General features: G+C 42.3%; 4 protein-coding genes across 14 annotated transcripts in view; 1 reads left to right on the forward strand and 3 right to left on the reverse strand.

Moving 5' to 3' along the window:
* Positions 1-2,123: 2,123 nt before the first annotated feature.
* Positions 2,124-16,934, reverse strand: LOC118387488 (crk-like protein). Of its 2 annotated transcripts, none has more exons than XM_035775903.2 (4): positions 16,796-16,934; positions 15,735-16,064; positions 12,130-12,598; positions 2,124-4,277 (listed from the first exon to the last, which is right to left on the reverse strand). In XM_035775903.2, exons 2-4 carry the CDS (start codon positions 16,043-16,045, stop codon positions 4,143-4,145), a joined length of 915 nt encoding a protein of 304 aa, XP_035631796.1. In that variant the 5' UTR covers positions 16,046-16,064; positions 16,796-16,934; the 3' UTR covers positions 2,124-4,142. The 2 variants fall into 2 exon arrangements, with proteins under 2 accessions (XP_035631796.1, XP_035631795.1); XM_035775902.2 differs by having other exon boundaries at positions 16,494-16,919.
* A 12,481-nt stretch (positions 16,935-29,415) lies between these two features.
* LOC118387487 (mediator of RNA polymerase II transcription subunit 15-like) lies at positions 29,416-52,790 on the forward strand. 4 transcript variants are annotated; one of them, XM_035775899.2, is made up of 18 exons: positions 29,416-29,639; positions 31,413-31,500; positions 31,642-31,693; positions 31,804-31,830; positions 31,942-32,097; positions 43,109-43,431; positions 43,622-43,891; positions 44,158-44,244; positions 46,612-46,722; positions 48,327-48,451; positions 48,576-48,703; positions 50,520-50,654; positions 50,737-50,800; positions 50,900-50,966; positions 51,179-51,339; positions 51,550-51,716; positions 51,987-52,085; positions 52,333-52,790. In XM_035775899.2, the coding sequence occupies exons 1-18, from the start codon at positions 29,572-29,574 to the stop codon at positions 52,467-52,469; spliced, it is 2,265 nt and encodes a 754-aa protein (XP_035631792.1). In that variant the 5' UTR covers positions 29,416-29,571; the 3' UTR covers positions 52,470-52,790. The 4 variants fall into 4 exon arrangements, with proteins under 4 accessions (XP_035631792.1, XP_035631791.1, XP_035631790.1 ...); XM_035775898.2 differs by having other exon boundaries at positions 43,112-43,431; positions 48,573-48,703; XM_035775897.2 differs by having other exon boundaries at positions 29,417-29,639; positions 48,573-48,703.
* si:ch211-222n4.2 (uncharacterized protein LOC101885505 homolog) lies at positions 52,774-60,211 on the reverse strand. Of its 2 annotated transcripts, none has more exons than XM_035775896.2 (7): positions 57,881-60,211; positions 57,059-57,106; positions 56,722-56,839; positions 56,420-56,636; positions 54,929-55,029; positions 54,771-54,821; positions 52,774-54,689 (listed from the first exon to the last, which is right to left on the reverse strand). In XM_035775896.2, exons 1-7 carry the CDS (start codon positions 58,164-58,166, stop codon positions 54,554-54,556), a joined length of 957 nt encoding a protein of 318 aa, XP_035631789.1. In that variant the 5' UTR covers positions 58,167-60,211; the 3' UTR covers positions 52,774-54,553. The 2 variants fall into 2 exon arrangements, with proteins under 2 accessions (XP_035631789.1, XP_035631788.1); XM_035775895.2 differs by having other exon boundaries at positions 56,722-56,851; positions 57,881-60,208.
* Positions 60,212-67,217: 7,006 nt separating this feature from the next.
* Positions 67,218-71,628, reverse strand: part of LOC118388090 (sphingomyelin phosphodiesterase 4-like) — a 21,696-nt gene continuing 17,285 nt past the window's right edge. For all 6 annotated transcript variants that reach the window (XM_052459948.1, XM_052459944.1, XM_052459947.1 and 3 more), the window contains 4 exons: positions 68,527-68,757; positions 68,306-68,437; positions 68,076-68,204; positions 67,218-67,848 (listed from right to left, as the gene is read on the reverse strand). In XM_052459948.1, the coding sequence (XP_052315908.1) occupies positions 67,540-67,848; positions 68,076-68,204; positions 68,306-68,437; positions 68,527-68,757 (801 nt within the window). In that variant the 3' untranslated portion in view covers positions 67,218-67,539. The remainder of the gene's footprint in view (positions 67,849-68,075; positions 68,205-68,305; positions 68,438-68,526; positions 68,758-71,628) is intronic.

Here is a 71,628-nt window from a genome sequence, read left to right on the forward strand (position 1 = left end):
CTAGAAGTGAAATTATAGAACAAATGTTAATTTTGTCTTTGGGACAGGAGTGGAGAAATAGGATTTATTTCTTACAGCATCTCTTGAGAAAATGTGAATGTGCATGTAACATGTAACACTGTTATGCAAGCAGACAGTATTTCAACCACATAAAATATGCAAACAAGACAAACTGAAGTCTTATCAGAAATGTATTTCATCGTTTTCTCAGCTTTTCATGTCCTTAAAACCGGGGAAACTGATGACATTTGGACATTTTGCACAGGAACAATCTTTCCATTTTTTTGGAGTGTTTTCTCGCAGGTTCCTAAATGAAACAGACAACTTTACTGGTGTAGATGAAAACAATATCGCTTATCACCCATGATATTCGAAACTGAGCATGTGCAGACCTCAAAGAAAGAAAAAAAAGTAAACAGGATAAGTTGTTGACATGCCACAATACCCATTCTAAGATCAGCATATCCCAGACATCTTATCCAGGTTTCTCATAACCGGGATGCAAGCTTTTACGTGTTATTGTAAACGGGACATGATGTTTATATGCCTCAACTCAAAAACAGATGACTTGAGTATCCCGAATAATAAGGAGATATTGGTGTGCATGTAGACGTGATCATTGATGCTGAACAGGTCAATGATGCAGGTTGGCGTAGACTGCAGTGGACTGTTTCAGCTTCTTGGTGGCAACGGCGAGAATGTGGAGTAGTCTACATGCACCTGCTTGGCTGGGGAGGGACAGCGGGTAGAGACCCATACAATTAAACGGGGGCCCATTCCTGTAAACGGAAGGTGCAAAAGGGGAGGATGGGGAGAGGCACACAGCTGCTTCAAATTTGGCACAAAACAACACCCTCTTGTGGGTAATCACTTTTCCTGTAGTCCTGAGGTACGTGTATGCAGTTAAATCTAGAACATAGTAGGCTACTGTACCATTTGTTTCAGAAGCATATGGGCCCAGAGACAGTTACGTAATGGCCTTATTTATATCGCCGCCAGTGCAGTGACACTTTGTCCGCGAGACACCCGGCGGCAGTGGTAACCCCAGAGTTGGCCGCAGTCGAGCGCTCATATGCACCTGTTCTTGTGTATCATTGTGAGCATCTGTATCCCCCCCAGTCTGCCTGGCGGCAGTGTCTGGAGATGTCATGTGCCGAGCTCAAAGAGTAGACAATATCGCTTACTACCTAGGCTGCTAGAAGCAGAGGCTCTTCAGTGTAGTATGGGTTTCTAGTTCAAGGAGTCAGCCACAGATAGGGAGAGATACCGGAAGAATAGACATAGATGCAGATGTCACCTCCAGTTGTATAATTTAATCTCCAAAGACCATACAATATGTATTTATTAAGGATCCCCATTACTCTTTCTGGGGTCCAGCTAAATTAAGGAAGTTATACAAATCGGATGGCATGTGGCTTGTTGGACATTCTTCCCAAATAGCCTGATGGAGGCTGGATGCCATCTGGTTTGCATACCAACAGGCCAGAGAAGCATTGCCCTCCATCCCATCTCCTTTCCCCTCCTCCAGCACAGACCACTCTCTCTTCTTTCTCACCAAGAAGACCTCACAAATACCTGTCAAAATAGTTTGGAGACTGTAAAACTAAGCTGGTATTAAATCAACTGAGCATTGCTTTCCCAAAGTGTACCCTATTCAACTGAAACCTTAGATGGTTACATTTTATGTAGTAGACCTGCATGCATGCATTAAATATACACCTAGTTTCCTGAAACCAGTCACATGTCAAAAATACTTTACCCCAATAAAACAGATGGATACCTCATGTGAGAAGAGATTTAGACTAAACCTTGCCCTTGAAAAGTTTCTTTCTCTCTCTCTAGGTCAGCACGGCAAATGCAAGCTTTCTTTTATTAGCTCTTCATTAACATTCATTAATTGCTTCCTTTCTCCTGGGCATAGCCCCAATCAAAACTGGAACTGATAGAAATGAAGCAGAGATGGAGAGCAAATGTCCCCTGCTCCAGATACAGTCAGTCCTGCTGCAAAACATCCCACCCACCTGCTCCCCTTTACCGAACACATTCCCCCCTGTCTGTTCTGAGCAGAATAAGAGACTTATTTGGGGCACTCATTACCCTCATAGTAAAGAGGTCAGAGCAACTTAAAGAAGTAGACATACATTTTATTTACTTGTTCTGTACATAAAGGGCCATACCAGGACAGGTGTTAACCATGGGAAATATTAACACATGCAAATGGTATAAGAAAATAAAAGGCACAATTTTTTATTTTGAATTAATAGGACAACACAGAGGAACTCTAAAACATGAGGGGAAAAACAGTAATACTGCTAATGCCTTTACAAAGCACGTTAATAAAACATATGTTTACCCTACTAAAACATAAATTAAAATTGGTGTATTGCTTAATCAGAGGGTTTAATATGGAGGTTGCACAAGGAAAACCAAACTACATTTGAATGGATTGATTCCACAGAGGCAATAAAAACAAGTCTAATTCATATTTTAATGAGGAAATGTTCATTGAGACAAAGCAGCATTTGACCTGGGAGAGGCCAAGAGGTCATGCACAGAGGCCACCAGCAGGCATTTTTTCCCTTTAAAAAAAGTCACATTCAGTCTAATTGTTTACAAGGTTATTAAAACAAATATTAAATGCTCAATTCAACAGTTGGCTAACAAAAAACACTACAGTCAGGACATGATTGATAGTTGTAAAATGGTATTACTCTACCCAATGAAAAAGCTCAGGGGAATTGATGGGCAAGCACTAGGGAAGAGACAACAGAAAGGGTAAGTCTTCTTTACAGCAGAGATCTAATGAAGCACTTTATCAGCACACTCAAACCAAGACCAGAGAGCAGGACAGCTCTGGCATCACAATGTCAGTTAGACATAACCAAAGACAACCAAGTTCTCTTCTCAGGTCCTGTGCTTGACAGTCACCACTGGCTAGAGATGAGAGTCAGGGGTGTAACCAATCACCACCTTAGGGAACCCAGGGAGGAAACAGGGAAGGATTGCTTGTACTAAAGTTGCATTTTTCAGTGAAAGGCATTGATGGGGTGTCATTGGCTGGCTGCAACCTTTGCCCACCTCCTGTGACCCATATCATTGGATGCATGAGGCATCCGTCTCATAGAAAAGCCCTTACCCCTCAACAGCATTTATAAGTACTCTTACAACATTGGCTAAAGCCTGGTCACAGTCATGCACTTATACTACGACAAACGCCTCGCTCAGCACTCCTGAATTTATGGCACAAATTAAACAAAATATGTCTTCACATATGGCCATTTCACATGTAGTCTGGGGAAAACATAAATAACGAAACTGTCAACTAGGTCTGTGTCACTGAGGCTATGGGCTATTCCACAAGGCAGAATCCATGTGGGCTTGAACTCTTCTGTCAGCCTCTGCCTTGTCCTCCTGCCCAAGTCAGCTCAGCTTGTGTCAGTCAAGAGAGGTGTTGAGACTGATACAAACACACACACACACACACACACACACACACACACACACACACACACACACACACACACACACACACACACACACACACACACACACACACACACACAACAAGTAATGGTCAATCTGTGTGTGTGTGTACGTGGCTAAGGTACCAACAGTGAATGATTGTTTGGAGAGAGACACAGTCAACTGTCTGGTTCTATCCTCAGGCCCCACTTGGAGCCCTTTATGACTTTGCTCTCCTCAGTCAGTCCATGTGATGTTCAGTCACCTCTCTTCTTTTTCACATTAACCTCCTCCCATCCACAATACAAAACACACAGTCCAAGCAAGCTCTCAAAAATCCCTAAGTATTCAAATGTAACCAAGATCAAATAAAAAATGACCAGGTAAGACATGGCGTCATTGGAGCCATGGCAACACACACAACCAACCGATGGTCTGAAAATGAAAAGACAAAGGCAAAAAACACTGACGAGCCTGTAACCAGATGGGGGAGTTTAGTTGAGTGCAGAGCTGTAAACAGTCAGAAAGCCGCACAATGATTGGCATGACGATAACAGAGACCGCTGTCGCACAGCCACAAGCAGGCAAGCACATAACCGTGGTGACACTGGCGGGCGGGATGGAGACAGCCAGCAGGTTTGAGTGTCACTGTGGGGAGGGAGGGTTGGTTGGGGTCCAGGTCATTCACTCTCATCCGGATTCTGGGGGTCCATTATTTTGACATGGGTGAAGGGGAAGAGACCCCTCCGGCCATTCACCTCTCCCTCCCACTGACCGCTGATGTTCATCCTCGTCACTTTGACTATATCACCCACCTGAGGAGAAATGAAGGACAGTTGGAGTTAAGTTTTCCTCAATTCCACAGACAAATGAGGTGGACAATTTAAGATAAGTGTAAGAGCCTCCATCACGCAAGAAAGTACTGACAGACTCATTGATCTTGCCAACCCTCCATGTATTTGACACCGTAATATTGTTGTGACAGGTCGGGCAGAAAGCCATAACTTTGGTGCTTTGCGACACTGTGCATGACCCCTATCTGTACAGACCATATGCTATTCACTCAGGATTAAATGTGGGAAGTTGTCATTGTTAAGAGGAAGATTAAAACCTAAACGTGGAGGGCAGGCTCTCGATGTAGCAGAAAGTATGGATCAGAATGAGGCTTCAAGGACATTGAAGTCATACAGACGTGCCATCCATAATCATAATCCTCACCTCGCATAATGAAAGAACATTGATGTACTCAACATTTAATATAACTAATTGGACTACTTCGAAAGGATGACAAAGTGATGGGTGAATGGGTCCTGAAATAACCTCTCGGGAAAATCCAATGCACACAGAGTGTACAAAAATTAGGAACACCTGCTCTTTCCATGACAGATTGACCAGGTGAATACAGGTGAAAGCTATGATCTCTTATTGATGTCACTTGTTAAATTCACTTCATTAACGAAGAGGAGAAAGGTTAAAGAAGTTTTAAGCCTTGAGACAATTGAGACATGGATTGTGTATCTGTGGCATTCAGAGGGTGAATGGGCAAGACAAAAGATTTACGTATATTTGAACAGGGTATGGTAGTAGGTGCCAAGCCCACTGGTTTGAGTTTGTCAAGAACTGCAAAGCTGCTGGGTTTTTCACACTCAACAGTTTCCCTTGTGTGTCAAGAATGATCCAACACCCAAAGCACATGGAGCCAACTTGACACAACTGTGGGAAGCATTGGAGCCAACATGGGCCAGCATCCCTGTGGAACACTTGACACCTTGTAGAGTCCATGCCCCGACGAATTGAAACTGTTCTGAGGGCAAAGGGGGGTGCAGTCCACATTAGGAAGGTGTTCGTACACTGTGTGTATAGGCTACTTGTACTTTCTTTACATAAGAAATGATCCTGTTGTGTGGTGATACAATATTCTAAACTGGAAATCTTGTGAACGGTCATTACAAAAGTTCATATATTTTCAATAACCAAACATTTGGCTGGTAATAACTATACTTCAGTAGCTGTTTCTGGTTATGAAGGGGCTGGGTGGTGCAGTATGTCACAGGGTATATTAGGGGGAGGCAGGTAGCCTAGTGGTTAGAGAGTTGGGCCAGAAACCAAAAGGTTGCTAGATCAAATCCCTGAGCTGACAAAGTACAAATCTGTCGTTCTGCCCCTGAACGAGCCAGTTAACCCACTGTTCCCCGGTAGGCTGTTGTAGTTAAATAAAATTAAATAAAAAAATATTCCTCCTTTCAGATGAAATTTTATATAATGACTGAGGTTCATTTCCTGAAACAGATGATTCCAAAATAGCCTGCTAAATTGTAGGTTTTTGCTGTTGGCCATGACCTACTCTGAGTGACAGAGATAGTATTAGATTGAATCCATTTGAATCACTTTTTGACAGCACCCCTTTTGAATTTGAACAAAACCTTCCATACATATTTTCCCATTGTAGAAGTGCTCAGAAAATTACCGTTTGGACCTGAATGACAAAAAAATTAAAGGAGATAAATGTGCTCAAAGTTGACCCATTTTGCATACCCCACCATACCATGAGACATACATGTCTTCATTACTGGAAAATATAAAAACAGTTGAGTTAGATATAATTTAAAAGCTTACAAACAGGGTTGTCAAATTGGAAAAACATTTTTTTTTTACTGTTAACGTCAATGATTTAAAAACACTTTAACTCTGATTTTTTAAATATTATTGTATGTTGTAGTTTAGACCCTATTTTACATCATCTAAGGTTGTGTTGTGCACGCCATCGGTTGAGATACAGCATACTCTTGAACACAGGGTGTGTGTCATGTTTTGTCTGTGTACTAAAATAGACATTTTAACTCTCAAATAGTACTACAAAGAAGGTTGGAGTCCACACATCAGAGAATGTTGACTTGAATGGGAATATGTTGTTTTAAATTACACTGTCAATCCTCCACAGGGAAACTATTGACAACATAGAAACATAAATAATAGAATAGACATGATCATTTAAGATGACATTTGAATGTGGGTGGACCGGCGATCATTTTTGTGGTTGTAATTAGAAGTTAACTTCAATTTAACATTTCAATGGTGTAGCAGCTAAATTGCAGTGGTATGATAGGATACGTCCATTCTATTAATTGTATTTCTATGATTGAAATTATACCCACCCTGTATTCAAGAGCATGTCATGTCTCAACCGATGGCAGGCACAACACAAAAACCTCAGATGCGAAATAGGGTCTAAGCTATAAACATACGCAAATATGAAAACAAATTCTGTTGAGAATTGTTCAACTTAAAAATACAAATAATTGTTTGACAGTTTGACACCTTTTTTCTCAATTACATTTGCTCACCTCCTGTGTCCCCTCACCGCCACCCTCTCTCACCTACTTTGATAGCTTCCGTCCCCCTCCTCGCCCCTACCTGGGCTCGAACCAGGAACACATCGACAACAGCCACACTCAAAGCATCGTTACCCATCACTCCACAAAAGCCGCTGCCCTTGCAGCGCAAGGGGAATAACTACTCCAAATCTAAAAGCGAGTGACGTTTGAAACAGTATTAGCGCACACCCAGCTAACTAGCTAGCCATTTCACATCGGTTACACCAGCCATTAGGCTGATAGGCTTGAAGTCATAAACAGCTCTATGCTTGCGAAGAGCTGCTGGCAAAACGCACGAAAGTGCTGTTTGAATGAATGATTACGGGCCTGCTGCTGCTCAATCAGACTGCTCTATCAAATCAGACTTAGTTATAACATAATAACACACAGAAATACGACCCTTTGGTCATTAATATGATCGAATTCGGAAACTATCATTTGGAAAACAAAACGTTTATTATTTCAGTGAAATACAGAACCATTCGGTATTCTATATAACGGGTGGCATCCCTAAGTCAAAATATTCTTGTTACATTGAACAACCTTCAATGTATGTCATAATTACGTCAAATTCTGTCAAATTAGTTCGCAATGAGCCAGGCAGCCCAAACTGTTGCATATAGAGAAATGACAATTTCACCTGGTTAATATTGCCTGCTAAACTGGATTAGTAGTTATAACTAGTGATCATGATTGATTGTTTTTATAAGATAAGTTTAGTGCTAGCTAGCAATTTACCTTGGCTTCTACTGCATTCGCGTAACAGGCAGGCTACTCGTGGAGTGCAATGGTTAGAGCGTTGGACTAGTTAACTGTGCGGTTGCAAGATTGCAACCCCTGAGCTGACGAGGTGAAAATCTGTTGTTCTGCCCCTGAACAAGACAGTTAACCCACAGTTCCTAGGCAGTCATTGAAAATAAGAATGTGTTCTTAACTGACTTGCCTAGATAAATAAAAGGTATAAAAAATCAAATATTTCCGATTGTTATGAAAACTTGAAATCGGCCCTAATTAAATCGGCAATTCCAATGAATTGGTCGACCTCTTGTTCAGACAGCAGTTATTTGCTGACATTGCTATGCTAGTTGTCTTAGTAATGATGGGTGTGAGCACAGTGGTGTAAGCTGATAGTGGTGTAAACTGATGGTGGTGGTGGTGCCTGTGCTTCCCATCACTCAGAAAGCAAACTAAGGTGACAATGCCTGTCATGGATGTTTCCCAGTTGCTTGTCATGTTCAAAATCATAGTGTAAGAGCATCAAAGGATAAAATTATTTGATTTGATCCAACTTTCAAAACAAGTCATCTTTGGCTAACCACAGCAGTCAACTAGCTAGCCATTTAGCATATTCACTAATAATTAATAAGCTACTCAGTTCTGACTAGAACATATGGTAGCTGAGTAGCTAGCAAGCAACAACATATGCCAAATAAGTCTAAAAACAACTTGCAGGCAAATAAATCAGATTTGACCAGTCAGACAAGTCACATGGCCAGGAAGCAGATTTGTATCTAATTTCAAACCACCTACAAAAGGTGGTTTGAAATGTGGCTTAAAATATCTGAATCAATGTGCTTTTTGGCTGTTCAGACTGGAGGAAAAATAACAAATTCCAATCAGATATGCCTTTTTTGTTGGTAATTTCAAACTGCCAATGCGAACAATGCTTAAATGAGATACGGTTTACAATAGTGTGGAGGTCTAGTACTCTGAAGCCCCCCAGTTTCCATGATTAAGTCAGATTTGACTTAAACCAAGGTGGTGAAGGCTACAGTAACATTAACTGACTAAATTGTGGCTGTGTTCTGGGGTATGCTGCTAATCCAAGGCATTAGTCAGCCTTGCTCTAGTTTGTGAAAGAGGTGGTGCTATTCACACAACCCCATACTTTCTTTCTGACAGATGGAATTCTGAAGCACTAAGCTGCCATCTGCTCTGGTGTATACACGATGAGAACAAACTGATCTGATGCACAAAACACGTCCCCTCTGATTAATGAATCATCTCAGGATTTCTCTCTCTTGCAACCTCTCTCTAGTCTCGAAAACCCGACCCTCAGCAACACAGTGGCTGCTTTCAATGATGGACTCTTTTGCATAGAGGAATTAAGTCATTGCCTACGTTGATAAGGGGAAAATATTGAGGCAGACATGCAAGAAAGTCACGATTCCAAAGCTAATTTTGCTGACAAAACCTTGCAGTGGGTTTAGTTAATCTTGTAACTACCCATCCCGGACCCGGGAGCGTAATCATCAACTGACACTAATTAGCATAACGCAACAGACAAATATTACTAGAAAATATTCATATTCATGAAATCACAAGTGAAATATATTGAAACACAGCTTAGCCTTTTGTTAATCACCCTGTCATCTCAGATTTTGAAAATATGCTTTACAGCCAAAGCAAGACAAGCATTTGTGTAAGTTTATTGATAGCCTAGCATAGCATTATGCCGAGCTAGCAGCAGGCAACCACCTGGTCACGAAAATCAGAAAAGCAATCATATTAAATCGTTTACCTTTGATGAGCTTTGGATGTTTTCACTCACAAGACTTCCTTTTTTCCAGAAATATTATTTTTGTAGCCGAAATAACTCCTTTAGTTCTTCACGTTTGGCTGAGAATTCGACTGGAAATTGCGGTCACGACAAAGCTCCATAATATCGACAGAAACATGGCAAACTTTGTTTATAATCAAATCCTCAAGGTGTTTTTCAAATATCTATTCGATAATATATCAACCGGGACAGATGGCTTCTTAGTAGGAAAGAGAGAAACAATGGCCGCATTTGTCCTTTACGCACAAAACACAGAGACTTCAGCTGACCACTGACGCAATGTTGACATTCAGGCTCATTTTTCAAAATAAAATCCTGAAACTATGTATTGTGACACTAGACACATTAGGGAAGCCATAGAAAAAGGAATCTGGTTTATATCTGATTTACTGCTCAATAGGGACGCATAGGAACGCAGAGGTTTCTAAATAAGAGTCACTTCCCGATTGGATTTTTCTCAGGCTTTCGCCTGCAATATCAGTTCTGTTATACTCGCAGACAATATTTTTACAGTTTTGGAAACTTTAGAGTGTTTTCTATCCTAAGCTGTCAATTATATGCATATTCTAGCATCTTGTCCTGACAAAATAGCCCGTTTACTTAGGGAAAGTTATTTTTCCAAAAATGAAAATAGTGCCCCATAGATTCAAGAAGTTAAGGTAGTTGACGCAAACTAGCCACTTGCAAAATGCACTCATTAGAAATAAGCTCTGTGATCTCCAGCTTGTTAGCTACTATTTTGTATTTTCTTCAAATCGGACAAAGTAGTGAAGTAGGCAGTGACGTAGTTCCTCTATGCCAGCGGCCATCAACTAGGCTCAGCTGTGGGCCATTCTTTTCTTCAGAGGATGGTCAGTGGGACAGAACATAAGTATATATCATTTGTACCCAAGAATCCCAAACAGATACAGTATTTGCGAAAAACAATCATTGCAAACCTTGACGAGATTGATCCTCAATGACATATGTCTCTTTATTTATGAGTGGAAATACTTTGAGATGAATTCCTAATGTCCAAAAATCAAATACAAATTTGCCCACGGGCCAAATTTGGCTTGCGGGCTGCCAGTTGACAATCCCTGCCCCAATGCCAAAAGAGTCTATCATTGAAACTAGACCCTAGTCACTGTGTCGCCTAGGGTCGGGTTTTCGATACTACCCTCTGTCAGAGCGAGGTCTACAGAGAATAAAGCCTGAATTTACTTCAATGCTTAAACCACTGACCAAAGGTGAAGCTCTTGTAGTGTTGTTTGACACCCACTTGGCACGTCATCAGCCCTAGCCTCCCCGTGGGGTGCCTGTCCTTCAGGGGTGGTCTTTGGGACAGCGGGAGCCCCTGAAGGCTAGCGTAACAAATAGAGATGATTCGAGAGAGCTGAGACACCTGCCGCCACTGATTACTCAGCATTTCTCCACAGAAAGCTGAGTACTTTGCACTTCCTCTCGAAAAATCAACACAGACTGATGCAAGGACAGAAGAAGGTGAGGAGGAAAAAAGACTAGCTATTTATTTAACCTTTATTTAACTAGGCAAGTCAGTTAAGAATAAATTATTATTTACAATGACGGCCTACCCCGACCAAACCCAGATCCCGCTGGGACAATTGTGTGCCACCCTATGGGACTCCCAATCACGACCGGTTGTGATTCAGCCTGGAATCAAACCAGGGTCTGTAGTGACGCCACTAGCACCGAGATGCAGTGCCTTAAGACCGCTGCGCCACTTGGGAGCCCAAAAGCTAAATATGAGGGATGCAAGACAGTTCTGATGCCGCAAGCATATTCTGTCGTCACCTCAACTGTCATTAAATGACTTGATCCATAATATTTGGCACAATGGCTGTGTTTACACAGGCAGGCCAAATCTTATCTTTTTTTATGTAATTGGTCTTTTGACCAATCAGATCAGCTCTGAAAAAGATTTGATGTGAAAAGATCTGATGCAATTCATCAAAAGACCAATTAGTGGAATAAATATCAGCATTGGGCTGCCTGTGTAGACTTTCCGCATTCAAACCATAACTGCTTTAGCACCTATTGACAATAGTATCTTCTTGCTTGCTTTAAACATTAACATGCATCAGAAAAAATGGTTAAATTACTACACCTTTACAGGGTTAGGGTTCCCATATTTCCATGTTACAGCTCTTGCTTGTGTAAAACAGACGGGAGACAAGGTGGACTACCTGTGCTAATTAGCTATCTGCGTCTAACAACACCTGTGTGTAAACGGAAGATGGACGCCTTAAACGAGTTGTCACTGAAAAATACTGTTGGCTGCCAATGTGTTAAAATGGGTTAAAACAGTGTACAGTTAGTGTGTATTTTACATTTGTGAAACTATTTTGATGTGATATGAAAGTAGAGGGATTTATGTTTCTAGAACCGTACCACAATTAAGAATTGATTCACGTTTAGATGGAGTATTTGGTTGTTTTGGTATCCATAGCAAATCGCCTTCAAACAGAACATGTAAGGTCCTTGGACTGACTATAAGGAGTAACGTTAGGCTCCTTTAGTCCATTATTGGGCCTAGTGTAGCTAATGGGTACTGTGTCTGCAGGCTTAAGTTCCTGACAAACTACAACGCAACTTTCACATTACCAGCTCATTAAATCTAATGAAATGTACACAATCTAGTGAACTACGAGCATAGAAGACAACTGGGAACATTTAGGCATTGAGGCCTCCCTTCACAAAGCCATGCTGGGACAGAAAGTGAGGGACTCCTACCTCTAGAGCCAGAGCCGTCTTGTCATAGGCACAGGGCACTCGTTTCTGGATGGCCTTAGCCATGACTGGCCCATTCTGCATGGAGGGCAGGGGGGTGATGACCGCTCCGGGGGTGCCAGGGGGAAGGGGCGAGGGGGTCTGAGGTTGAGCGTAAGCGTGGGCCGGCTCGGGGATGCCATAGCTGTTGGAGTTGCGGGAGCCGTGAGGAGGCTGGCCAGGATGAGGGGAGGGTCGCACCAGCTTCTCCACATAGGGCACAGGGATCATGCCCATGCGGCCCTCCTTGCTCTTGGCACTCCACCACTGCTCCTCAGGCTTCTCCAGGATGATCAGGATCTCCCCCTTCTTAAAGGGCAGGTCCTCAGCATCGCTGCCCGTGAAGTCGTACAGAGTCCGCACATACTCCAAGTTGTCTTCTGGGCCGCCCATCGTCTGAATGGGGCTGGTGCCTATAGCTGTGTTTGGGTACCTGGGGAGGAAGAGGGCCGGAGGAGGAGGAGCATAATAAAAAAACAGATTAACATGTACACTGAATTAAAATATAAATGCAACATGTAAACTGTTGGTCCCATGTTTCATGAGCTGGAATAAAAAGTCCCAGAAATGTTCCATATGCACAAAAAGTTCATCTCTAAAATGTTGTGCACAAATTTGTTTACATCCCTGTTAGTGAGAATCTCTCTTTTGCCAAGATATTCCATCCACCTGACAGGTGTGGCATATCAAGAAGTCAATTTAACAGCACGATCATTACACATGTACATCTTGTGCTGGGGACAATAAAAGGCCACTAAAATGTGCACACAACACAATGCCACAGATGTCTCAAGTTGAGGGAGCATGCATGGTGGAGTTATGGTATGGGCAGGCATAAACTACGGACAACGAACACAATTGCATTTTATTGATGGCAATTTGAATGCATAGAGAATCCGTGACGAGATACTGAGGCCCATTGTCGTGCCATTCATCTGCCGCCATCATGTCATTCTTTTAGCATGATAATACACTGCCCCATATCGCAAGGATCTGTACACAATTCCTGGAAGCTGAACATTTCACAGTTCTTCCATGGCCTGCATACTCACCAGACATGTCAACCATTGAGCATGTTTGGGATGCTGGATCGACGTGTACGACAGCATGTTCCAGTTCCCACCAATATACAGCAACTTTGCACAGCCATTGAAGAGGAGTGGGACAACATTCCAGAAGCCACAATCAACAGCCTGATTGATGCGAAGGAGATGTGTCGCACTACATGAAGAAAATGGTGGTCACACCAGATACTAACTGGTTTTCTGATCCACGCCCCCAATTTTTTTTTTAAAGGTATTTGTATGTGACCAACAGATGCATATCTGTTTCTCCAGTCCATAGACTAGGGCCTAATTTATTTAAATTGACTGATTTCCTTATACAAACTAACTCAGTAAAATATTTTTTTAATTGTTTCTTATTGCATTTATAAAAAAAAATATGCCATTTAGCAGACGCTTTTATCCAAAGCGACTTACAGTCATGTGTGCATACATTCTACTTATGGGTGGTCCCGGGAATCGAACCCACTACCCTGGCGTTACAAGCGCCATGCTCTACCAACTGAGCTACAGAAGGACCACATATACCACATATATACACTATATATACAAAAGTTTGTGGACACCACTTCAAATTAGTGGATTTGGCTATTTCAGTCACACCAGTTGTGGATAGGTAAATAAAAACCAAGCACACAGCCAGGAAATCTCCATAGACAAACATTGTCAGTAGAATGGCCTTACTGAAGAGCTCAGTGACTTTCAACATGGCACCGCCATAGGATACCACCTTTCGAACAAGTCAGTTCGCCAAATTTCTACCCTTCGAGAGCTGCCCCAGTCAACTGTAAGTGCTGTTATTGTAAAGTGGAATATCTAGACTCAACAACTGCTCAGACACGAAGTGGTAGGCCACACAAGCTCACAGAACACTGACCACCGCACGTAGTGTATACAATCTTCTGTCCTCGGTTGCAACACTCACTACCGAGTTCCAAACTGCCTCTGGTAGCATCGTCAGCACAAGAACTGTTAGTCTGGAGCTTCATGAAATGGGTTTCCAAGGCCGAGCAGCCGCACAATGCGTAATGCCAAGCGATGACTGGAGTGGTGTAAAGATCGCCACCATTGGACTCTGGAGCAGTGGAAACACGTTCTCGAGTGATGACTAACGCTTCACCGACAGACGAATATGGGTTTGGCGGAGGCCAGGGGAACCCTACCTGCCCGATTGCATAGTGCCAACTGTGAAGTTGGGTGGAGGGGGAATAATGGTCTGGGGCTGTTTTCATGGTTTGGGCTAGGACCCTTAGTTCCAGTGAAGGGAAATCTTAACATTACAGCATACAATTACATTCTAGACAATTCTGTGCTTTCAACGTTGTGGAACGTCGTGGTCCTTCTGTGGCTCAGTTGGTAGAGCATGGCGCTTGTAACGCCAGGGTAGTGGGTTCGATTCCCGGGACCACCCATACGTAGAATGTATGCACACATGACTGTAAGTCGCTTTGGATAAAAGCGTCAGCTAAATGGCATATATTATTATTATTATATTAAGGCCCTTTCCTGTTTCAGCATGGCATTGGCCAAATGTACAAAGCGAGGTCCATACAGAAACGGTCTGTTGAGATCGGTGTGTAAGAACTTGACTGGACAGAGCATTGACCTCAACCCCATCAAACACCTTTGGGATGAATTGGAATGCTGACTGCGAGAAAGACCTAATCGCCCATCATCAGTGCCCAACCTCACTTATGCTCGTGGCTGAATGGAATCAAGTCCCCCAGCAGTATTCCAACATCTAGTGGAAAGCCTTCCCAGAAGAATGGAGGCTGTTATAGCAGAAAAGGGGGACCAACTTCATATTAATGCCGATGATTTTGAAATAAGATGTTCGACTAGAAGCAGGTGTCCACATACTTTGTCATGAAGTGTATTTTGGCTCAGTATTGATTATCACACGACTGTTTCAATATAATATGAACACAAGTTTTACTGCTGAAATACTGAAATCATCTGACGAGATCAGTATTTCCCAGTATTTTGGTTTTTGCCTTAGCACTAAATAATCAATGTTTGCTAGTGCTAGGGCAAAAAACAAAACATGCACCCCTTGGGGTCCACAGGACAGAGTTTGGGAAACGCTGGACTAGATCAAAGTACATACATTCCTCTCCCCAAATGTCACTACTGTTTGGTGTCACACCCCCTTTGTGAACATACCACACCAGTCAAGGTTAAAATTGTTATGAAAGATATAAATAACTCAAACTAAATAACTCAAACTGGTGTAAGACAGTAGCCCTAGCCGGACAGGAACTATGCAAGTCATTGATAAACGTGTCATTACATGCAATCACTACTCAATAAGTAGAAGACTGGTAAAGTTTATGATTGACATGGGATACAACCCTCAGACTCAGTTTCTGAGAGGTCCATCACATAGCAGGTAAAATGTCAAATCATTGGAATTTTAAAGATCTTGAAAACCTGCGGCCTAAATAAGAGCTTTTAAGTCCATTGAGTGGTATGTGGCCGCAGGCGCAGCCTCTGGCAGTTCCTTACCTGGGGGCAGGTTCTATCAGTGTAGTCGTATCCAGGTAGTGGATTTTATAGAACTCCAAAAGTGCTGGGAGGTGATCAAATTCTTGATCTCCAATTTTGAACCTCATGCTTGGTAAGGAGTTGATGATATAGTGGGACACTTTGGAATTTTCAGATACTGACAGCACATAGTCGCCAGGGCAGGTTGAAGAATCCCGAACCAAAAACATGCCATGCCTCTGTCCTTGTAATCTATTCTGCGCCTCCTGTCTCGACACCGGCCCAAAATACCAACTGGACCGGTCCGATGGATCGAACCTTGCAGATGACATATTTGATCAAAATGAACTTCTATAAACAAAATAGAAATAACAAATATTAGTTTAAAACAATAAATAAACAAAAACACAGAAGTTAACTAAATAAGCTAGATAACGATGTTGAAGATCCAGGGAAGGGTAATCAGCCGCCCAAATTGATTTTCAAGTCCAAGACTACAGGCTTCAGTTAGTTAAATCCAATTCAAACGTTTCAGTGACTGTGAATAGCCTGAGACAACTCTGAAGCGTAACGGTTATTCGTTTATTGTCAATGACAATTGCCAGTTCTCAATGTCTAAAAGTAGAAGCAGTACATATACAGAATGCCTGACTGCAACAATGATCAATGAAGGTTCCTCCTTAAGTTCCGTCTTCCGAAAAAGCAAACATACATCTCATGAAACAATATAATGTATATCCAGTCCCTGTCAGTAAATGAGAACGGAAAAGGTCGCCTCACTACTTGATTAAACGAGTCTCCATTGTCGATACAATGTTGCAAATAGCTGTGCGCCGGAGCCCAAATTGTTACTTTGTATCTTCTTGGTCGAACTGTAAGGCACGAAATATATATGTTCAATTATTTTCGAGTACCGACAGACTTTTGAGGCAGTAACAAAAATGGCGGCCTGCAACACGTCTCCACACAAAATTAAATCACAAGAGTGTCTCGGTTCCCCTGCATGTGTATAGAGTCCCAAAACAGTCGAATTTCTTGAGTATATTTCTGTCCTCTGATTTCTTTCAATAATAAGGTCTCACTAGTATTTTTCTTTCCCTTGTTTATACTCGGCTCCACACCTCCAACCTGATTGAGTCTGAGACAACAAAAAAAATGGCGGACAGAGGGCGGATCTGCGCGCTCCCAGTCTATCTGCACGTCACTGTCGCCTCGAGCGAGTGCTCCACCCCGGCGCGACAAAAAAATACACTGTGGGTTTCTGAGAAGAAAAAAATCACTAAAGCTGTCTATATGAAATAGATGTCTATCTGAAACGACACAGTGGATTTTATTATTAGTTGGCTGAGGCTTATCTAATTGCCTGAAAACCCCCACTGATAATGAGTGGAGGTAAAGACAGGTTCTTGGCCTGCATCCAATCATGTGGACAACATAGGAGGACTTCATATCCAGATCATAGGAAGACCTTGATGGTGGTCCTTTGTACAAATGTATATTCAGAAGGCAACTTGTACTGCGGGAAGTAGCACCCATGAAAAAATTATAAAACATGTAAAAAAAAATATTCAAAATATTGTTTGCTAAAAAAAGTAGTACACTGGGCCTTTACTTTATAAAATGTGTTATTTAACCTTTATTTAACTAGGCAAGCCAGTTAAGAAAACATTTTAAGTTACAATGAAGGCCTACCAAAAGGCAAAAGGCCTCCTGCAGGGACTGGGCCTGTGATAAATGTATATATATATATAAAAAAAATAGGACATCACAACAAGAGAGACAAAACAACACTACATAAAGAGAGACCTAAGACAACAACATAGCAAGGCAGCAACACATGAAAACACAGCATGGTAGCAACACAACATGGCAGCAGCACAACACATGGTACAAACATTATTGGGCACAGACAACAGCACAAAGGGTAAGAAGGTGGAGACAGCAATACATCACGCTTCTATTACTTGTATTAGCGGACTGATATAAATGTCTGTAGCGCGGGCCAAAACTTTTTTTCAGCATATCTGCTTTGGCAAAAAGGTACAATAGTTGTATAGTTAAGGACAGTATCTTGCAGGATTCAGTAGTTGGAATTTTAAGCCCTGTCCCTTTTTCTGCAGTTGTAATTCTAATGGAATCCAGAAATAACAAAACCATGTCCTCAAACATTTACATCAAACGGTTCAAAGTTATGGGCAAAGACAAAAAACATCCACATCAAATTATATATTTTTCGTGATCAAATAACACGGAAAACAAACCCTTTTTGTGCAGTATTAATTTACCATCCTTACAAACCACTTAATGTAAATATACACTGCTGGATCTTACATAGCCTGGTCATCTAGATTTGTACCATTAGACTTCAAATCAAATCCAATTTTATTTGTCACATACACATGGTTAGCAGATGTTAATGCGAGTGTAGCGAAATGCTTTCCATCACCATGAAGAAAAACTATGCATAATACAGTAATTGAATACATTGAGAAGTCTAGTGGTTTGTGGCAATGTGATGTGATAATGTGGCTCAGCTGGGAAAGCATGGCGCTTACGATACTAGGGTTGTGGGTTTGATTCCCACGGCGGACCAGTATGAAAATGTATGCACTCACTAGTAAGTTGCATTGGATAAGAGTGTCTACTAAAAAGGAATCAATTGACCATTTCAGTTTTCACATCGAAATAAGTTGCATTTGCAAAGTATTTCAAGAAAATGGACAAGATATATCAAGCAAGTATTTTTTATTATCAGATGAACTGCTTTGTACAGATAATTATCAGACTCAAGTTACAAATGCTGGTAAACATTCAAATACATTTAATGTTTTATTTGTTATACTAAAGTAGTGCACTGGGCCTTTACTAGTCCTGTATTAGTGGACCGATTTAGACATCTTCAGCGCAGGCAACTGTTGACAGTAGATTATTAGCCTAGTGTATGTTATTCACCATTCAGTCTACACATGAATAGATGTCCCCAGCAGCATATTTCCCTATTTTCAATTCCTGTTGATTCTCAACTTCCCCTCCATTCAAGCTTCTCTGAAGTGTCATCTGGCATAGAACCGTGACAGATCAACTTGGGCCTCCCCACATTCTAGAAAGGGAAAGGCTGCATTTGAATTCAGGAAACATTGCCACCCAAGACCCCTCTTGCAAACCATAAAGCAAATGAGTTCATGCATGGTATTAGGACTAATATTAGCATGAGATGTTGTTTTGTAGACTTTATGAGGCAACCACATAGAACAGAGCAAAAAGTATAACATTGGGGCACAATGAGATTGTATCTTCCTCTCTTGGTTTGGAAATTGTTGTCATGGTCCATACCTCTTGAGACTGCAGCTGGTTTGGTCTCATCACTGCAACACAGTCCGAATGTTAATAGATTTGCACCCACTGGTTCTTGCTAATGCCTGCCAATTCCCACATTCCCGCAAAGGCTCACCGGTGCAACAAATTGGATGAAAACAATCAGGAGTTTTTATGTGAATGTATAATATCTGCTGATTTCACCAGAGGTGGCTGGTCTGAGGAGCTATAGGACAGGCTCATTTTAATGGATAGAATGGAATGGAATGGAATCAAACACGTTGTTTCCATGTGTTTGATATGTTTGGTACCATTCCATTGATTCCATTCCAGCCATTATAATGAACCCGTCCTCCTATATCTTCTCCTATAGCTCCTCTCACCAGCCTTCTCAGGGTTACAGGTATAGGCCTAGGATGCTTTATACAAATTGCACATTGCATTTTTTCTCTTCACTGACCAAGATGGAAAATACCATAAAGATGGATTTACAGAATTTCTGCAAACCTACTGATTTATTTTTAGTGTTCTTATGTATAATTTCTGCATTATGGTTCTTTGAAAAATGCCTTCTAAGTGATTTGTTTCATTTTAATTTTCAATTAAGGAAGAATGTTCAGTGTGTTTTTTTTTATGATTGTGTTTTGCTTTCGTGTATTGTCTTGTATAATAAAATGTATTTTAATGTGTATGGATGTGTAATTTAATGTGTATATTGCATTTTGATGTGTAATGTTATGCTAAACAGGGCTCATCTGGAAAAGAGACATTGGTCTCAGCATTGACTCCCTATCAAAAAAAAAAAATTCCAGGAATGACCAACGATTCTGTAAAAACAATAAAACACACACACAAAAACAACTGCTACGGCAGTCATAATTGTTGGTAAGGACAGACAAAAATTGATATACTGTAGGCCTATGCATATCAGAATCAGACCTGTTTCTTTGTCCCTTTGAAATACACTTCCCCTTTACGAATAACAAATCACCCATGCAATATACTGTGTAATTTATGTTAAAAATGGTAATGCCAAAATGTATGCATTTAGAATATTTGGGAGATGCAATCTTTGTGTTTGTGTAACTCTGCTGGAATGCAAGACACCTGGTTTCCTCGATTTCAACACCCTCTAGTGGGTAATGGAAACCACCATGAACCTTCATTTATTTATTTAGAACTTTCATTATTTCCACAGTGAGGTCACATGATGCTGAAATAGATTCTGAATAGACTGAGATCCCTGGAGGAGAGACTTGGATGAACATGGGTGAATATTAACATGAGTGAACATTTAAATCATATATCACATTAACCCTATATATAGATTCCTCTCGCTTCTTATTTCTCGTGTTTTATTTATATATACACTGATTGTACAAAACACCTGCTCTTTCCATGACAGACTGACCAGGTGAATCCAGGTGAAATCTATGATCACTTATTTATGTAACCTGTTAAATCCACTTCAATCGGTGTAGGTGAAGGGGAGGAGACAGGTTAAAGATGGATATTTAATTATTGAGAAATGGATTGTGTATGTGTGACACTCAGAGGGTGAATGGGCAAGACAAAAGATTTAAGTGCCTTTGAACAAGGTATGGTAGTATGTGCAGTCACACTTGTTTGAGTGTGTCAAAAACTGCAACGCTGCTGGGTTTTTCACGCTCAACAGTTTACAGTGTGACTCAAGAATGGTCCACTACCCAAAGCATATCCAGCCAACTGGACACAACTGTGGGAAGCAGTGGCGTCCACGTGGTCCAGCATCCCTGTGGAATGCTTTCCACACCTTGTAGATTCCATACCTTGACAACTTGAGGCTATACTGAGGGCAAAAGGGGGTGCAACTTAATATTAGGAAGGTGTTCCTAATTTTCTATACAATCTGTGTGTGTGTGTGTGTGTGTGTGTGTGTGTGTGTGTGTGTGTGTGTGTGTGTGTGTGTGTGTGTGTGTGTGTGTGTGTGTGTGTGTGTGTGTGTGTGTGTGTGTGTGTGTGTGTGTGTGTGTGTGTGTGTGTGTGTGTGTGTGTGTGTATATACAGTTGAAGTGGGACGTTTACATACACCTTAGCCAAATACATTTAAAGTCAGTTTTTCACAATTCCTGACATTTAATCCTAGTAAAAATGCCCTGTCTTAGGTCAGGTAGGATCACCACTTTATTTTAATAATGTGAAACATTCCCAGTGGGTCAGAAGTTTACATACACTCGATTAGTATCGATAAAAGTGTTAAACAAACCAAAATATATATTATATTTGAGATGCTTCAAAGTAGCCACCCTTTGCCTTAATAACAGCTTTTCACACTCTTGGCATTCTCTCAACCAGCTTCACCTGGAATGCTTTTCCAACAGTCTTGAAGGAGTTCCCACATATGCTGAGCACTTGTTGGATGTTTTTCCTTCACTCTGCAGTCCAACTCATCCCAAACCATCTCAATTAGGAATATCATTTGAGGTCAGGTGAATGTGGAGGACAGGTCATCTGATGCTGCACTCCATCACTATCCATCTTGTTCAAATAGCCCTTACACAGACATTGAGTGTGTTTGTTAGGTCATTGTCCTGTTGAAAAACAAATGATAGACCCACTAAGCGCAAACCAGATGGGATGGCGTATCACTGCAGAATGCTGTGGTAGCCATGCTGGTTAAGTGTGCCTTGAATTCTTAATAAATCACAGACAGTGTCACCAGTAAAGCATCCCCACATCATCACACTTCCTCCTCCATACTTCATGGTGTGAACCACGCATGCGGAGATCATCCGTTCACCTACTCTGCATCTCACAAAGACACAGCACTCATCAGACCAAAGCACAGATCTCCACCTGTCTAAAGTCCATTGCTCGTGTTTCTTACCCCAACCAAGTTTCTTCTTTTTATTGGTGTCCTTTAGCAGTGGTTCTTTGCAGCAATTTGACAATGAAGGCCTGATTCACTAAGTATTCTCTGAATAGTTGATGTTGAGATGTGTCTTGTTACTTGAACTCTGTGAAGCATTTATTTGGGCTGCAATCTGAGGTGCAGTTAACTCTAATGAACTTATCCTCTACAGCAGAGGTAACTCTAGGTCTTCCATTCCTGTGGCGGTCCTCATGAGAGCCAGTTTCATCATAGTGCTTGATGGTTTTTGTGATTGCACTTGAAGAAACTTTAAAAGTTCTTGACATTTTTCGGATTGACTGTAATTTCTCTTTGCTTATTTGAGCTATTCTTGTCATAATATGGACTTGGTCTTTTACCAAATAAAGCTATCTTCTGTATGCCACCCCTACCATGTCACAACACAACAGATTGGCTCAAACGCATTAAGAAGGAAAGAAATTCCACAAATTAACTTTTAACAAGGCAATTGGCAAGGCAAAAGGTCATTGAAATGCATTCCAGGTGACTACTACATGAAGCTGGTTGAGAGAATGCCAAGAGTGTGCAAAGCTGTCGTCAAGGAAAAGGGTGGCTACTTTGAAGAATCTCAAATATAAAATATATTTAAATTTGTTAAACACTTTTTTGCTTACTACATGATTCCATATGTTATATTTCATAGCTTTGATGTCTTCACCTATATTTTGTAATGTAGAAAATTGTAAAAATTAAGAAAAACCATTGAATGAGTTTTGACTGGTACTGTATATATATATATATATAGTGATACTGTTGATGTTGATTTCTGGGCTGTTCGATAGAGCTTGCGAGTTAAGCATTTCACTGACAATAAATCTTGAACATAAACTATAGCTACAATTAGAAATATTTCAGCATATAGTCTCATTCCAATTACATGGTGATGCTTTGAAGCTGGTACTGATAACCCATAAAAAACACATGGCACAGGGTGTATGTTTGTAAAACAATGCACATCTAATTCCTTGTCTCACAGTTACATCCTTAGAATAGAAGGCTTCGTAGACCCATGAAATTCATAGGCCAAGGCCAAAATGTAATCATTGAAGGGATTTGCCTGCCTACTGATTTAGATTGCCTTGATTTGAACCATTTCTATTTTGAGTACAAAAGTGCATCACTTCCCGTCAAGGATTTGCTGATCACTACTACAATCAACTTAATCAGAAATGTCTTTGAAAATTACAGTTACATTGTTGCATTTATGAATGGATGGAAAACTTTAACTGTAAATAAGTATGTTATTCTGCGGTGGGGTTTAATGGTGGTTGGCATCCAATATGTTGCAGTAGCCCCTAACTGGACTATAGGAAATACAAAAAAACTTCCAAAGAACCCTACACTCAATAAAAACCCACTACCCCATTCCACTACTTTGACCCTATCTGCTCCTGCACCATGCCAATGGCCTGGGAGGACGGGACACCACCAGTCAACACACCCTGTAACTCTTCTGAAGTCTGACACCACAACATCTACTGTCTGTGATTTACGTTAAATTGCTATGAACGCTAAGAAGCCAACATTACTGATGCATATACCACTTGTTGGCGTATCCCTCTGTGCTGGCATAGATCTACTAATGCCTCAGCATACAACACCTTCTGCAATACTCTGACTTTGGCCACCTCAAACTGCTTCTCTCACACCGGACACTTCTGATCTCCAGCACCATGTCCACTACTACAATTAGCACATATATATTATTTCCCCAATACTACACATTCCTTTGTATCATGATTTTCTGCACACTTCTCACACCTAGGAACTAACCTCCTACACACTGCTGCCACATGCCCATAAGCTTGATACCTGTAACAACGTAATGGGTTTGGCACAAAAACATCCATTGGATAACTGAAATATCTAAAAATCACTTTGTCAGTCAAAGAATCAACATTAAAACTCAAAACAACAGACAACAACTCCTCTGTCTCACCACACGCGCCACCGTGCCTACGTTGCACCAACTGAGCATCACAAACACTGGGAATCTTCCCATTCAGCTGGACCACCTTCACATTTACTGCTACCCCAATAATCACTCCTTTCAATGGTGCCCTGTTCCTAAGAGCAAAGCATTAAACCGATCTTGCCCTGAGTTGCATGACATGGAGCACCTGCTCCCGCTGGGTGGAAGAAACACACAAATATCACGACTCAACTCCTTTTCCATCAAGCCTGAAACCACAAATGGATCCGCCAAAAGGTAAGGATCCACTTTCTCCATAAATCTCACTCCTACTAGACCAGATTCTACTTTGTCATTGATGCCAGGTTTGGGCTCCGACCTATTCACCACACCTTCCACTTCACTTATCTTGCCATCACTCACTTCCATTTCACCTCCAACACTCAACTTGGCATACTGCTCACTCTGTACTTGACACCAATTTTCTTCACCCCATCTCCCTTTCATCCGCAATCTTCATCAAATTCAACCTCTGCTTTCCTCATTCACTTCGACGCCTTCTTCCTCTTTTTCCTCTTCCATTCCTCACAGCTAAAAACAGAATACTGTCTCCTGCAGCTTTGGTAGCGGCAGTAAATCCCCACACTCATAACAGATGTTCCTGTTGTTCCCGCTTTCCACTCTACTGTGCCCACAAAATCCATGCTCCTGGATCCGCCCCTGCTATGTAGTTAGCTAACGTTAGTTAGTGGTAGTTAGCAAGATGCTAGCTACAACACAGACCCCAGTGACATTCCTGCTTGGCCTCACTTGGAATAAAATGCACTTTATCTGCCAGGAATGTAACGAATATCATTGGCATGTGTTGCTAGGAAAATACAGCAGGCAATCTATCTGAATCGCTTCTTCTTTTTTAGTGAAGAGGCGATGAGAAAGGCTGGGACTGCACACACGAAGTCCAGCAATGATATGGAGAATCATGTTTATGTCAAAGCCAAATATTGTGTAAGTGAACATTTTAAATTACACACACACCTAGTAATCTCACACATTTCATCATGGATCATCAGACTACTCTGTAACATTGTATATGAGTAACTGGAATTATTGTTAAATAATGATGACCATCTCTCATCTAATAAGTATGTTATTGTTTACTTCTGAAAAAGAAGAATTCTTGTTCCTAGTAGCAAGGTTGATCATTCACTTAAGGGATATTCGTACGAACCCTACATACCTTTTCTATCTGCTATGTAGTTCTGGTTCACGTTCAGATTTTTCGAGACAGCTATTCTGTTAAGTCGAGTTACGTAATGGACTGTGTTTTGTTTTGCAGGTAAAAAGGCGCAAGGAGGTCCTGGGCCCTGTTTCAGAAAGCGGGTTTAGAGTTAGTTGACTCAGAGTTTAAGGAAACTTTGGGTTTTCGGTTTCACAAAGCCAGTTCAGCTTAACTCTGAGTCAGTTACTATGGCAAGAGCTAACCTGCTCACTGGCAGGTTTTCTTCAACTAACCCTGAGTTTATCCTCCTCTTTAGCTGAAGCCTGCAGACTGAAGGATGTGTCAGACAGGAGGTGTCATCTACTCAGACATTGTGTGTCCTTTTCTTGAAGAGCCAGTTGATATTGAAGTACAAATACTCAGCAGAAATCTCAGTCGGGAAGAGGGTGATTAGACCCCGCTTTGATGTTTTATCATTCCCTGATGATGATCTGTTTGAGCGTTTCCGTTTTTCTGCCCAATTGATCATTCATCTGAACAATTTTCTCAGGCCTCATATTGTTCATGTGACACATCGTGAAATGCTCTCAGTTCGGAAAACAAATTCTTTGTGTTGCACTTTGTTTTTTTTTGCCATGGGGGGTTTCTATATAACCACGGTGACGCTGAGCATATTTCCAAGGCAACCGTCTGTTGGGCTGTCAGAAATGTGACTCTTACACTGAAACGTTTACTGTACACTTCTGTGGTGTTCCCCAGTATCAGTCTAAGCAATAATTACTTAATTTAGTATGAAGCTTTGAGACTTGATGCACTAATCAGTTAATTTGATATATTTTAGGATTTCCAGGTGTGATTGGCTGCATAGATAGCATTCATATTCCTATCACAGCTCCTTCAGTAAATGAAGAAGAATATGTGAATAGGAAGTCTTTCCACAGCATTAATGTGCAGGTAGGCTTAAATGGTAGCCTTTGGCATTCCAAATGAAAGTTACATCAGAATACAGCGACTGCAGCTAATTACTGTTCTGCACTGTGAAGATCATATGTGATGCAGCCCACATCAGCCACGTGGAAGCAAAGTGGCCTGGGTCTGTGCATGACTTGCACATTTGTGTATACACTGAGAGCTAGATTTGCCCGTGGTGAGTTATATATATGTATAGCTATATCCAATAGTTTCCTCCTAATGCAAGTGAAAATGTTGACTGTATCCTCGTATTATCATAGGAGAGTTCGATGGTTACTTGCTTGGTGACAGAGGGTACCCCTGCCAGCCCTATTTGCTGACCCCTTACCCTTACCCTTACCCTGATCCTTAGCCCGGCTCGTAGCAACGTTATAACTTGGCTGCAGGACACGAGCCAGGATAGAGATGACCATTGGGATGCTCAAGGCCCGGTTCCAGTGCCTTCGTAGGCTCAAGGTCACCCCAGAAAGGGCATGTGTCATAATTGTGGCATGTGTGATTCTCCACAACATTGCTACAATTAGAGGAGATCAATCTCCTACTCAACCAGTGAACGATCCTGATAATGATCCTAACCACCCCGCTGACGCATGAGATGGAAGAGCAGTCAGAGACACAATATGCTACCATCATTTCTGATTGATCCATCACCTCCCCAGTGTCAAATAAAGACAATATGTCTTTCTTTTTTTGAAGTCTTTATTTCCTGCAAGTACAAATGCAATACAGTAATTCATATTTTTATGTTGTTCAAACAAGTAAAATCATCCACCTGTGGGGACCACACCCACCTTTAACTGATGTTCTACCTGTGGGCACCACATCCACCTTTAACTGATGTTCTACCTGTGGGCACCACACCCACCTTTAGCTGATGTTCTACCTGTGGGCACCACACCCACCTTTAACTGATGTTCTACCTGTGGGCACCTCACCACCTTTAACTGATGTTCTAGCAGTTGTATTTCTATTTTTATCTTTTGCATCTGCAGCCTTATGTGGTCAATTTCTAAATGACATTTTTCCATTTGTTTCTGTAAGTACACCTTGTACAGCTGTTTCACAGGGAGCTATAGGAACACAAAAAAATGACATTGAATTTCACAGTGCCAGGTCTACTTAGTTCCATTGTAAGTCATGGGTCAATGCTGAACAACAACTTACTGAGGTAAGTTGTGCTGTGGAGGTGGAGGGACCCTCTTCCTCATTGTAATTTCCAGCATTGCTCTGTTAGAAAAAAAGAAGGTGCAAATATTATTATGGTACAACACTATCATCAACTGTTAGATGTTATTTTTAAGGTGTAAACCTCAATAGGCGTCTCTGTATCTTCCCTCTCTGTGGCAGCTGACAAGGTGTCTTCATCCTTCTGTAATGAAAATTCAACAATTTGGGTGTTCTACTCTAACCCGTTATAAAATCTGTGGAGTATCAAGAGTACTTACAACTGCATGGATGTCTGTTATGGCAGAAGGCTCCACCAGACAGATGACACCATCAGTAACTGGTAGAAGATGAAGATTAGACAGTTAAATTATAACTTTACCCAGAAAAGTTCCCCACCTAATATGAATTTTGTTTTTACAACAGTGTGCAGGCCACATAAAAAGCACACATATATATATATATATATATATATATATATATATATATATATATATATATATAACTCTGAGTCACCTTAAAATAGATTATGATGTCTGAAGGACAATTAAGAATCTGAAAAAGTAACAGCAGTCAATTACAAAGAATTGTACTGCTACAAGAAAATCAGTGTGCCAAGTTGTGTCATAGATGGATGGGTGGGAGTCACTGAGGTGACACTGGCAAAAGGATGAATGTACATATAATTCATTTTAATAACTAACCTCTTATGTAGGCCCTTGTGTCCCTTCAGCCTCTGTGGGTGGTGGTAGTGGTGGATCCCCAACTGTTTTTCAGCCCTCAGCCTTTTTTATATTGGCAATAATGGAGGACGAATTCGAACACACACACACACACACACACACACACACACACACACACACACACACACACACACACACACACACACACACACACACACACACACACACACACACACACACACACACACACACACACACACAAACGTAATAAATATGTTGAATAAGTGGAACACTCAAGATAAAAGCAATTTTTTGTTGTTCTTTTGCTGCTGCTACTGTATTTTTTTTTCTTCTTGCATACACATTCATTAATATTTTTAACTCAACTGGGGTGAAGTAGGAGGTTTGAGACCTTTTTTCTCCTGTTGCCATGATGAATCATGTCATTTAATAAATTTCCCAAACGCCACTTTACCACTCTATATTGCTATAGAATGTTCACAAATGTCTTACTATACGTCATTCACAAACATTCTATGAATTTATGAAAATGTGAACAGGGCACCGCTCAAAGGGGTGTTCAGTGGGTTAGTGTTGAGTGTAGAGGTGGCTCAAAGGAAAAATAACATTCCTAGTGTTTGTGACGCCCGCCGTTTGATGATCCATAGACTCAGTGGCAATGGCGAGACTGAGAATAAACTGTCTGTTTTGTAGATTTTTGACACAGAGTTTCTATCTGATGAGGTCAGGTTAGGTTGCTATTCTGCTATGAAACCTCTACGGTGCTTTGGGTGTCAAGGATTCGGACATGTTGCAGCAATGTGTAGAAGGGAGACCCCAAGATGTGAGACATGTGCAGGAGGACATAGAGGTAGTGTACAGTTGGGATAGAGAAAGCACTGTGTGTCAACTGTGGGTGCACCCATGCAGCTCGGGATCCGAAGTGCCCTGTGAGAAAGAGAGACAGGTTGAGACCGCCAGAGTTTGAGTGTGGCAGTAAGTTTCCTATGCTGAGGCATCGAAGAGAGTAGAGGATAGCCCAAGCGTGAGTGATTAGACTGGGAGCCCCCCCAGTGAGTAGGCCTGAAGAGTAAGGTTTAGTAAGGTTTGATTTCTTGTGTTTATAGCCATGGTGATCAACTGCACTGTACTGATGGAGTGGGAATCACAGGAGATAGCTGTGGAAGTTGCAGCAGCATAGTTTTCCCCTAATGGCCTTTCCTATGCCCTATATGAACTTGTTCTTTCCCTTTGTTATTATTCTGAAGAAGGCCGTTGAAGGCTGAAACGTTAATCTTTTATTAAACGTGTCTAATAAAACTATGTATTTTTATGGTGAGCAAGGTTGCGCCATTTCCTCTCCAAGGTTGCAGCAGCAGATAAATATTTTGGGTGTGAGAGGTTTTAGTGCATAAGATCTACAGGAAGTTGAGAGAAGGGGTTCCATCATCCCAGGTCGACAGCCTGGCACGACCATTTAGGTCCAAGTATTGGGATGGGGTGGTGGGTTTTGGGGATAGTGTATAGGTGCAGGGTTAGATGGTAGAGAAATGTAAGATTTCCCGATTCCCCAATTCCCCAGTGACCAAAATGTGCAATCCGCACTCCGACCTGCGAAAGGCAGCAGTACGCAACACAGCGTCTCGTCTCCCGGAAATTTACACAAAGAAGAAAACTCTGCAATGGAGGTCCCAGGACCAGATAGCGACTGGAGAAGCCCTGCATTCCGACAGAAAGTTGTTGCACAAATGTGAGACAATTATGTTTTATTAATATTGTTTGTAAACGTTGTGATATTTTAGTTACTCCGCTATTATCACTACAGTGGCTAGCTAGCTCACCACAACTTCAGTCAGCGCTAACGAGTTAGCAGCTAGCCGGGGCAGCCGCTAGTTGGCTTTATGGATCAGCCCATTGGCGGCTCCTCTGGTTACTAGCCAGTTAGCTATGAAACATGCTTGTTATGAGGCCGTAAACCAAGCTTAATCGGGTTTGATGTAGTTAGCTATATTTGTCCCTATTTGCCATAAAGACCTAGCTAATTAGAGTGTTTTTCCTGAGAAGTTTTGAGACGTTTAGCTATTTGGGCTTTCAGCTAATGGTTAGTTAAACTAGCTAGTTACTATAGTCTTCGCTGTCTTTGCTTCGCTTGCTATGTAACTTCTTCGGAGAGGTTTATCGGCGGTTGGCATCCAACTAGATTGCGATATAAATCCATTATAATTTGATGCACAAAATGGGGGGGAATGAAAACCTACACTCATTAAAACCCACCACCCTATTACACGATTTAACCCTATCTGGCCCTACCCCAGGACAATGGCCTGCGAGGACAGGACCCCAACACACCCTGTAACTCTCCTGAAGTCAAATCTCGTATTCACACATACTTCTCTGCTGTACAGTTGGTAACCATAGCTATGAACGCTAAGAATCCAAGCTTACTGAAGCATTTCACTCATTGACCTATCCCTCTGTGCTGGCACAGATCTACTATTAATTAGCAGGGATTGTCTCAGTATCCCTCACCCTGGATACATCTTCCTCTACATCTTTCACTGCCTCAGCATACGACACCCTCTGCACTACTCTAACCCTGGTAACCTCAACCCGCCTCTCTTGCACCGGACACTTCTGATCTCTGGCACCATGTCCACTCCTACAATTAGCACATACAAATTATTTTCCCAATACTACACATTCCTTTGTATCATGATTTTCTGCACACTTCTCACACCTAGGAACTAACCTCCTACACACTGCTGCCACGTGCCCATACGTTTGACACCTGTAATAGTATAGGTGCGTGAAGCGTAGTGCCTGCTCTCTCTGGTTGGAAGAAACGCACACAAATGTCTCAAGCCCACTATGTGTTACCATCACTGACTCAAATCATTTCCCACCCAACCTGAAACCACAAATGGATCCACCAAAAGGACAAATCTCACTCCTACTGGACCAAATCATTTGTTTTCATGTCCATCGATGCAGACCTCGGGCTCCGACCACTACACCACACCTTCTACTTCACTTAACTCGCCATCACTCACTTCCATTTCACCTCCAGCACTCGACTTGGCACCAGTCTTCTTCACCCCCTATCTCCTTTTCTATTGCCATCTTCATCAAATTCAACCTCTGCTTTCCTCATTCTCTTGAACACCTTCCTCTTTTTCCTCTTCCATTCCTCACAGCTAAAAACAGAAGACTGTCTCCTGCAGCAGTAAATCCCCACACTCATAACATAAGTTCCTGTTGTTCCCACTTGTCTCTGTAGCCTTTTAACACTTGACTGTCCCCACAAAATCCATGCTCCTGGATCCTCCCCTACTATGTAGCCAGCTAACGTTAGTTAATGTTAGTTAGCAAGATGTTAGCTACAACACAGACCCCAGTGACATTCCTGCTTGGCCTCACTTGGAATAAAATGCACTTTATCTGCCAGGAATGTAACGAATATCATTGACATGTGTGCTAGCAAAATACAGCAGGCAATCTATCTGAATCGCTTCTTCTCTTTCAGTGAAGAGGCGATGAGAAAGGCTGGGACTGCACACACGAAGTCCAGCAATGATATGGAGAACCATGTCTATGTCAAAGCCAAATCTAGAGTGAGTGAATGGTTTAATTTACACACACCTAGTAACCTCATCATGGATCATCAAACTCTAACATTGTATATGAGTAACTGGAATTATTGGTAAATAATGGCCATCTCTCATCTAAGTGTGTTATTGTTTACTTCTGAACAGGAAGAATACTTGTCCCTGGTAGCAAGGTTGATCATTCATTTCAGAGACATTCGTACGTACCCCACATACTTTTTCTATCTACTATGTATGTCTAGCTCACATTCATATTTTTCGAGACGGCTAATCTGTCAAGTCACGTAATGGACTTTTTTTGTTTTGCAGATAAAAAGGCGCAAGGAGGTGGTCCTGGTGTGTTATTATTTTGCAAAACATGTTCTCCGTTACTAAAATACTTTCAGAAGAATATCTACATATGCCACTGCACATGTGTAAATGTACACATTGCCTCCCCTCTTCCAGATCCCATGAATGCCCTGACAAATCTCCCAGGTGTTCCAGGGGTTCCAGGGGGCATCGGTATGGGGCCTCGGCCACCTGGTGCGCCCATGGGTGGAATGGGGCAGATGCAAATGAGTCAGCATGCCATGGCAGGAGTGGCTGGAAATCCTCAATCGAGTGAGTATCTCTGAAACTATTTAATTTTCTCACTTTATTTCATGTTTATACCATGGTGTTGTTGAATACTCGTTTCTGATTGGCTTGAAGGGCATTCTAGAGCCTGCATTATCACTATAACGTCCGGTAGAATTCACATGTTCGAGCTGCTTTTGAAAGCAAAAGTTTTTAATTTAAAACATTGGTATTATTGAATTAGATTTTCATAATAGCAGGCTAGGACTGATGGTTTGGTTAGCTCAACTAGCAAGTATGTTTGGTTGGCAAGGCAACTACTGTAGCTATCTAGTAAACTTGCTAGCTACTTCAGTGGATGTTGAACACATTTCTACCTGCAAATTAACATTTATTTTGTGTTAAAGTGGAACTGACAGCATTTTAACTATATACTTTGCAGATATGAGACAATCATAGTCAATAAAATTCCCAGTTTATGCTTCAAAATCAACTTTAAGAGGTTTTAAAAATAGGTTATATTTGACAAAAAATTCCATGACATACAGTAAGGCATTGTTGACAGAATAGATGGATGCAGTTCAATACATAATTAATATAATTCACCAATACTTGGTAGTCCAAAAAATATTGCTATCAGGTTGTAAATCAGATGGCCTGGTACATTGTTTGCTGCCTCCGCACAATCGGGGCTCACCGTTTGTTTCAATGACTCAATATTTTGAACAGAAATGGACAAATGTAACTACAATCACACTAGCAAGGGCAATGATCACAAGTCAGTCATAAGGTGGATAATAGGTTAGCTCACATGTGTAACAAACAAAGCCCGTGGGCCGACTAGGGCACACAAGCTAGTATAAAGGAGTCAACAGTTAAGTCATCTACTTTATGAAACTACAGGCTGATGTGCTTGCATCACTTCAACTGCGCTGCTTTCGTGTGTCCCATTTAGAGCCTACAGCGCAGGGAAACTGTACAGACAGACACATGACACAGTCTTAGCTAGGCTGCTAAAATGTTGCAGTCTGGTTTCAGTTTTTAAAGCTGGACAATGAATGACAAAACTAAACCTGCAACAAAACACCATGCAAAGGAGAAATATGCAGGCCTATTACAGCAACATATTAAGCAGTCACCTAAGCTGGCTACACAACTACAATACATTTTAAGTGCACCATACAGCAATGCTGCCTTCAACCGCACCGGGGATTCATGCAGTACAAAAAAATTGCAACCTATAGATAGGTTGTTATTTGGAGTAATTTAATACTTTTTGATTAGGGTCACAACATTATGAACACCTGCAGGCATAATAGCAAAGCTGGACAAATATTATTTATTTTGTTTAAATAAGTCAAAATGCTATATACGGCATCCTATGTACATAAGTGGACATTATAAAGGGCCATATTTTGGCCAGTTTGGGTCGAAGTTGCACGTAAAAAAAAATACAAAGAAGCTATGTCTAGCCCGCAAATTCATTGTTTTTTCAATATGGCCTGTTCGCTGATGGAGTTTGACACCACTGGGCTAGCATATTTATTTTTGTAGCTAGCTAAAAATCACAAAGCCTAACATTAGCTAGTTTCTAGGAGGATGTCATGTAATTGGAGGAGTGGGTGAGTGACTTGACTCATTGTTTTTGGGTAGGTACAGCTAGAGATGCAGGTGGCATTTGGTTAGCTAGCAAGAAATGTGAATCGCTTTGCTAGCTATTTAAGCTGAACTTAGAACGACTTATCCACAGTGTCACGAACCGGCTCAAAGCACGTAACAAACAAGGAGACAACATGGAGATAGGGAACAACAAAATATATGTATTTAAGTAAAGTAACCTAAATATAATTAACAATGGTGTGTGTAATCAGTAGTGTGAGTGGTTGCGTGCATAAATGTGATAATGAGGGGTGTTGAAAGGTGTAAACACCAAAAACAGCCACAAAAATGCCACATCCAAAATCTGTGTCTGCATGGCGAGAGTCTCAATGGATTGGGAAGAGGTGCATTTTTCCTGGGACACACCTGAGCCCAGGTGTCCCATTTTGCTGATGACCCTCCTGGCTCCGCCCACCGACATCCTATTAAGGAAAACAAAAGCAAAGAGAATTCGGCAGACAGTGGGACGGTTGTTCCCCCCCCCCCCCAATAAAACCGGGGTCCAACAAAGACCCCGGAACACCATACCAGTCACACAGCAAATTAATCCAGCCTTTGCGTCCTTTTGCCCCAGCCAACCTCGTCCTCCCCAGACCTCAGCAACCTTTGGACAGGAAGTAACCTTTAAGAGGAAATGAAATGAGACCAAAAGGGAACAGACTGGAGCGACAGAACAGGACAATACCAGACACAAAATAAAACACTGTCAAGGGAGCGACCATAGTAGAGAAGTTAACCCTAACCCTACAGTAATAACCAATCATTCCCAAGAAACGCATCAATTCCTTTTTAGTAGTTGGTGGTAGAAAAGGTAGAAAAGCATCAATAGCTACCACTTTAGCCCAAACAGGACGCACTTCACCCTGCCCAACCACCTTTCCAAGGTATGTAACGGTCACCTGAGCAAACTCGCATTTAGCCAGATTGATTGTGAGGCGACCTGGAGCTTGAATACGGGACAGATGTTCCTCCCAAGTATCTGTATATATCACTACATCGTCCAGATAAAGAGCACACCCGGTCAGACCGGTGACAACCCTGTTCATAAGTCGCTGAAAAGTGGCAGGTGCATTACGCAGACCGAAACTCATAACTGAATACGAGAGGTTGTAATAAAGGCAGAGATTTCACGTGCCCTACTCGTCAGTGGCACCTGCCAATATCCCTTCAACTGGTCATATTTGCTCAAACTTAGCTGTGCCGACTTGATTAACCAAGTCCTCCATCTGAGGAAGAGGAAATTAATCTGGCTTAGTGACACTTTACCTTCCGGTAATCCGTACAAAATCTGTTTGTCCCATCCGGTTTACTGACCAAGTTACAGGGAGAAGCCCAACTGGAGAAAGGCTCTGCCTTCTTACTCTCCAGCATGTACCTGACCTCAGCATCCAGACAACACAGTTTCTCTAAAGAAACTCTATAGAACCGCTGACAAATGGGGTCAGCATCTCCAATGTCAATATCATGTTCTATTAAGTTTGTATGGGTAGGTGTATCAGAAAACAAACATGGAAATCTCAGAATCAGACCAACCATCTCTTTCTGCCCATCAACAGGTAGATGAGCGAGAAGGCTGTCTAAAATATCCAGTGTCTCTGAAGTTTTTCAATCAACAAACGTCAGGACCAGGAACATCTTCCTCCTCGTGCACGAACCTTGAATGACAAGAACCCAGGGAAATAACGGTATCGGCCAAAATAACAGGTTTTACCGTCCTGTTGACTCCCACTGTTCAGTCTCAGAGGAACGTGCATAATAGTTTTAACAATTTTACATGGCACAGTTGGTGTGCTTTTCTCCATTCTGGAGTGGCAACTAGATAGTTTTGCTCAGTGTACTGGACGCACCACCGTATATGGACCTTGAAACTTGGCTTGAAAAGGAGAACCAACAATTGGCAGCAGAGCAAGAACCTGGTCACCTGGACTAAAGTGACGAGGCTGATTTCGCCGATCAAATATGCCCATCATCCTCTCCTGTGAAGATGACAGCTTCTCTTTAGCCATTTCACTAGCGGTGTACAGGCGTCACCGGAAATCACACACATACAATAAACAGGGACTGAGGGGACGTCCAGTCATCCTGGAGAACAGATAGAAATCCACGCACCTTATGTCCAAACACATGGTCATTTGGACTGAAACCCGTGCTCTCCTCTGAAACCTACCTAGCGGCTAACAGTAACCAAGGCAACCCCTCCCAATCCTTATCCATCTCCGTACAATAAGCTCTCAACAAAGACTTAAGTGTTTGATGGAAACGTTCCAGTGCTCCTTGACTTTGCGTGTGATAGGCGTTAGACAAATTGTGTTTAACTTCTTGCGACTAAGTGGCGCTATTAAAAGTTTTGGATGAAAAACGTTCCCGTTTTAAACAAGATATTTTGTCACGAAAAGATGCTCGACTATGCATATAATTGACAGCTTTGGAAAGAAAACACTCTGACGTTTCCAAAACTGCAAAGATATTGTCTGTGAGTGCCACAAAACTAATGTTACAGGCGAAACCCAGATAAAAATCCAACCAGGAAGTGCCGCATTTTTTGAAACCGCCTCATGCCAATGACTCCTTATATGGCTGTGAATGAGCTTATGTTTTCCACGTAGTCCCCAAGGGGTGTACAGCATTGTGACGTCTTTTTAGGCTTTTCCATTGAAGAATGGCTGTAAGGGACCATGTATAGTATGTGGTCACATGGTGTCATCCGCAGAAAATCTTGCTTAAAATACTGAGGTAGCCATTTTTCCAATCGCTTCTTATGAGAAACCAATTGCCTCGACGGATATATTATCGAATATATATATATATATATATATATATATATATATAAACACCTTGAGGATTGCCATGTTTCTGTCGATATTATGGAGCAAATTTTGAAAAAAAGTTTGCCGTTATAGTTGTAGCATTTTCCGGTCAATTTCTCAGCCAAGCATGATGAAGAAACGGGAGCTATTTCGCCTACAAAAATACTATTTTTAGAAAAAAGGAACATTTGCTATCTAACTGGGAGTCTCCTGGGTGAAAGCATCTGAAGTTCTTCAAAGGTAAATGATTTAATTTGGTTGCTTTTCTTATTTTCGTGAAAATGTTGGCTGCTGCCAGCAGAGCCTAGCATAGCATTCTGCCATGATAAACTTACACAAATGCTTGTCTAGCGTTGGCTGTAACGCATATTTTGAAAATCTGAGATGACAGTGTTGTTAACAAAAGGCTAAGCTTGTGTTTGAATATTTATTTCATTTCATTTACGATTTTCATGAATAGGAAAAGTTTCTAGGGGTATTTATGTCTGCTGCGTTATGCTAATGCGTTTGAGGCTATGATTACGCTCCCGGATACGGGATTGCTCGTCGCAAGAGGTTAATATGGAGCTGTTGGAGAACCTGACCAAACAGATTGGATGTGAAATTAGATCATTGTTCTCTCTGAATGACCTTAGGGATTCCAAACAGTGAGAGAAACTGAGTCAAAGCTTTTAACACAGACTTAGTCGTGATACACCTGAGAGGATAGGCAGCAGGAAATCTAGTGGTCTGACATGACAGTGAACAGGTAACTACTACCCTTTTTAGAACGAGGCAGAGGACCAAATGTCAATAATCAGATACTCAAAAGCTTGGCTGAGTACAGGAATAGGAAACAGTGTTACCGGCTTGATTAAGTTTACCAGTTAATTGACAGGTGTGACCAGTTTTGATGAATGCCTAAACATCCCTCTTTAACCTAGGCCAAAAAGAAATGTCTTAATATGCGATTGTAGGTTCCCCTCACACCCAAAAATAAAATAAATATCATTGGAGAAAGTAGCCATGTTCCACAGGCACAATTTGGTCACGCAACTCTTCTAATGTGGGGTCAATCCCGTTGCGCATTCATTAGATCGGAGCGGGATACAGAACTGGATAACAGGGAAAGCAGAGACAGACTTTGTGGTATTCTCGTTAGCCGGCGCAGTGACCAGGTCGCCACGGCTAATAGAACGCGTCACAGCATACGCAAAGAACACCTCTGGGAAACACTCTCATCAGGAATCCCTACAAATGACGGCTTAGTGGAAACCACTAGGCCATACACGCTCACCAGCCAACTTATTCCAGAGGATAACGTTGATACCCTCAATAGGCAACGAAGAACAAACCCCCACAACAACCTCACCTTTAACCAGTCCACAATCCAACATCAGTTCATGCAATGGAACTGACAGAGTGTTCAAACCTATTCCCCTAATTAGAACACTATTCCCCGAATCAGTCTCAGCAGAGAAGGGTAACACAGATTCCAACACAAACAATTCAGAGGCACCTGTGTCTCAGGATCTTCACTGGCACTAGGTTCTTACTTCCTGACAGACAAACCCCTCCGTAATGAAATGTAAATAGTCTGGGTCAATATGGACTTTCACATGCCCCTGGGCATGAGACAAGGTGTCAGGAATGAACTGATGTGATACAGGCGCAGCTAACGCTGTAGGCTTAGATTTAACGTAAGCACATGTACTGAATTTACCCCTAGCCCTGAGAACCGGACATTCGTTTTTCCAATGACCTGAACCTTGACAGTAGTGACACTCTTGACCAAAGTCAGCTTTACCACGGGAGGCAGGCTCCTAGTTGAATGAAACTCTGCCCGTGAACCAAAGTATCTCGGTGAGCGAGGCCCAAATCTGAACGCTCCCACTCTCTCCAAATACGTGGCTCTGCAAATACACTTGTGAGTCAAAACATACTCGTTCGCCAAAACCGCAGCTTCAGCAACAGTCTTTACTTTTCGTTCATTAATGTACGTGGCTATACGATCAGTGATTGGTTCCTTTAATTGCTCTAACATAATCAGATCACACAGCTCTTGGAAAGTCATAACTGCAGAGGTGGAATACCAGCGATAATACTCGTGAGTCTGAGTCTGTATCATCCCTTTTTAAAGTTCTAAATCGTTGGCTGTAAGCCTCAGGAACCAATTTGTAAATTAACCTTATCATAACTGACACTGTCGGCAACACTAAGAGCTGGATATTGCATCCTGCGCTTTACCAGTCAGCACACACTGCAACATTAAAGTGCGGTCAGAATCAGGCCAACTCCTAGCCTCAGCAACACGCTCAAACAACGAAAAGAATGTCTCCGAGTCCTTTTCATTAAATTGAGGCAACAACCATAAGTTCCCAACAATATCAAATGTGTCCGGGGCACGACCAAAAGAGGAATGACCTGGGTCAAATCTGGGTCACCTTCCCAGAGCAAACTCTCCCCTGAGAGCTTAGCCTAGTGGTTAGAGCGTTGGACTAGTAACCGGAAGGTTGCGAGTTCAAACCCCCGAGCTGACAAGGTACAAATCTGTCGTTCTGCCCCTGAACAGGCAGTTAACCCACTGTTCCCAGACCGTCATTGAAAATAAGAATCTGTTCTTAACTGACTTGCCTGATTAAATAAAGGTAAAACATTTTTTTTTTAAATTTCCTTCTCTAACTGCTCTTGTTGCAGCTTGAATTTAGCACGCTCCAAATCCGGTGTAAACGCCAATTCCTTTTCATACTTTACACAATCATGCTCTAGCTTTTCACGATCATGCTCTAACTGTAACCGAAGCAATTCAAAAAGAAGACTACTCGGACTAACCGATGGCATGGTCATTGTAACGATACGGGGAGACAGCGAGTCCTCAGCAGAGGCTGCCCCAGTGGTAACTTCAAGAATACCACTCCATCAGATTGGCCTTCAATATCAACCTAATAGAATTTGACGTTTATCACAAATTTCAACCTTGTCTTACGAGTTCATTCGCTTTCCATCAGAGGAACTGTTATAATTATGTACTAAAGAACAGCTGTTGAAAGTTGCTGTGTGATCTGACTCTGATGGCACAGCTGGTGCTGCAGTACAGCGCCCTTAACCACTGCGCCACCCGGGAGGCCCCTATATGAACAGATTTTAACAAGATTTTGTGTTGCTAAAATGCTGCGAGTTCCACTTTAAATTATATCCATGGTATAAAAGGGATAATCAACTCGGGGCTCTTTGCGTTCTCTGGAAAATAATTCAACCCCGTGGAAAGTAACAGTGGTTCCTCAATTAACTTTCGAGATTATGCCGTGGGACTTAAAGGTAATTTGTGGTTTAATACGTTACCCTGCGTCACTGCTTCATTGCTCCAGACCACCGCAAGTGGGAGATAGCTGATTATGCTTTTTGGTCCCTGACTGAATATAAGCAGCAAGTAATGTCTGCTAAATAAACAAGTTGATGGTGCAGTCATATAGTCTTGGCAAATACAAACGACAACTACATCACACTTGCCCAGACCCACCTGCTCACATCCCCATCTCCAGCGCCTGTATCACTCTCCGCCACATGGCCTCAAACTGCACTATTTTGTTTCTCTCCGTTGCCCACGCACTTTCAACATTTAGATAAAGCATTTAAAGGCAGACTTTGGTTGATTTTCAATTTGTAAGAATACATCTTTTTCAAGATGATTGACGAGAAAAGTATCGTCCAACCCATAGGGTATCTCACTGCACTCTTATATCCCAGAAGAATGGCTTCAGAGGGGATGGCTGGTTGAGAGAATTCCAAGAGTGCAAAGCTGTCATCAACTTTGTGACTACTTTGAAGAATCTAAAATCTATTTTGATTTAACACTTTTTTTGGTTACTACATGAATACATATGTGTTATTTCATAGTTTTGATGCTTTCACAATTATTCTATAATGTAGAAAATAGTGAAAATACAACTTGAATGAGTAGGTGTACTGTATATCCATTAGGCCATTTTCCTTTGGATTATTTAATGAACCTATATCATGTTATCCCTTTGGAGCACATGCAAAAGCGATTTGGAGTTGTTGAACGGAAGTGACAAAATGTATTACAATTTAATTTTAATGAGCTGATTGATGAGGATGATGAAGAGTGTTTGAATTCAGAACAATAGTGTAAGAATTGCTCTTCCTCTGTCCCACGCGCACATACAAAAAAAAGCAGGTTTTTTGTTTCTACTTTGTCAGAAAAAGCTGTAACTGGACCGTAGCTTATTACTTACTAAAACTGTTACACTGTACGGTTTTTATTCTAATAGAAATGAAAATGGTCTTATATTCTTAAACTATGTGTTTACTGAATATACACAAGTGATGTCTGCTAAATTAACAAGTTGATGGCGAAAACCAGAGCTATTAAATATAGGTGTTATATTTATTACATTTACTTGTGGAATGTTACCGAATAGATAACAACAATAGAAATAATATTCTGGTGGCATTGGTAGAGAGTCAGGTGGAGAATGGCGTGAAAGTGCACTGTACTGTACGTAATAACGCTGTGGGCCAGGTGTAAATGGTTTAGCAGCCTTTCCAATAAATTTGAATACATACAAGGCATCCACCCTTGATGGGCTATCAGCAGGACAATACTCTTGCCGAGTTTAGGGACTTTAAATGTATTAATGGATGTTTGCGAGGCATGTCACTTCACCCATCTCTTTGCATAGCCCACCACATGCACTGTTTTCTAACCACATCTGGATGGATCCATAACGAATTACTATGGGAATAAATCACTGAATGAGAGAAATAGTGGAATAAAGTAGGCTAATGCAATTGAAAGCAACAAATTGTTGCATACTGAAACACCCAAAGTCATCCAACTGTTATAATAGGATTTGAAGCAATAGCCTACCCACGTGTGGTCAACTATTTCCGCACCGTTTCACGCTGCTTTTAGACATGCATGGGGACTGGTCTTGATAAATCAATCATATCTCCGTTTGGATATTAGTTAGCCTACAATTAGGCTGTTGAAATGTTAGGATTATTTTGCTCTTCTCTTCCAGTCACTTAGTAGCCTAGACCTACTCTCGACCGGTCGTACAGCGCCATATTGTCCTAAAGGAAACCCTGAGGCCTACATAAGCTAATGTAAAATGCATTTTTGTTTTTCTTGGAATAGAAACACCATAATATTAATCAATTTAATTAAGCTACATTTCTAACAGTATAAACAGCACATCAAATACAATAATACTTTACAACCAAATTATAATCAATCCCATATAGTTAAAAATGTTTTAGTCTCTAGTATAGCCAATATTAAAAACAGTCAAATGCGATCGTGAATTCAATCGCTTTAACCACATGTTGCGGTTTATTAATTGTTTAAATATTCAAGGGTCCCTTATTTAAGTACATGGATGACTTGTATGCTGTGTGATGACATGCAGGAATGATTGATTGATGTACTGTATATTGAAGTTGGCCTTTATGCCAATAAGTAAGTTAAGCTAAACAGCTACAGTAAACAGGACTCTTAGGCTTACAGCTCCGTCATTTCAATAACTTTATTTAATTAAAAACCTTAAACCCACCTGTCCCTGAATTTACTGAAATATGTGTATTTTACACTCAAGTAGTAGGCCTACATTAAGATAAATATCATAAAAGACAACTTACTGAGAATTTCATCAAAGTGCCATGAAGGTCTGCTGTGCGCTATGCATATTAACAGTAGAATATCCAGGACTCAACAAGTAGCCTACCAATAGCTGCCAGTCTATAAATACATTTAATATACACAACCACAAAGTAATCCATCAATATTTTGTTTAAGGTCATTAAAAAAAACAAAATACTAAGACAATTTATTTAAACAGAACAGAATAGCATGCATTTCTCTGTGCTATAGTAGCTGAGGCTATGGTTGCTTCATGTCAACAAAATTAACTTGTTATGCTCTTTCAGATAGGGTATAGCAATCAAAATGTCTGGCCTGCATGGACCTCTGTAGGATTATTTAGGAAAGAAAGCAAGCGCCAACAAGCTTCATGAAGACGCCCTCAAAGATGCCCTCTGGTGGCTTCAACAAGCATTAAGGGCATTAGCGGCAACAATGGCTGACAGTAAAATACTATGACGTCATGCATTGTAACATGCTGTACCATACCGAGGCATCCTGCAAGTGGTGCTGCAGTACAATGCAACTTTGAAATGAGGAACACACCTTCCACATCATTCAATATTTTCCATAGAACGCCTCGTTGATTATCCCTTACTTATTTGAATTTTGTCTGTTAGCACACAGAAACAATTGGATCAATAGCTTACCAGTCATGACATTTTGATTTTGTATCAGGGACCTCCAAACTCTTATTTCTGTGTCCTCCGTGAGGCTCAGAGCATGTGAGCGGAGATGAGTGGGAGCTGAGCGGGCACAGTTTGACTGGAGCGTGGGAAAAGACGTGGAGCGCTCTGTGAGATGAACAGGTTGTCCAACTGCCCAACTCGGCTTACATGCACTGCTCCAGACTCTTATTTCTGTGTGCTCAGGTGTAGGGCTTTTCCTCCAGGGCTTTCCCCAAGTTTTCAGCTGGGGGATGTCTGTTTTGTCCACATCCTCCCTGTAGTAGGAGGTCCAGGGCAGATGCAGATGCAGCAGATTGCCCAGCAGCAGGCCCAGCAGCAGGCCCAGCAACAGTCCATCCAGTTCCAGCAGTTCCAGGCACAGCAGCAACAGACTGCCATGCAACAACAGCAACAGACAGCCATGCAGCAGCAGCAGCAGACAGCAATGCAACAACAGACAGCCATACAACAGCAGCAGTTTCAGGTCCAGCAGCAGATGAAGCTGCAACAATTACAGCAGCAACACCATCAGAACCAACAGCTCCAACAGCAGCACCAAAACCAGCAGCAGCAACAGGCCCAAAACCAGCAACAACAGAACCAGGTATAAGCTTAAAAGCCCTGCCATGATAGCCTGCCTAGATGTACAATTAAAAACAAACAGAGACATGCAAGAAGGCAGTTGAATTGGTTTATCTTTTGGTAAACAAATATGACATGACAACAAAATATTTTTTGGGTTTAAAATAATCTGCATCTTAAGTATTTACACACCCTCCCCCATCTGTCTTCAGATGCACCCATCAAGGCACCAGCAACAGCAGATTCAGTTACAACTCCAACAGCAGCATGCCCAGTCCATCCAGCACATGGTCCAGCAACAACAGCAGCAACAGGTTCAGTCTCAGCCCCAGCCGACCCAGCTGCCCCCCCACTCCCAGCAGCAGCAGGGCATGGTGCCCCAGTCTCTGGCTGGGCAGATGGCCCCCACACAGCATGTGCCCATCAGCTCGCTCAGTCAGCAGCAGCAGCAACAGCAGCAGCTCAAGATCCAAGCCTTGCAGGTAAAGCAGAGGTGGTGTTATTGAAAAAGATGAACTTAAAGTTTAGTCAAATCTCTGTAGAATAGTGGTGACTCTTTGTTGTCCACTCTAAATTCATAATCTAAAGTATCTGGGATAACACACATATTCCAGTAACTTGTTTACACACCCCTCTGCTTGCTTGCTTCTGTGTGTGTGTGTGTGTGTGTGTGTGTGTGTGTGTGTGTGTGTGTGTGTGTGTGTGTGTGTGTGTGTGTGTGTGTGTTTGTTTGTTTGTGTGCGGCCAGGCTAGAGCATTGCAGGCCCAGCAGGCAGCGCAGCAAGCCCAACAGGCGGCGGCTCAGGCCCAGCTAGCGGCAGCTGTACCTGGCCAGGTAAGAGCACTGCAAGCTGGTGTGGTGGGACTTATTGACTGCCACTGAACCTGGCCTGGAGTGAGTGCATGCTTTCAGATTTACCCGTTTGGAGTGACGACAGGGTTGATTAAATTTTGGGTCGCAAACTCTACGCTTCCCTACCAGGCAAAAGGGCATTAACTGCTCATAGTGTGGAACTGAGAAAAATGGCTTTTATTTACCTTGGTCTCACAGTAACTTTATGCAGTTACTGCTAACATGACCCCCATTCTTTTCTCCAAAACACAATACAATAGAGGCAGGATATTTGTCCACATTATTAAGCATTTAATGTAGTAAAAATGACCTTAACACATTTTTGACGAAATGAGCAGTTACTGCCTTTTTGCTTGGTTATGGCAGTACTGTTTTGACCATATTTAGTTTTCTGTGTTGCCTGTTGCCATACTTAAGCTGCTGCCATAGCCAGAAGGTAGTAGTGGTTGTTATATCACATAGCATTAGCTAGAGAGACTTAAGTTTGCATCGATTCATATAATGGCAAATTTTCTGCTTAATGGCTAAGGGGTTCTTTGGTTTGAACAGAATGATGAATCTCCTACGTAACCCAGGGAATCAATTTAGTTGGTTGTCATTTGCATGTACAGTGCCTTCAAAAGATTCACAACCCTTGTGTTTTCCACATTTTATTTTGGAATGGCTTGAATTTAAAATGGAATAAATTTATATTTTTAACACTGACCTACACTCAATACCCCATAATGTCAAACTGGAATTATGTTTATTGACATTTTTACAAATTAATAGAAAATTAAAAGCTAAAATGTCTTGAGTCAATAAGTATACAACCCCTTTGTCACAAGTCACATAATAAGTTGCATGGACTCACTCTGTGGGCAATAATATTCTTTAACATGATTTTTGAATGACTACCTCATTTCTACCCCACATACAATTATCTGTATGTGTGGGGTAGTCGAGCAGTGAATTTCAAACACTGATTCAACCACAAAGGCCAGGGAGGTTTCCCAATGCCTCACAAAGAAGGGAACCTATTGGTAATTGGGTAAAAATATAAAATACATTGAATATCCTTTGAGCATGGTAAATTTATTCATTACACTTTAGATGGTGGATCAATGTTCCTGAGTGTCCGAGTTACATTTTTACATTGTAATCTCTGCCAAAGCTGCTTATACAAAGTATTGACTCAGGTGTGAATACTTATTTATGTAAATTAGATATGTAGGTTTAAAATGCTCAATACATTTGCTAAAATGTCTAAACATGTTTTCACTCTGTCATTATTGTGTGTAGAGTAATATATTTAATCTATTTAGAATTCAGGCTGTAATGCAACAAAATGTTGAATAAAGGGCATGATTACTTTCTGAAGGCACTGTATGGTGCTTTTTGAGAATTTCCTGATAGGCTTGGGACTCATCTTATCGCTTCCCGGCAAAGGAGTGATAGAGCTAGGATTCATTTCCACAGGACACTTCCCCATCCCTTCTTTCTCTACCAAACTAGAATTAATGGAGACCCCTTCACCCCAACGCTAATTCTCCTCTCTATTGAAGGTTTCTCAGAATGAAACCCATGGGTGGACTGCTGAGAGAAATGAACGTTTCTCTCCCAGAGGATGTCTCTTTATTATACCTCAGACCTACTTTAGAATGTCTTGTTCCCCCTTCATGCATGTGTGCTGTTCGTGCAATGAATGCTATAACTGCATGCCTACTCTGTCCTGCAAACCAAATATATCCTTTAACTCAGCTGCTACATCTACTAGCGCTACTCTTAGATGCAAAGACATGGCATCATCAATTATTGAAGGACCCCCACCATCTCATCCAATTGACCAATAGACACGGTTGGGAAATCACTGCCAAACCTCTTACTGGGGGGAACAATGGGGTTCCACCATTGGCGGTCATTTAAAATACTTAAAGCTAGTTATACTAGATTACCAAAAATAATGATCTGTTATTTGTAGTCATTTGACAGATGTTTACCTTCTGTACTTCACTAATCAATTTAAATAATTGTCAAACACGCTGCATAGTTTGGCCTTGTGAATAAAGAGGGAGCATGTTCCCACTGGCTGTGGAAGGCCTCATCACTGTTGTCATGGTAACACTGCCTGGCTGTGTGTCTCACACCAGGGCTAAAGATATGACTAACTGTTACTGTGTGATGTGTGTCAATGAGTGTGTGTACGTGTATATGTTTGTTCTTGTGTACCTTACAAGTGTTGTTCCTGGGAGCTTGCTTGCATATGCGTGTGCAAATGCGTTGTGCATACATGCGCCTCATCTCTGCTGATGCATTGCATTTCTTGTTTTGCTTGTGACATGTCTGTTGTCCCCTCTGTCCTCCTTCAAGATGATGATGCCCCGCCTTGGGATGCAAATTCCGCCCCGGTTGCCTCGCGCTGCCTCGAACCCCGCCATACCTCCAAACTCTGCTGCTGTGGGAGGACAGCAGTTACCACAGGTATTTACGCCAGGGTAGAGTGACCAGGCAGTACTCTGACCCTGACCTCTATGGTGACCACCTCTCCTAAAACCATGTCCCTCTGGTGTGCTTTCTTATGCCAACTCTTACCCTTCAGTGTAGCCCTCTAATCTCCTCCCCACTTTACCCAAACCACCTCTCCTGCTCCTCACACAGACCATTGGAATTAGATCTGATAGTGAATGTCTGTTCTCATGCTCAGTATGTAGTTGATTCATGAAAAGAGAGTTGTACCTTCTACAAGCAGGTTCTGATTTGGAACCCATGAAGGGTAGGCCAAGGAGCTGGGACAATAAACCCAAAATTACCGACACCGACATTGCCTTCCTCTCACTGAAGCATTTTGTGTACCTCTGTAATTTTTTGTGATTTTGCTACACAACGTTTCTGTAGATGGCTCTGAAACAATTTTTTTCCCACAGTAATAGCCTATGCATTATCTGCTATGAAAGTATCTGCCTGTCCCTGTTTTGCTGTTGGCTGCTGTGAGCGAGCCACTCCCTCTCCACTGTGTGCACGGAGGAGGGAGAGATGCATTCTGAGAAGCACAAGTATATGAACGTTTCTCAAAATGCAATTGCGGGAAAAATACAGTTTTCAAAGCAACTACTGTTCCAGTTCCAGAGAGGAGTGTCACAGCTTTCTGTGAGTATATCATTTATTCCTCACCTCTTAATACTGAGTTCATGGCACCACTTTATAACTGGAGTAGGCTGTAAGCCTGGTATGGTTTCGATGCGCCCGAAGAGTGGAGCGCGCAATTTGCAGTGAATAGGCCTACATCAAGTAGCCTAGGCCGAGCGCTGGAAAGTTTTTGTAGATCATTAGCCTACATTTACTGATAGATTCATTATTAGTCTACATGGCAACAATATCATATTTAGCCTGTAGTCCGATGTGCACAAAGAGGCCAAATTAAATCTGATAGGCTAATCCTAGGCTGGATTCTATTTTGACAGGTTGCATATCAAAATAACAATCATGCATTCCCTGGATATGTTAGATGAAATAGCTTATTTTTTAATCATAAGCTACCATCTATTGTCTTACTGGGTACTGGAAATTTGTCTAGAGTCCTACCGCTAATGTAAAGTAATTGTCCATGACATCTTTTTTTTAATAGTTGTATTTATTATTATCCAGCAAAATAGTTACATTTATCACAGTGACTTTTTGTACATATCGCCAACTCTAGCACCTCCCCACAAAATAATCATTTTGTAATGATTTATCGATATCGCAAACAACTGGTCAATTTATCGCAATATGTATTTTTGTCCATATTGCCCAGCTCTAGTAAGCCTATAGATTTTGTTGGAAATATAGTGTATTATTTTGCTAAGTATTAGGGCATCTGGCCAGTATTCATTGTTGTGTTTGGTAAGTACCAATAAGACACTCAATTATATTTTCTTCCCATCTTCCTCAGTAGGCACTCAGGCCCTGATCGGCGTAATGGCTTGAAGCAGGTTTTCCCCCCTGCTATTAAGGTTGGATGGTAATGTGATGCAGCTTCCAACCAGCTGAACAGTTGCTTGGGTTCCTCTGATGTGAGCTCCCTTTTCTTTTCACCTCCTCCAAAGGTGCAGCAGCACCAGATGATGTCATCGCCCTCGCCGGTACAGGTGCAGACACCCCAGTCCATGCCCCCCCCTCCCCAGCCACAGCCATCGCCACAGCCCCCATCCTCCCAGCCAAACTCAGTCAGGTGTGCAAAGTTGGCATGCTCACTCTCTTATTGACGGGCATTTGAAAGTTTTATTTCAGGTGTAGTCTTGAAATGAAATTCTCTGGTGTCAACTGTGACCCTGTATTGTGTTTCTTCACAGCAGTTCTGGTCCCACACCGTCGCCGGGGGGCTTCCAGCCTAGCCCGTCCCCCCAGCCCTCACATAGCCCAGCCACCGCACGCACCCCGCAGAACTATGGTGTCCCCTCCCCAGGACCTCTCAACACTCCAGGTACTGTCCCAACTCCTCACTGGAGCAGAGGTGCGGTTCTAAGCCCGTAAGCCTCATAACTCACCAATGATTGTTTTCCTTACTAAAGTTGACATTCTTAATTATCTTTATGTAAGATGTTGATTTGTATGGAGCTTCTGTATATGTATACACATATTGAATGTACAGTTGAAGTCGGAAGTTTACATACACTTATGTTGGAGTCATTAAAACTCGTTTTTCAACCACTCCACAAATTTCTTGTTAACAAACTATAGTTTTGGCAAGTCGGTTAGGACATCTACTTTGTGCATGACACAAGTCATTTTTCCAACAATTGTTTAGACAGATTATTTCACTTATAATTCACTGTATCACAAATCCAGTGGGTCAGAAGTTTACATACACTAAGTTGACTGTGCCTTTAAACAGCTTGGAATATTCCAGAAAAATGATGTCATGGCTTTAGAAGCTTCTGATAGGCTAATTGACATAATTTGAGTCAATTGGAAGTGTACATGTCAATGTATTTCAAGGCCTACCTTCAAACTCAGTGCCTCTATGCTTGACATCATGGGAGAATTAAACAATATATATAGACCTGGTTAATCCTTGGGAGCAATTTCCAAACGCCTGAAGGTACCACGTTAATCTGTACAAACAATAGTAGGCGAGTATAAACACCATGGGAACACGCAGCTGTCATACTGCTCAGTAATCAGACGCGTTCCATCTCCTAGAGATTAACATACTTTGGTGCGAAAAGTGCAAATCAATCTCAGAACAACGGCAAAGGACCTTGTGAAGATGCTGGAGGAAACATGTACAAAAGTATCTATATGCACAGTAAAACGAGTCCTATATCGACATAACCTGAAAGGCCGCTCGGCAAGGAAGAAGCCACTGCTCCAAAACCGCCATAAAAAAGCCAGACAACGGTTTGCAACTGCACATGGGGACAAAGATCGTACTTTTTGGAGAAATGTCCTCTGGTCTGATGAAACAAAAATGGAACTGTTTGGCCATAATGACCATCGTTATGTTTGGAGGAAAAAGGGGGAGGCTTGCAAGCCGAAGAACACCATCCCAATCGTGAAGCACGGGGGTAGCAGCATCATGTTGTGGGGGTGCTTTGCTGCAGGAGGGACTGGTTTAATTCACAAAATAGATTGCATCATGAGGTAGGAAAATCATGTGGCTATATTGAAGCAACATCTGAAGACATCAGTCAGGAAGTTAAAGCTTGGTCGCAAATGGGTCTTCCAAACGGACAATGACCCCAAGCATACTTCCAAAGTTGTGGCAAAATGGCTTAAGGACAACAAAGGCAAGGTATTGGAGTGGCCATCAGAAAGCCCTGACCTCGATCCTATAGAACATTTGTGGGCAGAACTGAAAAGGCTTGTGCGAGCAAGGAGGCCTACAAACCTGACTGAGTTACACCAGCTCTGTCAGGAGGAATGGGCCAAAACTCACCCAACTTATTGTGGGAAGCTTGTGGAAGGCTACTCAAAACATTTTACCCAAGTTAAACAATTTTAAAGGCAATGCTACCGAATACTAATTGAGTGTATGTAAACTTCTGACCCACTGGGAATGTGATGAAAGAAATAAAAGCTGAAAAAAACAAATTTTCTCTGCTATTATTCTGACATTTCACATTCTTAAAATAAAGTGGTTATCCTGACTGAAGAGAGGGAATTCTTACTAGGATTAAATGTCAGGAATTGTGAAACTGAGTTTAAATGTATTTGGCTAAGGTGTATGTTAACTTCGGACTTCACCTGTATATGAGTATTCTGATTGTTGTCCCATGTGGTTGTCTGGTGATGTGTAGGGAACCCCAGTTCAGTGATAAGTCCAGTCGGGGCCTCTCAACTGGAGGACCAACAGTACATGGAGAAACTCAAACAGCTTTCCAAATACATCGAGCCGCTGCGCAGGATGATCAACAAGATAGACAAAAACGAAGGTATACACTCATGCCATGCTCTTTCTTTTATGTCCACTCTCGGCTGTTCCCACTCACTAAAGGGAGTTTGTGTTCCCAACAGATAGGAAAAAGGACCTGAGTAAGATGAAGAGCCTGCTGAACATTCTCACTGACCCCAGCACAAGGTAAAATAATACAAATATGTTGCTTATGAGTGTGTCAGTGCCCATTCATGTTGGTCTTAACAATGGTTATAGAACGTATCTGCTCTCCCTGACTTGCAGGTGCCCTCTCAGGACCTTACAGAAGTGTGAAATAGCACTGGAGAAACTGAAGAATGATATGGCTGTGGTAAGCGTGAGACCCCGTTTTTCAATCATGGTGAAAATCTTTGTGCTGTTATATTGCTCTTTGGCTCTCAATGTCTTTCTGTTGTGAGTTCATAAAGGTTACCCATTGAAAGTGAATCATTAGTTTTAAAGAACCTAAAACCCTAGCAACTAGTTAACTTAATGTTTCCCTATTTAGCTTATTAATAAGACTTTATTCTAAACTTGTTCTAGCCGACACCACCCCCTCCACCTGTGCCCTGCACCAAGCAGCAGTACCTGTGCCAGCCCCTCTTGGATGCCGTCATGGCAAACATCCGCTCTCCTGTTTTCAACCATTCCCTGTACCGTACCTTTGCCCCAGCCATGACAGCCATCCACGGGCCTCCAATCACGTGAGTTTACCCTAACCACTCCACGTCCAGAAACCCTACAGGGCGGAAACATTTTCGGCTGACATCTTGGCGCAAACCTGCTTTAGATCTGTCCACATCTCTATCATTTCCCTACAGTGCGTTTTAGAAAGTGTGTGAAAGAGTACAGTAGCAGTGGGATCAGGCCGTCATCTGACACCCATCTCTATTTTCTCCCACTCCACTCCACAGAGGCCCCACCATCGTGGCCCGGAAGAGGAAACACGAGGAGGATGACCGCCAGACCATCCCCAACATCCTGCAGGGGGAGGTGGCCCGCCTCAACGCCAAGTTCCTGGTTAACCTGGACCCCTCATTCTGCAGTAACAACGGCACGGTGCATCTAATCTGTAAACTAGGTGAGTTTAGGGCAGAGGTTGGCAACTAGATCCAGCCACGGTTGCATTGAGACACGATCACGTCTCTTTTTTATTTGTGGGAACAGATTTCCTAAATTAAACTAATTTCTTAGCTGAATTCCTGATTTTTACAAGACTAAAATCCTTACCGCCTGTTGCCGACCCCTGGTTTAGGGCGTTAAGAAATTAAGGCTGGGGGAAATCACATTATCCTCCCTCAAAGATAAAGTTAATTGATGTCTGATGCTATTCTCTGCTTTTCTCTTCCAGATGACAAGAACCTGCCAAGTGTGCCACCTCTCCAGCTCAGCATCCCTGCAGACTACCCAGACCAAAGCCCTCAGTGGGCAGATGATGGGCAAGTGTATGGTAAGACACACTGGCTCTCTCTGTACCCATACTCAACTATGTAGCCTGTTTTAGTCAAATTGACTTTAACTTTGGTTGTAATGAAATGTTGCCCAATATTACCTACAGTTTAAAATGTATAACAAATTAAATGTTCAGCAAAATAACAATTATACATTTTTAACCATACTGCCATGTCAGTAGCTAGTCTTTTCAGGTTTCATGCATTTTCTAGTTGATTAATGCATCACTTTGTTTTTCTCTCCAGGTGCCAACCCCTTCCTAAAGAACGTTCACAGAAACATGACCTCCAAACTCCTACAGCTCCCAGACAAGCACTCTGTGACTGCACTGCTCAATACTTGGGCCCAGAGTGTCAGACAAGCCTGTCTTTCTGCAGCGTAGACAAGAGGCTCACCTCTTCATCAAACCTCTGCTGGAGACAACATAATTTATCACAGACTGTGCAAACTGAAAGGGGTGGGCTACCTCACCCTGGAACGCCAGCTCTCCCCTACCACCACTAGGGTGTGCTGTTGAGGCTTCAACACAAAATGGGTATTATGAGAAAGTCCATTTGGGGTGTGTTCTGTAAAGAATTCTAAGGTGAGAATATGTATAACTAATAACTAAACACTTTTCTGTGTAAAGCTTTGAAGTGTGTATATGTGCTCGTAAGGGAATTTGTCTTTTTGTTATCAAGAATAAATACTTTTCTGCTCTTTATTTTTAGTATTTTTACATTGTAGAATAATAGTGAAGACATGAAATAACACATATGGAATCATGTTGTAACCAAAAGTGTTAAACAAATCAAAACATATTTGAGATTCTTCAAAGTAGCCACCGTGATGACAGCTTTGCACGCACTTGGCATTCTGTCAACCAGCTTCATTAGGAATTGTGTATTTTTTTAATTGTACCTTTATTTAACTAGGCAAGTCAGTTGACAACAAATTCTTATTTTCAATAACAGCCTAGGAACAGTGGGTTAACTGCCTTGTCCAGGGGCAGAAAGACAGATTTTAACCTTGTCAGCTCGGGGATTCGATCTTGCAACCTTTCGGTTACTAGTCCAACGCTCTAACCACTTGCCACACCAATGCTTTTCCAACAGTCTTGAAGGTGTTCCCACATATGCTGAGCACTTGTTGATTGCTTTCCCTTCACTCTGCGGTCCAACTCATCCCAAACCATCTCAATTGGGTTGAGGTCGGGTGATCACTCTCCTCCTTGGTTCACCTACTCTGTCTCACTAAGACATGGCGATTAGAACCAAAAATCTCACATTTGGACTCATCAGCCCAAAGGGCAGATCTCCAATGTCCATTGCTCATGTTTCTTGGCCAAGTGTTTTCTTTTTATTGGTGTCCTTTAGTAGTGGTTCTGTGCAGTAATTCAACCACGAAGGCCTGATTTCACACAGTCTCCTCTGAACAGATGTTGATTTTTCTGTTACTTGGACCCTGAAGATTTTATTTGGGCTGCAATCTGAGGTGAATTCTAACTTATCCTCTGCAGCAGAGGTAATTATGGGTCTTCCTTTCCTGTGGTGGTCATATCATGGCGCTTGATGGTTTTAGCGACTGTACTTGAAGAAAGTTTCAAAGTTCTTAATTTTGCAGCTTGACTGAAACCTTGCAAGTTCTTAATTTTTCAGATTGACTGACCTTCATGTTTTAAAGTAATGATGGAGTGTTTTCTCTTTGCTTATTTGTGCTGTTCTTGCCAAAATATGGACTTGGTCTTTTACCAAATAGGGCTATATTCTGCATACCACCCCTACCTTGTGTTGTGACAACTGATTGACTGAAACGCACTAAGAATTAAAGAAATTCTACAAATTAACTTGTAACAAGGCACACATGTTAATTGAAATGCATTCCAGGTGACTAGCTCATGAAGCTGGTTAAGAGAATGCCAAAAGTGTGCAAAGCTGTCAAGACAAATGGTGGCTATTTTGAAGAATCTCAAAATATTTTGATTTGTTTAACACTTTTTTTGGTTACTACATGATTCCATATGCAGGTAGCCTAGTGGTTAGTGTTGGGCCAGTAACTGGAAAGTTGCTGGATTGAATCCCCGAGCTGACAAGGTAAAAATCAGTCGTTCTGCCCGAGTAAGGCAGTAAACCCACTGTTCCCTGGGCGCCGAAGATGTGGATGTCAATTAAGGTAGCTCCTCTGATTCAGAGGGGTTGGGTTAAATGCGGAAGACACATTTCGGTTGAATACATTCAGTTGGACAACTGATACCCTTTTCCCTTCACTATTTTCTACAATGTAGATGTATTTCTACAATGTAGAAAATAGTAAAAATAAAGAAACCCTGGAATTAGTAGGTGTGTCCAAACTTTTGACAGGTACTGTTAACATTCATTCAGTGGTAATTGAAGTCCTTCAATGGCCATAATAGGAACTGGTCCTGATCTTATTTAAAGAGGCTTTGGTTCTGTGGTGCTGGCTGGCCTGCTGTACTCTTTGTCCCTCTCAATGCACTGTTCTCCTCAGCCTGCTCCTCTGTACAGCCTGGGTCCTTTTCTGCCTCTCTGCGATGCTGGAGCTCAGGTGCTGTTTGAGGGCTGGGAGGATCACCCTCTCTGTCACCCCTGCCTGGTTCCCAGACCTGGAAAGGGTACATGGAGGATAGCTGTTCCACTACCAAGGTTAATGTTCCTGTATAAGAGATTAGGAAAGATTCACTTACATTCTCTTGGGAAGTGGTTGAAGTGCTAGTTGGGGAAACTTCTCTGCCTTGCTGAGAGGGAAATCAAATGTATTGTACAATTTACCTGTATTTTTTAAATTTTCTTTATATAAATGACTTAGTCAGGTGGACAAGATGCCTACAAAACTGCTGTTTACCTGGTGCTGTCAGCAAGGTAGGCCTTTGTCATGATGTAGTTCTCAGGAGTGATTTTCTTGTTGAACACAATGTCTCGGAGGACAGCCTTCACACGTATAATCTACATGAAACAAACCATCAGGGAGAGCGATACTTCACTGAAAGAACACTCAGTTCTCCATGTAAACTTTACATTCAGTTATGGAGAACATGGTCAGAAAACAACTATCTATTGGGCATATGACAAATCATGCGTGCCTTTGTAAATGTAAGACATATTTATGTAGTTTATGGTTTTACAATGTGACAATCTATTTTAATTGTCTGCTGCACAAAATGACCGGTTTTAGTAGAATCATTTTAAACCAGTGGTTGCCAACCGGTCGATTGCGATCTTCAAGGCATTCCTAGTCGATCACCAAATATTTCTGTAGAAAAGCCAACGAACAATAAAGGCTTGCGCTCCTTTAAAAAAAATTGTGTTGAGCTGTTGCTGGCAGGTGCACTTGATTCAAAAGTCCTGCGCACCGGGTAAGCAAAGTGTTCCCATGAGACAAACTCCGCATACCTGGCGGACCGGCAAATCTGTGACTAAATCGAGTGCACCTACTGCGCTGCCCAGTCGGATAGCTCAAATCACTGTGATTACAGAGCTTCCATGACCCTGGCCACAGCCAAGTTTAATAGGCTACTAGCCTACGTAAGATTTAATAACTTTTAAAACCATGACCACAGAGAAGACTGTCAAAGAATACAGCCAAGAGCTGCTGTTTTTATGAGTGATTTTAAGTCTATATTCAACACTTATAAAACACGATTCTTCAGGCTGCAACTGCAATGAATGAGTAGCCAAGTATCGATAGCCCTGCGTTTTATTATTATTAGCAGCTCGACGTGTCGAATTTAATATTAAGGGATATAGGGACAACATGAATTTGTGCATGAGGCAGATGCGGTGCGACTTGAGTTTCGCCATCAGGTGGAAGACTGTCCCCTCTCTCTGGTCAGTCTTACCGGAGGAAAGGAAGGACAGATCAGGGACCGTGAGAGGCGGTTGGGAAAAATAGTTTTGAACGGTCATCGTCCTGATTTGACCTTGTTGACCATCAGATGCAGGTACCATCAGCCCAGTAAAATTAAAAAGCTAATTATTTCAATTCATGCTCCACAGTGCCTCACAAGTGCTAAACCAATGATATATTTTATTATCAAAGCTTGAGTTTTGAAATATAATATGGTCTGATTAACAATATTGGCAGGCCAATCATATAGCCAATATGCTGTGATAATGTTTTAGGCCTACTGCCCAAACCGTATTCCTACAAAACTGTTTGTATGAGGTTAATGTAAAAAAGCTAAATCTGAGCAGTAGATCGCCACTTGCTTTTTGACTGCGAAAGTGATCTTGACTCAGAAAATATTGGTTACCACTGTTCTAAACCATAGTTATGTTGGCCAATTCTATAAGGGACTGTGCAATAGCATCGATGTGTCAGAGGATGACATCTGACCTCCTGAGACTGCAGGCTGTTGGCGTTGTAGAGCTGCCGTATGATAACCTCACATTCCTGAAGGGTGGGGGGTCGGGGGGGATGGGATGGGCTGCTGTGGATCCGGAGGGGTTGTAGAGAGGTGATAAGCCCTCCCCTCAACTCTGACTCGTGTTCAAGCTTTGCCACTCCAGTGTTCTCAGTGTAGGCGTGAGCCACACAACCGTCCCCCGCTATACTGCTTCCGTGGAGGTCAAACAAGTGTTTTTAGACGAGACACTTTTGGAGAAGATGAACTAGGGGGTAGAGGTATGGATGCTTACCTGAGCCATGGGTCTTGAGATGGGCATGTGTCTTGTAAAGGTTGCTCCAGGTAGATCACTCTCTCTCTCTGGGCCTCACTGCCCTGTGTTGGTGGCCTTGTGCTCCGGTGGCTTGATCCTAAAGAAATACCTTCCCCAATAGGTAGGCATACGCGCCACACAAGCTTACACAATTATTGTTCATTGATTTCTATTATGGGAAACTTAAAGAGATGTTGTGAAAAGTAATATCTAACGACCACAGATCTGAAAGTCCAAGAGCCAATGCTTTCTTGGTCCCAATAGACCTTGCCCACTTGTTCCAGCAAAGATGATTGAAGAGATGATTGAAGCCTACCTTTTCTGCAAGACTTTGAAGGCTCCATGATCAGCTTATACTGCAGCTCTGGAACATCAAAGTCAAAGAGAGGTCATGTAGAAGACATGACACAGAACAGAAGTAGACATGACAGGTGGCAGCAACAGCATACCTCAACTGCCGTGCTGTTTATAAGCTCTTCTAACAAGGTCCTTTGAGCAACCTTGGCACTATGTGTCTCGCTGCTCTGACAGAGTGAAGACAGAGGACCCATGTGATTCTTTTTAACTGGATTGAAATATCTCTTTGTGGGGGGATAGGATGCGGAGGCGATATAGAGAAGCTTGTCTGTTCTGTAAAATGATACTGCATTCCACCACCTCCCACGGTGAGATACTCACCATCCTTTCATTTTCCTCATTCAATAACTGTATCACTATGCAACCACTAGCGCTAGGCTATAGTGTGTCACCTCTGTCAGCAGTGCCTCATCCTCAGATCCCTGTGTGATTATCATGCTAAAAAATGTGCAAACAAACATGTATTACAGATACAGATTTCCACTAAAGAACTTTATCATATACAAATTATTGCTGGCTAGTGGCTACCCATAAAATGTGGGCCTATTAGGCTGTATGGAAAGAAAGGCAGTAGTCTAGCTTAAATTGTGTCATTGGTATAGTTCAGGGGAAAGGCCATGCATTGTATATGCTATTTTAACTTAGTAACATGATGTATAACGTTACTGTGCAAAGATGAAAATGATGGTGCTCAAAACCATGACAAACAAATATGCTGCCTATGATGACGCTTTTGGAAATCAAAAACATCAGCAAAGACACGAGGACAGGTTTGACTCACCTTTATTTTCCCGTCTGAGGTCATCTATTTCACCGTGTAGCTTCTGAAGAGTGTCCTTGTGCTGTAGTTGCAGGAACTGAATATTCCTCTGAAGCGATGCAACGCGAGTATCCATGTCCCGGTGAGATGAGACCTCTCCCCCTCTGTCCCCTCGGGGTGAATCGGACAACGGTTCAAGGTGGTTAAACGGGAAAGGACGTGGTAGTGGAAAGCAAGGCTTGTCAAGACATCCAACGCGGGACCAGTGGGGTAGATTTCGCACAGGCGGAAGACTGTTGCCTGACATAGCTAAACTATACGGTTAGCTAGCAACACGACAGTTTTTTTAACTGGCTGGCTAACTTAGCTACATAGTAGCTAGCTAGACTAACAAATAACAACAGGTCATTCTATCCGCATGCATAATGCTGCCGGGGCGGCAAGGTGGTTAGAGCGTTGCACGATTAACCGGAAGGTTGCAAGTTCAAACCCCCGAGCTGACAAGGTACAAATCTGTCGTTCTGCCCCTGAACAGACAGTTAACCCACTGTTCCTATGCCGTCATTGAAAATAAGAATTTGTTCTTAACTGACTAGTTAAATAAAGGTAAAATAAATAAATAATCGTGCAGCCATTACCCCTTATCGTAAACGTCCCCGGTTAAATGGATTGTTCATCTCCACAATATGCAAAGTTTAGAAACAATTTAAAAATACACCGATTACCCACACCCACAGCCACGATTTATTTCCCTTTTCACTCTCCTTAGTGGACATGCACTACTACCATACAACGTTGCCATGACAACCATAATGTGTTGCTCTGGTGGCGGGAAATAAAAACGTATCTGAACATTCTACCATTCGAACGCAGCATTGTGTCACTGTAAATGTCTGTCTCGTCTTTGCAAGAACACATAGACAAGCATACAGAAACGATAAAGGCAAATAATTTCATTTTCAATTCAATTTTCATTACTTTATTTCTTAGAAATTAAGTGCGGGTCTGGACCGGTTCCGACTGACATTTTGGTGTACAAAGCACCCTGTGAATACCATATGGTTCTATGTGAAGCAGAGTTTCCAAACCTAGAGGAGCAACATCGCAAGACTGGGGGTGCTGAAGATGGCGGCGAGTGCATACGAGATTTCAGCTTGCTCCGAATAACCTTACATTTAAGTACGTTTGAGAGGGATACAAGTTAACAGAACTTGGCTTGTAGTAAACACAATAGAGAACAACGCTTAGTTGACCGCTAATTTGATCTGAAACTTTGAGAAATGGAAGAAAAAATGTGCTAAAGAGCAAAGAGAAGGCAGTTTCTAGCTGAGCACTCATACATTGGAGAAAAACCGCCATCTGACTCCTCGGGAGAAGCAATGGAGGATTCTGGACATTCGGTTGATTCTGAAAATCCAGTCAATAGCCCTGCACCCAAAAAGAGAAAGACATAATTGTCTTTGCGTGAACTACAGGTCAACATAGTCGATGCTGTCTCTGCAAAGATAAACGAAAGAGCCAATGGTCTGGAGAAAATTATACGCGAAAACAACCTCTCTGAGTCATGCATACAAGAGTATCGAAGAGCTTAAACTTGCAAAAACGGCTACTTCTGAGAAATGCACTGCACAGTAGAAGACCATTACAGACATGCAAGAGCGCTTATCGGAAGCAGAGCGTAACCGGAGAAGGTGGGGGCTACGCTTTACGGTGTCCCCGAGGACCAGGATGAGTATGTGAAGCGCTAAGTAAGAGACATCTGTAACCGTGTGGCACATGACTTCTCCGATGGATATATGGATATGGCTGTGGATGTCTCTCATCGTATTGGGAAGAAAAAACCTTCTCTGAAGAAATAGCAACAGTTTTACTTGAAGCCTTGGAGGCTATAAAGAAGGGAGAACTACCTGCCTCTCTGAAGCAAGGGGTTATTACTCTTATACCTAAACCACACAAGGATCTCTTAAATATTGATAATTGGCATCCAATCACACTCCTAAATAACAACTACAAAATTATAGCCATAATCTTTGCAAAAAGGTTAAAGTCTTGCTTGAATGATCTGATTGATGAATGTCAATCAGGGTTTATGATATTTATATATCTATCGATTCCCTGGGTCATTTCATGTTTTCACGTGTATCTGAGTTATTGGCGTTCAAGCATGGAGAAATGCTTGAGGGATCACCATGATAAAGTCTCTCTCACTACACTGGAAGTAAATAGGAATATGACTTTTAGATTGCGAAAATGTCTATCATCAGTGACGATTTTAGCATGTAAATCTTGGTGGGGAAAACAGGGAAAATTAAAACTGCTGTTCACAAATGCTCTCCATCCAACCTCACTGAGCTCGAGCTGTTTTGCAAGGAGGAATGGGAAAAAATGTCAGTCTCTCAATGTGCAAAACTGATAGAGACATACCCCAAGCGACTTACAGCTGTAATCGCAGCAAAAGGTGGCACTACAAAGTATTAACTTAAGGGGGCTGAATCATTTTGCACGCCCAATTTTTCAGTTTTTGATTTGTTAAAAAAGTTTGAAATATCCAATAAATGTCGTTCCACTTCATGATTGTGTCCCACTTGTTGTTGATTCTTCACAAAAAAATACAGTTTTATATCTTTATGTTTGAAGCCTGAAATGTGGCAAAAGGTCGCAAAGTTCAAGGGGGCCGAATACTTTCGCAAGGCACTGTACTTCGTACATGACAAGTCATTTTTCCAATAATTGTTTAATTGTTTGATCATTTCACTTATAATTCACTGTATCACAATTATAGTGGGTCAGAAGATAACTTAGTGTATGTGAACTGTGCCTTTAAACAGCTTGGAAAATTCCAGAAAATTATGTCATGACTTTAGAAGCATCTGATAAGCTAATTGACATCATTTGAGTCAATTGGAGGTGTACCTGTGGATGTATTTCAAGGCCCACCTTCAAACACAGTGCCTCTATGCTTGACATCATTGGAAAATCAAAAGAAATCAGCCAAGACCTCAGAAAATAAATTGTAGACCTCCACAAGTCTGGTTCATCCTAGGGAGGAATTTCCAAACGCCTGAAGGTACCACGATCATCTGTACAAACAATAGTACGCAAGTGTAAACACCATAGGACCATAAGAAGGAGACGCGTTCTGTCTCCTAGAGAAGAACATACTTTGGCGCGAAAAGTACAAATCAATCCCACAACAACAGCAAATGACCTTGTGAAGATGCTGGAGGAAACAGATACAAAAGTATCTATATCCACAGTGAAACAAGTCCTATATCGACATAACCTGAAAGGCAGCTCCGCAAGGAAGAAGCCACTGCTCCAAACCGCCATAAGAAAAGCCAGACTACGGTTTTCAACTGCACATGGGGACAAAGATTGTACTTTTTGGAGAAATGTCCTCTGGTCTAATGAAACAAAATTGGAACTGTTTGGCCATAGTGACCATCGTTATGTTTGGAGGAAAAAGGGTGAGACTTGTAAGCCGAAGAAAACCATTCCAACCGTGAAGCATGGGGGTGGCAGCAGCATGCTGTGGGGGTGCTTTGCTGCAGGAGGGACTGGTTTAATTCACAAAATAGATGGCATCATGAGGAAGACAATTATGTGGAAATATCTCAAGACATCAGTCAGGAAGTTAAAGCTTTGTCGCAAATGGGTCTTCAAAAAGGACAATGACCCCAAGCATACTTCCAAAGTTGTGGCAAAATGGCTTAAGGACAACAAAGTCAAGGTATTGGAGTGGCCATCACAATGCCCTGACCTCAATCCCATAGGACATTTGTGGGCAGAACTGAAAAAGCGTTTGCGAGCAAGGAGGCCTACAAATCTGACTGAATTACACCAGCTCTGTCAGGAGGAATGGGCCAAAACTCACCCAACTTATTGTGGGAAGCTTGTGGAAGGCGACACAAAATGCTTGACCCAAGTAAAAAAAATGTAAAGGCAATGCTACCAAATACTAATTGAGTGTATGTCAACTTCTAACCCACTGGGAATGTGAATAGAACCCAACAACCCGGTCGCATTCACAGGTAGTATCACATTTTGTTTCGAATTCAATCACCGGTCAGGGAGTATCACATTTTCATTTCATTACAGTACAACGGTTTGATTTGTTTGATCGTAGCTAGCTACATAGCTAGCTACATAGCCGTCTTTGTTTCAAAGATAATTGTGTAGTCTAGACCGATTTCCTAGGTTAGCTAGCCAGCTATTGTCGTTCTTTTAACTCAACGTAACGTAAACAACACTGCTAGCTAGCCAGCTAGCCCCCGAATAGCAGCACTGTAGAATTATTACACTCAACGGAACGACTTGATTAGTGTAGTGTCAACAACGCAGCTACTGCCAGCTAGCCTACTTTAGCAGTACTGTATCATTTTAATCATTTTAGTCAATAAGATTCTTGCTACGTAAGCTTAACTTTCTGAACATTCGAGACGTGTAGTCCGCTTGTCATTCAATTTCCTTGCATTAGCGTAGCCTTTTCTGTAGCCTGTCAACTATGTGTCTGTCTATCCCTGTTCTCTCCTCTCTGCACAGACCATACAAACGCTCCACACCGCGTGGCCGCGACCACCCTAACCTGGTGGTCCCAGCGCGTACGACCCACGTGGAGTTCCAGGTCTCTGGTAGCCTCTGGAACTGCCAATCTGCGGCCAACAAGGCAGAGTTCATCTCAGCCTATGCCTCCCTCCAGTCCCTTGACTTCTTGGCACTGACGGAAACATGGATCACCACAGATAACACTGCTACTCCTACTGCTCTCTCCTCGTCCGCCCACGTGTTCTCGCACACCCCGAGAGCTTCTGGTCAGCGGGGTGGTGGCACCGGGATCCTCATCTCTCCCAAGTGGTCTTTCTCTCTTTCTCCCCTTACCCATCTGTCTATTGCCTCCTTTGAATTCCATGCTGTCACAGTTACCAGCCCTTTCAAGCTTAACATCCTTATCATTTATCGCCCTCCAGGTTCCCTCGGAGAGTTCATCAATGAGCTTGATGCCTTGATAAGCTCCTTTCCTGAGGACGGCTCACCTCTCACAGTTCTGGGCGACTTTAACCTCCCCACGTCTACCTTTGACTCATTCCTCTCTGCCTCCTTCTTTCCACTCCTCTCCTCTTTTGACCTCACCCTCTCACCTTCCCCCTACTCACAAGGCAGGCAATACGCTTGACCTCATCTTTACTAGATGCTGTTCTTCCACTAACCTCATTGCAACTCCCCTCCAAGTCTCCGACCACTACCTTGTATCCTTTTCCCTCTCGCTCTCATCCAACACTTCCCACACTGCCCCTACTCGGATGGTATCGCGCCGTCCCAACCTTCGCTCTCTCTCCCCGCTACTCTCTCCTCTTCCATCCTATCTTCTCTTCCCTCTGCTCAAACTTTCTCCAACCTATCTCCTGATTCTGCCTCCTCAACCCTCCTCTCCTCCCTTACTGCATCCTTTGACTCCCTATGTCCCCTATCCTCCAGGCCGGCTCGGTCCTCCCCTCCCGCTCCGTGGCTCGACGACTCATTGCGAGCTCACAGAACAGGGCTCCGGGCAGCCGAGCGGAAATGGAGGAAAACTCGCCTCCCTGCGGACCTGGCATCCTTTCACTCCCTCCTCTCTACATTTTCCTCCTCTGTCTCTGCTGCTAAAGCCACTTTCTACCATTCTAAATTCCAAGCATCTGCCTCTAACCCTAGGAAGCTCTTTGCCACCTTCTCCTCCCTCCTGAATCCTCCCCCCCTCCCTCCTCCCTCTCTGCAGATGACTTCGTCAACCATTTTGAAAAGAAGGTCGATGACATCCGATCCTCGTTTGCTAAGTCAAACGACACCGCTGGTTCTGCTCACACTGCCCTACCCTATGCTCTGACCTCTTTCTCCCTCTCTCTCCAGATGAAATCTCGCGTCTTGTGACGGCCGGCCGCCCAACAACCTGCCCGCTTGACCCTATCCCCTCCTCTCTTCTCCAGACCATTTCCGGAGACCTTCTCCCTTACCTCACCTCGCTCATCAACTCATCCCTGACCGCTGGCTACGTCCCTCCCGTCTTCAAGAGAGCGAGAGTTGCACCCTTCTGAAAAAACCTACACTCGATCCCTCCGATGTCAACAACTACAGACCAGTATCCCTTCTCTCTTTTCTCTCCAAAACTCTTGAGCGTGCCGTCCTTGGCCAGCTCTACCGCTATCTCTCTCAGAATGACCTTCTTGATCCAAATCAGTCAGGTTTCAAGACTAGTCATTCAACTGAGACTGCTCTTCTCTGTATCACGGAGGCGCTCCGCACTGCTAAAGCTAACTCTCTCTCCTCTGCTCTCATCCTTCTAGACCCATCGGCTGCCTTCGATACTGTGAACCATCAGATCCTCCTCTCCACCCTCTCCGAGTTGGGCATCTCCGGCGCGGCCCACGCTGGATTGCGTCCTACCTGACAGGTCGCTCCTACCAGGTGGCGTGGCGAGAATCTGTCTCCTCACCACGCGCTCTCACCACTGGTGTCCCCAGGGCTCTGTTCTAGGCCCTCTCTTATTCTCGCTATACACCAAGTCACTTGGCTCTGTCATAACCTCACATGGTCTCTCCTATCATTGCTATGCAGACGACACACAATTAATCTTCTCCTTTCCCCCTTCTGATGACCAGGTGGCGAATCGCATCTCTGCATGTCTGGCAGACATATCAGTGTGGATGACGGATCACCACCTCAAGCTGAACCTCAGCAAGACGGAGCTCCTCTTCCTCCCGGGGAAGGACTGCCCGTTCCATGATCTCGCCATCACGGTTGACAACTCCATTGTGTCCTCCTCCCAGAGCGCTAAGAACCTTGGCGTGATCCTGGACAACACCCTGACGTTCTCAACTAACATCAAGGCGGTGTCCCGTTCCTGTAGGTTCATGCTCTACAACATCCGCAGAGTACGACCCTGCCTCACACAGGAAGCGGCGCAGGTCCTAATCCAGGCACTTGTCATCTCCCGTCTTGATTACTGCAACTCGCTGTTGGCTGGGCTCCCTGCCTGTGCCATTAAACCCCTACAACTCATCCAGAACGCCGCAGCCCGTCTGGTGTTCAACCTTCCCAAGTTCTCTCACGTCACCCCGCTCCTCCGCTCTCTCCACTGGCTTCCAGTTGAAGCTCGCATCCGCTACAAGACCATGGTGCTCGCCTACGGAGCTGTGAGGGGAACGGCACCTCAGTACCTCCAGGCTCTGATCAGGCCCTACACCCAAACAAGGGCACTGCGTTCATCCACCTCTGGCCTGCTCGCCTCCCTACCACTGAGGAAGTACAGTTCCCGCTCAGCCCAGTCAAAACTGTTCGCTGCTCTGGCCCCCCAATGGTGGAACAAACTCCCTCACGACGCCAGGACAGCGGAGTCAATCACCACCTTCCGGAGACACCTGAAACCCCACCTCTTCAAGGAATACCTAGGATAGGGTAAGTAAGGGTAAGTAATCCTTCTCACCTCCCCCCCCAACAAGATTTAGATGCAAGTGGCTGTTCCACTGGTTGTCATAAGGTGTATGCACCAATTTGTAAGTCGCTCTGGATAAGAGCGTCTGCTAAATGACTTAAATGTAAATGTAAATGACTTAAATGTGATGAAAAAATAAAACTTGAAATAAATAATTCTCTCTACTCTTATTCTGAGAATTCACATTCTTAAAATAAAGTGGTGATCCTAACTTGCCTAAGACAGGGAATTCTTACTAGGATTAAATGTCAGGAATTGTGGAAAAACAGAGTTTAAATGTATTTGGCCAAGGTGTATGTAAATTTCCGACTTCAACTGTACCTCAGCTGCAGAGGATATGTTAGAGTTACCAGCCTCAGAAATTGTAGCACAAATAAATGCTTCACGGAGTTCAAGTAACAGACACATCTCAACATTAACTGTTCAGAGGAGACAGTGTGAATCAAGCCTTCATGGTCCAATTGCTGCAAAGAATCCACTACTAAAGGAGCAATGGACATTAGACTGGTGTAAATCTGTCCTTTGATCTGAAAAGTCCAAATTTGAGATTTTTGAATCCAACTGTTGTGTCCTTGTGAGACTTACAGTAGGTAAACAGATAACTCTGCATGTGTGGTTCCCACCGTGAAGCATGGAGAAGGTGTGATGGTGAGGGGTGCTTTGCTGGTGACACTGTCAGTGATTTATTTAGAATTCAAGGCACACTTAACCAGCATGGCTACCACAGCTTTCTGCAGCGATACGCCATCCCATCTGGTTTGCGCATAGTGGGACTATCATTTGCTTTTCAGCAGGACAATGACCCAACACGCCTCCAGGCTGTGTAAGGGTTATTTGACCAAGAAGGAGGGTGATGGAGTGCTGCATCAGATGTCCTGGCCTCCACAATCACCTGACCTCAACCCAATTGTGATGGTTTGGGATGAGTTGGAACACAGAGTGAAGGAAAAGCAGCCAAAAAGTGCTCAGCATCTGTGGGAACTCCTTCAAGACGGTTGGAAAAGCATTCCTCATGAAGTTAGTTGAGAAAATGCCAAGAGTGTGCAAAGCTGTCATAAAGGCAAAGTGTGGCTACTTTCAAAATATATTTTGATTTGTTTAACACTTTTTTGGTTACTTCATGATTCCATGTTCTATTTCATAGTTTTGATTTCTTCACTATTATTCTACAATGTAGAAAATAGTAAATATAAAGAAAAACCTTGAATGAGTAGGTGTTTCCAAACTTTTGACTGGTACTTGTATATATACCATTCAAAAGTTTGGGGTCACTTAGAAATGTCCTTGTTTTTGAAAGAAAAGCACATTTTTTGCTCATTAAAATAACATCAAATTGATCCGAAATGAAGTGTAGACATTGTTAATGTTGTAGATTTACCAGTTATGAACGCAGCATATGTCGAGAAACTGGCCTATTTTCATAGAAAGTACGTAATGTCTCAATTCCAACGCTATACAATACTATGTATAGCAAGTTAATCTCATATCTCAGAAAATATTTATGTTGTACTTTTGTTGATAAATTTGTGCTAATTCTTAGAATCCCCCAGAATGCACTTCCTCAAAGGTATATACCGTTGCGAATGAGGACTACGCTGAGGCACATTGATCAGCAGGTTGAACATGGTGAGATTGTAGACTCCTAAATTGATAGTGCATTTATTTTAGGAGACTTTACAACTAACTAGCCACATTACATGCTGATATTGTATTCGGTATTTCAAGTACAAATAATGTTCATATTATTTGTACTTGAGCTTGTGTCCTCAAAAGTTAGGACAACTCAGCATTTTTTTTTTTTTAAACAGTAATTGTTTATGGCCAGCTCATGAAAAAATAAATACATTCGAGTGTGTCTATTTCAGCAGAAACCTACATTTTCCTCTACCATTGAGGTAAAAAATACTAGTGCAAGTCTTTATTACACCTTTAAATCTTGTAGTTTGAGGAAAATCACCACCATCCTTTCATTGTTCAAGTGACTAACATTCAATATCTTGTTAGAATTTTAAATCAAACAACTATCCTTCACATATCAACCAGTAAAACTGCTTAAAAATATTAATATTTAGCGCAACGTCATCCAAACAGCAACATGCTTGAATTTATTTACAATATTAAAAAGAAACAACATTTATCACAATAGGTGGCCCAAGCATGAAGGCAAGTGGCAAAAAAAGCCATTTCATTCTCCTGCTACTGGAACTTGAGTTTATCTCCAAACAGGGCAACTTAAGAGTCCGTAGAGAAATCCTCCTGTAAGGATGAGTGGTGTGCTGGACATGGGGCCGAATGAGAACAGTGCCCCAAACAGGTAGAGCAGTAGAAGCATCAGCAGGGTTCTGTAGCTCGCCAGCATGCGCAGGCTTAGCCGCGGCCGTCGGTACCTCTCTGCTGTTAGTCGCGTCTCTGGGCTCCTGCGCCTGCCATCCGCCGCGGCCTCGGGGCTGGCCAGGTAGTGCCGTCCCAACTGGCCCAGGAAGTCCGGCCGCGAGCACAGAGCATCCATGTGACCTCCAAACTTTGGATGGGAGAGGCAACAATTATGACAGGCCAAAACAGACAGAATTCTGACTTCCATGGAAACCCATTTTCTCTTAGTTCAGCTTTTGTGTGTATACAACAGATGTACATATTTCAGAATAGATCATGATAGTTAACAGCACTGCTGAGGTCTCACAGTCAAATAGAGATGACAGGTTCAGGGTATCAGTTTTGTAAATTGCAAAGAATTGCCATGTCACATACCCTCTCATTCACCAAAGATGAGATCTTGAAGAACAGTCTGACCAGGATGGCGTTCTCATAGCTCCTGATGGGCTGAAGCTCTGGGTCCCCTTGGTACTCTATCTCAAATCTACGCAGTCCATTGATGACCTGCAAAAACATCACATATTTAACAGTGTATGGAGATATATCATAAGGGATGCATGTGTGTTGTTGGGGTTTGGTTATTAAAGTTGAATAAGTAGTCTGACCTGCATCCGGCCCAGGTCTGTGAGGATGAGTCCGTTCTCCCCTTGAACACAGTCTGGTAGCTGCTTGGAGTTCCCATCATCCTGACCAGAGCCTAGGGTAGCCATCAGCTGAGACAGTTGTCCTGCATTCAGCTGTAGACGACAAAACATAGCATGAGTTGAGGAATTAAGTCTGCATTAGCTCATGCTAAATGTTCAGGAAAAGTGATATGTAAACCTACCCGAAATATCTGACAGAGGTAGTCCAGTGACCTCTCCAGAAACTCATGGGTCTTCTTAACACACGCCCCGGTGTCATCCACCTCTCCTCCATTGAAGGTGTAGTTGAGGTCAGGGGAGCCCATTCCAAACCAGGACATGAAGGAGTTGTTGGCCGCCACCTCAGCTGACTGATCTGATATCTTCTTGGCGGTCTGCCTCGCCTGGTCGATGATCTGAATGAGCTTCAAGACCTACACCAAAGGAGGATGACAACTGACCACGTTTATAGTTGGTCCATCGAAGCAAAAAGGGCAGGCCTAGGTGGTTGGGTCTTGTGATAAACAAGAAGAACGTAGTCTTACCAAGACAGTCAGCAAGCAACAGCAACACAGTGCAGTTCAGAGAGATCTAATCTTGCAGAATATAGCTAGCTCATTTTACTAGCACTGGGAATGTCAAGGGACCTCACGATACTTAGGTGCAGATACGATATGTATTGCGATTTGATACTGCAAGTTTGTGATTCGCTTAGAAATCTCAGATCTTTTCTCCCAAAGTTGGGCTCAATTTCAGAATTTGCAAACGGTCTGGAATTGAAATTAACTTGATCGCTAGTATGGTCCCCTGATAGAGGAAAATATGTTTGAAATGACTAATTATGTATACATTCCAATCAGAAACTGACTAGTGCGAATGCTATAATGTACTGTCCCTCTTGCTCCCTTTCACAATTGTATATAATGTAGTCAAGAAGTTTAGTAACAATGAAGGTCTGTTCTTTAAGTTCATTCAGTTGTACAAATCTCCAGGTGGTGGGAACGGGCCATCTCCAAAATGGTCGGGAATGTTGATTTATGCTGACTGGCCTTGACTTCGTGCTGATAACGCGGAGGCTTGAGAATTAGAGGGGCCCTCTGTTTGTGAAATGGAAAGTTTGGAAAACGCTGACGTCATTTTCAGTTTATAACCTGTGGTAATGTGTGTGAGCATTTAGTACTCATCAAGAATAAATGCTGAACTTGTTTTTTAAGACTGGTCTCTTGCTAATTCATGCAAATGATAAACTTACAACTTATCATGAATTAGAAATGAGTGCGAATTTGATTGGCTTTGGTAATAAAACATAAGGGAATTTAAAAATTCCTCTATCAATTTGGTCCTTCGAGCCGGATCTAAACATCTCTCTGTGCCTGGGGGTAGTAAGCTGGAAAATCGTGCACGGACGAGTTCGACTCGTTTTACTAAAGACCTGACCTCTGAATTGAGGTTAAAAATTGAAACAGGCCTGCGTATTACCACAGAGGACAGAGAGAGTGACTAGATACAACGAACATTGCTTTCCCAGTCGGCGATAAGGTCAGTATGTTTTATTCTTGATTAAGGGAGAATGATTTAAATTATCATAGAGTGATTTAAGTTGTTCTCAGTTTAAAAGTCAACTCTACAAATAGGCTATGCTTGGAGCGACATTGTAGTTCAAAGTCCTATAGAGAACAGGGATTACTGTATAGTTTTACAGTGATCACTGTATACGGGTGAAAACTAAATGTCAGAGTGAGCGATGAATGGACGGGGGGGGTCTTTCCCGGTTTTTAGTAGTCGGTGTTCTTGATAGTGAAAAGTGATCGTGTGGTTGAGGTTCCGTGGGAAGAAACGGAACAGGTGATTTTATGCCATCAGCTTTCAAGAATAGACACTGCAGGATTGGTTTTGGGACTGGCCTCGATCCATTTGTCTTCGGTCAACTTTACAAGTAGGTTGTATTTGGGGCGATATTTCAAGTTAAAAGTCCTAAAGGAACGAGGATTACTGTATACGGGTGAGTTAAATGTCAGATTGAACAATGTATCCAGCGGAGAGACGGAACAAGTGACCCCATAGATATATAGTAGATTATGGGGAACAATTGAGTTGCTTTTCCGTTGGTCATTTTCAATCAACTCTACAGATTACGCTATATTTGGGGCGATATTAAGTTCAAAGTCCTATAGGAACATTGATCATGTATACGGGTGAAAACTAATATCAGATTGAACGACGAGTGGACGGAGACTCTTGAGACTCCGTCTATTTGTCTTCGGTCAACCCTACAAATAGGCTGATTTGGAGCGGCAATCTTAGCAAAAGTCCTAAAGGAACAGTAATGTAACGTATACGGGTGAAACTTAATGTCAGGCTTCAGTAAATGAGGATCCCAATAAAATAGATATTAACCATAAGGTGTTAGATATTGGAATTACTAGGCGTAAGTAGATAAGGATTCCAATAAAGAGAAATTAACATAAAGGGTTGAAAATTGGAATTAGTAGGAGGGGCAGGAATTTACTATAATGGGTAGTAACCCTTCTAAACTGCTTTCTGAAGAGACGGAAGATTACCGTTATATGAAACAAAAAAGATAGAAGGAATGTAGATTTCTGTCCTAAATGGGGAAAAAGGTATGGTCTTGACGGACGCCTAGATGTCGAAAAGTTAGAATTCCTGGTAAAACAAATACATAAGGAATGTGGTAATAATGTGAAAAAGAAAAATACAAGATGTTTTAATTGTAACAAAATTGGGAGTGTAACACTCCACGAAAAAAAATCATCAACAGGTTGTAATTTAACTGTAGGGAAGTCAGAGGCGACAATCGAGTAAAGAAAGGGAACTGAGGAAAAACTTTGGGCGTTTAAATTTGGGCTATTTTCTGTTGTCTAGATGTCGGAGTAACAAATACAATTAACTGTGAAAAAGGGGATAACGGAGAGATACAATACAATTCCAGCCTGCCTGGACGTTATGGCTATTTATGAATCAATTGACATGAGAAGTTTAAAACAAAAACAGGGTACGTTAAATGTTGGGGTAAATTAAATTGAGAAGTTCGGTTGGGTTTACTCTGATTATAATTTAAAACTGAACTCAATCGGAATAGGGAATATATATTTTACAAAGGCGGGCAGATTTGTGTCTATAGCCAAGCAACGGAATTGCTAGACACTCAAATGGGGCTATATAGTGCAGCGCTTTTGACTATAAATTAGGTAAGAATAGTTTAATCGTAAGAAGTTGTGATTGTTTTTCTGATTATTGATGTTTGGTTAAGGTAACGCCAGTGAATTTGAACAAAAAAGTAACGT

The sequence above is a fragment of the Oncorhynchus keta genome, chromosome 13 (genome assembly GCF_023373465.1).
Source record: "Oncorhynchus keta strain PuntledgeMale-10-30-2019 chromosome 13, Oket_V2, whole genome shotgun sequence".
Lineage (NCBI taxonomy): Eukaryota > Metazoa > Chordata > Actinopteri > Salmoniformes > Salmonidae > Oncorhynchus > Oncorhynchus keta.

Excerpts from the sequence above, each read along its gene's own strand:
- si:ch211-222n4.2 (XM_035775895.2), bottom strand. The coding sequence starts at position 58,166 with ATGTCAGGCAACAGTCTTCCGCCTGTGCGAAATCTACCCCACTGGTCC. Across the intron at positions 57,107-57,880 it reads CCTCAGACGGGAAAATAAAG|AGCTGCAGTATAAGCTGATC; the intron begins GTGAGTCAAACC and ends TTGATGTTCCAG. Across the intron at positions 56,637-56,721 it reads TCTCAAGACCCATGGCTCAG|TATAGCGGGGGACGGTTGTG; the intron begins GTAAGCATCCAT and ends CCACGGAAGCAG.
- LOC118387488 (XM_035775903.2), bottom strand. The coding sequence starts at position 16,045 with ATGTCATCTGCAAGGTTCGATCCATCGGACCGGTCCAGTTGGTATTTT. Across the intron at positions 12,599-15,734 it reads CTGATAGAACCTGCCCCCAG|GTACCCAAACACAGCTATAG; the intron begins GTAAGGAACTGC and ends CTTCCTCCCCAG. Across the intron at positions 4,278-12,129 it reads AGACGGCTCTGGCTCTAGAG|GTGGGTGATATAGTCAAAGT; the intron begins GTAGGAGTCCCT and ends ATTTCTCCTCAG.
- LOC118387487 (XM_035775897.2), top strand. The coding sequence starts at position 29,572 with ATGGAGGTCCCAGGACCAGATAGCGACTGGAGAAGCCCTGCATTCCGA. Across the intron at positions 48,452-48,572 it reads TCCCAGCCAAACTCAGTCAG|CAGTTCTGGTCCCACACCGT; the intron begins GTGTGCAAAGTT and ends GTTTCTTCACAG. Across the intron at positions 50,967-51,178 it reads TGAAGAATGATATGGCTGTG|CCGACACCACCCCCTCCACC; the intron begins GTAAGCGTGAGA and ends AACTTGTTCTAG.